Source organism: Ambystoma mexicanum, chromosome 10 (assembly GCF_040938575.1).
Source record: "Ambystoma mexicanum isolate Mex_15411 chromosome 10, UKY_AmexF1_1, whole genome shotgun sequence".
NCBI classification, from domain to species: domain Eukaryota; kingdom Metazoa; phylum Chordata; class Amphibia; order Caudata; family Ambystomatidae; genus Ambystoma; species Ambystoma mexicanum.
The window spans coordinates 1,081,664,521-1,081,736,609 of record NC_090932.1 but is presented as its reverse complement, the minus strand read 5'-3'; the positions used below and the strand labels follow the sequence as shown (position 1 = coordinate 1,081,736,609).

The 72,089-nt window shown below is 44.9% G+C and overlaps 1 protein-coding gene across 1 annotated transcript; it reads left to right on the top strand.

Moving 5' to 3' along the window:
• The first annotated feature begins 40,237 nt into the window (after window positions 1-40,237).
• On the top strand, window positions 40,238-44,840 carry LOC138492976 (uncharacterized). Its single transcript, XM_069620249.1, has 2 exons — window positions 40,238-41,483; window positions 44,513-44,840. Exons 1-2 carry the CDS (start codon window positions 40,238-40,240, stop codon window positions 44,533-44,535), a joined length of 1,269 nt encoding a protein of 422 aa, XP_069476350.1. The 3' UTR covers window positions 44,536-44,840.
• Window positions 44,841-72,089: the final 27,249 nt, after the last annotated feature.

The following is a 72,089-nucleotide window of genomic DNA, read 5'->3' as shown; positions in this document are numbered from 1 at the left end:
GTGTGGAACAAGGTTCACAGAAGCCGGTGAGTTAAACCTGGCGTTCCGATTCCTTGCGCGAGCACTGGCAGCAACAGTATCCAGTTTCCTATTCACTCGCATGCAGTCAGAAGTGAGCTGAAGTTATTTGTTGAAGCTTTAATGAGGGAACAAAAGAAATATGGCACTCGTGTACATCAGGTAATTCCCATATGTTCGCATGAAGAGCAAACGCTAAGAAATATCATTTTTAAACCCTTAAAGACTGTAAACCGTATAAAGAAGCGGTCACGTTTCGCTTATTATGAAGACGAAATATTGCAAAGGCCATTGGTAAACATTTAACTTTACTAAAGACCATTGTTAAACCATTAACCTTTAAAAACTACCCAAAGAAGTGGATGTCTGTGCCTAATTGTGCTTTGTAAAGGTAGACTGAACTCTATCCTTTATTTCACACAGGCATTCATCACTTATAAAAGAAGTCAAGCAGTTGAACACTGTATCTACATTGAAGAGAAGAGCAAGCATTGCCCAAGCTAAGGTTCTCCCCATACTAAGAGTGAAAGCAGCCTTTCTCAGAGCCAAAAAGCGATCTTAATATTACTGTAAACCCAATAACAGTTTAATGTTGCTTAAGATGCAAGTGTGCAAGCATTACCTGGCACCACGAGAGTGGCACCAAGTCTTCTGGGAAATTACTTGAGCTAACAGTTGTCAGAGAAGTGAAGGCCACGTTGGGTAAGGGAAACTTGCTGTTGATGAATACTATTTGAAGTTGTTGTTGTGGCAGACAGACAAGAGAGGCAAATAGGCTGCCCCTTTTGAAGCGAGGGTTCCAGAAGAAGAGTGCCTTGCCTATGTGAAGTTGTTGAAGTACTTTAAAGTGAAACTTGTCAAAACCTTTCTTGAATCACAAATTACTGAAGTTGTGGTAGTAGTCCAAAATACTGAAGCTGTGATGGTATATCTGGTTGTCAGTAGATGCAACATTTCAGTAGTGTAAATCAAGTGGAGAACTATGAGACTGTTCTCATGGTAACATTGAGTAGAAGTGAAGTTGTTGAAGAAGAAGCAGCAGCACTGTGAAGTCATTGTGACAAATATACCTACTGTGAATCCTAATCTTGTAACTAAAGACATACTAACTGTTAACCAAGAATTGTGTTTCAATGACAGTGGTAGAAGTTGCATTTCTTTTGTACTGAAAGGGATGACAAAGCATTGTGGCTGGGAATACAATTGGTGCTGTTCTGAGGAAGTGGAATGATTTTCTGGTGTTGGAACTTTGGTTAACAAAAACTTTAATTGACATTGAAACATCAAAAACTGATTTGAGACTATCTTACATACAAGAATGTCTTTATTTGAACATTGGAGCGGAATTCACTTTGAATCCTTGGTAAGGGAAACCCACCCAGGGTATTGAGAGGTTGTCAAGAAACTGTTAATGTTGTTTTGAATTGACATATATGTTCTTTGTGTACTTGTTGTTTAGTGTGAGGGCCAGACATCCCGTGTTAGAGTGTTTCCCTTTAGTTTTGGTTAGGCAGGGAAATCCCCAGCAGAGTAGGGACATGAGGCATTTTTCTTTATTTATTCATTCTTTAATAAAATGGCATATGTTAACCAATCATCAAACAGTTTTTCTGCCTCACATTGCTGACCCCTCACACGCCCCATCCAATATTCCGCAGTTTGCCTGTCACAAATGGCCCCTGATAATGCGTATGCCCTGGAGTATTGGATGCTTTCCTCTAGACCTCAACTCTTCAAACAGATAGAATATAACTTCTGAGAGGAGTGGTCCGATGAAAAGGTAAAGGTGTCTCAAAATCTCCCAGGCTGCAAAGAAACGGAAATAAGATTACACAGAGAAGAAAGCAACCGTGGCTCTCTTGCCACCCATCTCTCTGTTCTCCCCTCAGCTTACCTTAGAGAGGAAGTGTGATGACCAGTAATACATGTTCCAATTACTGTTGCCTGAGTCCATAGATCAGGTGGCCTGCCAGATGTTAATCCAGGCTCCCAAAGAAAAAATACTCAGGAGAGACCTAACCCGAATGGCACGATTATGGAAAGCTAAGAGACAACAAAAGCCAACACACTAATCCGGCGGTGAACTCCACTGAGTGGAAGCCAAGTAGAGTCCAGGTATGGCGCACAACCAAACAATAACAGTGAGCCAAAAGGTTATTGTGAGAAACCTGAAGGTCTGTCATCCAGGTGGCCAGGACATGACCATCACTTTTGCATCCAGTTCCTGGTGGTGGACCAGTGCGGAAGGATCACCTGGGTGAGGGGTCTTCGCGGAGTGGGCCACTGGATGGTGAGATGCCTTATCCCCTTCCCTGTAACACCTCAACCCCATCCTACCAGGTAAGATACTTAGGAACTCAACCCCACCTCTTTCCCAACACAAACACTTCCTCAAGGATAGCTCACTACGGGCCGTATAGCTGACAAGTCCCAATACAATGGTCAGTCAGGGTCAGGCAATTACTGCTGACCATTACACACAGTTTCAGGTAAAATGTCAGAATAAAAATTACCGACCCCACCAACAGACCTCAAACACACATCACGAAAAGTTCTAACTACCAAAAGTTCGAACTTTTCATGGTATGTGCTTAGGTGTTTCGGTGGGGTCGATATGGGTCTGTGGGGGTGTCCCCCACAACAGCCCACTCACTACAGTGAGCGGGGGTTGAGGGGGAGCCCCCATCCCCCTGCCCAAAAGTAGAAAAAACAGGGGCTGTGGGGGTGTCTCCCGCAACATCCTGCTCACTATACCGTACAGTATAGTGAGCGGGAGTTTCGGGGGACACCCCTGCAGCTGCCCAAAGAAAAAAGAAAGAAAAGGACCCTGCAGCGCTAGTTCCCGATCACGGATGGGAAAGGGAACCAGCGCTGCAGGGACACATCATGAAGGAAGGAAAGGTGAGTAAGGTGGTGGGGGTATGTTAGGGGTGTGTTGTGGGTGTGTTGTGGGTATGGGTGGGGGTGTATGTATGCATGGTTTTCTGTAGGATGTTCGCTTGGGAAATGTACGAACATTTGTAGTGCATACATTTGCCATGCAAACATTTTCGTCGCTGACTTTTCCGCAACAAAAAAATCACGTAGATACATTACACACACCTGACTTCCATTACACTTCCCCACACGGATAAAAGGCAGAGCACGAGAACACACTCTGAGCAAGGCAAAGCACACGAGGAAGCAGCAATTCCAAGATGGCAGTTTAATACAAGACATGTTAAACCAAAGGGGAACAAGAAGGGAAGTGCCCTTGAACTTTTCAATGAAAGACGATTACTTTCATGAACCTTCGAGAATAAGAAACGTAAGATCAGGAATCAATGCTGAAGAATCCTGCATTGTGTGTCGGAAGTATCCGGGGCTCTCTCGCGTCAATAGTTAAGGTGGGGAGAATCGTTTGCCGCCGTGGTACTGTCCTTGGCTCCTACAACAATGCAGTGCCAGTGAAGTCAGCACAGTCAGTGAGTTGGGGAGACTGAAACCAGACCGGTCTGTGTTGAAGCCAAGGTTGCAAGCGGCAACATTGTATAGTGAAAGCGGAAGAGAACAGTGTGTGAAGCGTATGTGGCAAATGATGTGAACAAAATGAAACAACAGATGAGTGAGGAAAGGGAGTCAATCAGCCTGAACATCCTGACATATCATTTTGTGAGCACTTCTTTCTTTTTTGTAACACTGTTTCCCACACTATTCCCACACTATTTGTATTTAGAGGTAAGGATTGGCAATAGGTTTATTAGGTTTATTAGTATAGGGCCTTTTATTAGGACTGCGTTACTATTATTTGATGGTCGTAGCTTTCTCCCATTTATAGATTTAGGATTAGATAGGTTTTTTTCAAACACTTTCTAAAGTTCAATAAACACTCTTGAATTGTTTCTGTCTTACTGTTGATGCCATGCCTTCCTTTCAGTATCCGTGTGCTGCAAACTCTCATCTCAGAACAGGTTATCATGTCATGTTCTTTCTGGAGAGGAGCCTGCTACCTTTTTTGAAATATTTGCAAGGAACTTGGGGTTGGTCACCCTGAGTTACCTGGGGGCAACCAGACGTGGCTCCCTGCTCACTGTGCTCAGAGAGGTGCAGCTTCACCTCACTGATGAGGCCCAACAAGGCTGAAACACGTGTAAGGAGTTGCTGTTGGTACTCTTGTTCAGAGAGGAATTGCCATAGCATTTCGGTGCTGGACTGCCCATGTGGGCGGGACAAAGACTGATATGCAAATGGGTATTTCCCATCTGTGAAAGATACAGTGAACAAAAAGCGTGTGCTGCAAACTCTCATCTCAGAACAGGTTATCATGCCATGTTCTTTCTGGAGAGGAGCACCTGCTACCTTTTTTGAAATTTCAGTATCCAAGAGCAATATCCAGGGAACAAGAGCCAAAGCAATCCAGAGAAATCCATACAAAACACCACATCCCATCAGGAAGAATCCAATATGCGTTGTCAAGAAACCAAAGCCAGATCGAGTCCAGATGGGTTATACCTAAGCGCTGTGCCAAACAAGGAAAATCCACTGCCAGACCAGAAGAAGAAAGCCATGGTATTCAGTAAGCCATGAACTGAAGAATCTAGGAAGTACTACTCTCACAGTGAAATCTGATTGAGAAGTATGGGGCAGCAGCAACAAAGGGCGTTTATTTCCATGTTGGTGGTCTGCCCATGACTCCTCACACTGGATTGGCCATGTGTAACCGAGCGTGCAACACTGTGGGCCTTTGGAATGCCGGGTCTGGTAGTTCCCAACATGTAATTGGTCCGCCGAGCACCACACCAGTCTCAAGGACTGTTGCCGCCAGCGCCGACTAAGTGGGGAGCAGCGCTAAAGTGTGACATAGACCCCCACAAAGCCCAAGGTCCCTGCAGGCACTCAGGATGTAAGTGATGAAACTCAGGCATGCACTTGGTGTGAGGATTCCCAAGACCTCTCCTCCGGGCCGTACCCCTTCCAATCCAGAAGGTAGCCGAGAACCACTTTTGATATACAGGAGTCCAGGATATCCTGTACCTCGTACTCTTCTGAGCCTTTCATCTCGATGGCAGGAGGCCAAGCAGCAAGTCGTATGGACAGTAAGCAGGATTTTAGAACCAAGACGTGCAAGACTGGATGGACCTTCAAAATACGAGGCAATTGCAATGAGACTGCAACAGGGTTCACAATATGGGTGATTATGTATGGTCCTACAAAGCAAGGAAGCAAATTCCTTACACACGGAATACAGAGATTGCCCGAGAACAGTCAGACTTGATCCCCTGGATTGTAGTCGGGAGCAGGTCTGCAGTGTGAATTGCTATAGCTCTTCATCTTCTCTTGTACTTTATGCAGGTATTTACGCACCTGGGCTTGAGTCTCATGAACATGCTGTATGCACAAGTCAGCTGTGGGAATAACTGTGGAGGGTGGCAGTGGAATTGGCAACATGCATATGATGTCCATATAGGGAATTGAACAGAGAGCTGTCATGATGCCTACCCCTGGGCATCCGGATCGAGTCCATCAGCCCCGGGAGCAGGCATCCAGATACTCATTAAAACCCCAACAGCCCCGGCTATTCAAACCACGCCCGAACAGCAGCCCATGCTTCGCGTTATTCTGCATCCAGCAGCGTGACGCTCACCGTGTCTGCAAGTCAGCATCCAGTCTTCTGCCACACCCGCCTCGAATCCGGAGCTCCTAGACAAAAGGAAAAGAAAGGAGAAGAGGTTAGATCACCGACATTATTTGTTTCCTTACCTGATTCCGGACCCAGCACATCTCCGAGCCTGGAAGGGACATTATTTCAGCACGCGTCGCTTCGCCAGCAGCAGCGCCGCATTATACTCACCAGTCCACCGCATCTTTCGACTCGGCGCTGCCTCCATCATTTTCTTCGTCGAAATCCAGCACCTGGGGGGAAAACAAAAGGAATAACAAGGTGAGCCGAGAAAACCAACAAAGACAATCTCTTTGCCACCATAGGCTTACCTGCTTTACCACCGGAGGTATTATTCTTTATTTTGCTGCATCTTCCTATGCCGCACCTATAAAGGGAGAGAAAACAGCAAGTTAAACTCGTGCAACTTTCACGGACAGTGTTATGTAATACAGACTCTTACCTGAACGCCATCAGCTGCCTCCAGGCAATATTCTTTTGGACCCAGCTGCAACCTAACGAGGGAATGGAACAAGAGTGAACATCGGACATATTGAATTCTTTGAACTTTATAGACACTGGAGTCAATATTCCTCCGGAACTCCTCCAGTACCTTCAACCCAGTGAAGTAACTGGTATCTACGCGCCCCTGCATGCCATGCAGGATGGAGAGCTCATCATTTAAAAAAAAATATAAGGTGAGGTTACCAAAAGGGGATATCGGAGGTGATTAGTGGGGAGAACGAGAACTGTTGGGGGGCCATCACTAAAGTCCACGGGTGGCTAATTCCCTTTCTCCACTTGCAGGAGAATACTTCTACGAGTCAGCAGACAGGATTAGGCGGGCCAGTCCAGACTGTCGTCTCTTCACTATGCATCACGTTGGTGGAGACCGCAGCTGTCCAGGTCCGATCGACGCCCCTGTGGGAACCAGTTGAGCGTAACAGAACGCAAAGCCTATCTACAAATCCCCACCCGGGCGTAATGGAGACCCCAGAAACCGACCAACTAGCCCAATTGTTAGGAGAAATTAGGGCAGAAGTGCACTCAGCGCACCAAGAAACTAATGCCTTCAGGAGAGAACTGATTGTGTCAAAGGAGCGCACTGATGATCTTGCCAGACAACTGCTGCAAAACCAAGCCGGCAAATACCACTACCTGGACTTGGGGGTTTCATCGAGCAGCCCTGTGCAAGTGGTTCTACCAGGGAGCATTCCTTTAGCTCCACCCGAACGCTTTGCTGGGGACCCGAAAATGTTTGCCGTGTTCATGAACCAATGCTGGTTGCACTTTTTATGCAGACCAGGAGCTTTTCCAAATGACCAAGCCAAAGTAGCCTTTGTACTGTCATACCTTAGTGGCAGCGAAGCCGATTGGTCAATTCCATTAGTCAACCAGGATGACCCACTTCTTCGGGATTTTCAGGGTTTTCAATTGAGCATGGAAAGATTATTCGCCAGACATTCACAGGGACAGGCCCTAGATAACAAACTTCTATCCCTACGACAAGGAAACCAGGACCTGCTAACTTATATCGCAACCTTCAATAGGTTGGTGGTGGAAACCGGATGGCCAGAGGTAAAGCGAATTACATTATTTCATCGTGGACTTCGGGGTGAACTCAAAGATGTTTTGGCCCAAGTTGTGAACCCACCTCAGGATTGCGCAGAATATATAGACTTAGTGGTCCAGCTAGACCACCGACTTCAGAATAGAAAAGCTGATCGAGCTAAGTTCGAGAATCGGGTATTGGTTAAACCCAATGTTACTCCACAAGGAACAGATGCATCAGAACCAATGCAGATTGGGGGGGTTAAGGGACCCTTAACTCAAAAAGAAAGAGAAAGGAGACGACATATGCAGTTGTGTCTTTACTGTGGGGCCTCAGGACATTTTCTACGGGATTGCCCTATAAAACCATCCAAGAAAGTAGTCGGAGTTGCTGACAGAAATCAAACAGAGCCTGATTCGGGAAATGACCACGCCCGACAAGCGTAGAAGTCCGCTTGCCGAGCTTAAAGAAGGACACTCAGACCTCGCACCTAATCATACCAATGGTCCTTATTTATCCAAGGCAGCCATCACATATGCACGCAGTTAAGGCATACATTGATAGCGGGGCCGTAGGAAACTATGTGGACCACGAATTGGCTTCTAGGATGAATCTACCTCTCTGCAAAAAGACCACTTCGGGTGTTATCACCACAGTCGATGGAACTGAAATTGCCTCTGGGCCTGTAACTCATTCCACCACAGAGATGACACTGTTGGGTCAAGATGGGCATCGAGAGACTATTGTGTTTGACTTAATCAAAGCCCCGCAGTTCCAAATAATCCTGGGGATACCTTGGTTGGAAACACATAATCCTTGTATTGATTGGCGAGAGAACAGAGTAACCTTCCCGGAGTGTGCACACACCTGTTACCCGGAAAAAACCTTGAACAAAAGCTTGGCCACAATCGCTAATCCAGTCATGCAGTTACCTAAGGAATATCAAGAATTCCAGGATGTTTTCCAAAAAGAACAGGCAAACACCTTACCACCTCATAGATCATACAAATGTCAAATCGACCTCATACCCCGTGCACAACCTCCATGCAGTAGAATCTACGCCCTTACGGAACCCGAAAACCGTCACCTACGACAATACTTGGACCAATACCTTGCTAATGGCTTCATTCGTCCATCTAAGTCCCCTGCATCTTCAGCTTTATTCTTCGTGCCCAAAATGGAAGGTGACCTCAGAACGTGCGTAGACTACCGCGCATTAAACCAGATCACGGTGAAGAACCGATATCCATTGCCTCTGATCCCCAAACTACTAGACCAAGTAAAGGATGCTTGCATCTACACTAAATTAGATCTCCGAGGGGCATATCATCTGGTACGTGTAAAGAAGGGCGACGAATGGAAGACCGCTTTTCGCACCAGGTACGGATTATTCGAATATCAGGTCATGCCCTTCGGGTTGTGCAATGCACCAGCAGCCTTCCAGTATTTTATGAACAATGTCCTTCGTGAACTCATTGCGTCTGTGTTGTCGTATAAATAGACGATATTCTAGTGTACTCCTCCTCAGAATCAGACCATGTTAAGCACGTTCGTGCAGACCTTGAGAAACTACGCCAGTACAAGTTATATGCAAAATTGGAAAAATGTGTTTTTCATGCTACAAAAGTTGAATTCCTTGGATTTATTTTGACTCCAAAAGGAGTCCGAATGGACCCTCGAAAGGTGGATGCAATTCTCAAGTGGCCATCACCCAGTTCAGTTAAAGGGGTGCAAAGCATGCTTGGGTTTGCTAATTTCTACTGCAGATTTATTCCTGACTTCTCATATGTTGTACACCCCATCACAGCACTTTTGCGAAAAAACAAACGCTTCTTGTGGACCGAAGAGGCTGAAAAAGCCTTCCAAGAACTGAAATTGAAATTCACGTCGGCACATGTCTTAAAGCATCCACGCCCCGAGCTCCCATACATAGTTGAAACCGATGCATCCAGTTTAGCCATGTGGGCTGTCCTGTCCCAGAAGGATACAGAAACCGGTCAACTTCATCCAGTAGCATTTTGGTCCAGAAAATTCTCGGCCCCCGAATTAAACTATGCGGTTACCGATAAAGAGTTGTTAGCCATCAAATCTGCCTTCAAGGCTTGGCGGCATTATCTTCTCCGTGCCAGGCATACCATCACTGTAATCACCGATCACAGGAACTTGCAATATTTAAAAACAGCCAAAGCCCAATCATCGCATCAACTTCAATGGGCCTTATTCCTTGCCGATTTCAATTTTGTGATCACTTATCGACCAGGTTGTAAGAATGGTAAGGCAGACGCTTTGTCCCGGATCGGGATGGGAGAAGCATATTCAGGTGCCTATAATTCCTGAACAAAGAATTCTTGGGATAACTACTCTACAGACCTTAGAAGATATTCATTTAAAGATCCAACAACTTTTCGATTCAGCAGCCCTGCAGGACTGGGCTAAAAAGGGCCAAGATTATTCAGTTGTCAATGACCTACCTTACTATCAAGGGCGTCTATTTCTACCACACAAGGAACTACAAGAACAAGTCATCTCCAATTACCATGAAGCTCTGATGGAAGGGCACCCAGGTATTGCAAAAACTGAAGCTAAAATTAAAAGACAATTCTGGTGGCCCACCTGGCGAAAAGATGTAAAGTCATTTGTACTGTCTTGTGGCACCTGCACCCAGAACAAAAGTCAAAAGAAGAAACCAGCTGGTCTTTTACAACATTTAGATATTCCACCCACACCATGGCACACTTTGTCTTTAGACTTTTTTACAGATCTACCGCCATATAATGGATTCAACACCATTCTAGTTATTGTGGATCTTTTTTCCAAGCTGGCCCACTTCATTCCTTTAAAAGGATTACCTTCTGCTTCAATCTTGGCCAAGGAATTTCTCGAAAATATTGTTCGAATACATGGATTTCCTTCCGTATTGATCTCTGACCGAGGTAGCCAGTTCATTTCGAAATTTTGGCAGAAGTGTTGTCAATTGGTACAAATCGACGTAAGGTTATCAACCAGTCACCATCCCCAAACCGATGGTCAGACAGAGAGAACCAACCAGACTCTTGAACAATACCTACGTTGTATGCTCCACCAAACCGAAAGTATTTGGAAGGACATTTTATGGATTTCTGAACACGCATACAATAACTCTGTACATTCAGGAACCGGACAAAGCCCCTTTTATACCATATATGGACATCATCCTCGAACCTCAGAACTCGATTCGCCCCAGCATTTAGAAATGCCGGCAGTAACTCATCTGCATTCTACTATTACACAAGCCTTTAAAGAGGCAACAAAACATTTGAAACAAGCAAAAGAGAAATACAAGAAAAATGCTGATCAACATAGAAGTGAGACCCCACCATATCGAATCGGAGACCAAGTTTGGCTGGCTACAAGACATATACCTCTGAAAGGAACTTGGCCTTTTAATCCTAGATATTTGGGACCTTACACCATTAAGGCCATTATGAACCCGGTGGCCGTCAAATTAGAATTACCCTCTAATATGTGGATTCATCCTGTCTTTCATGTTTCACTTCTAAAACCAGGTCAACCCGGGACAAGATTAACCAAACCACCTGCCCCCATCCTAATAGATGGTGAACCTGAATTCGAGGTAAAAAACATCCTGGACTCTAAAATGGTTAAATCAAGACTTTTTTATTTAATCGACTGGAAGGGTTATGGACCACAAGAAAGGTCATGGGAACCTAGTGACCACGTTCATGCTCCTCGATTGGTGAAAAAATTCCATCGGGACTTCCCAGACAAGCCAGGGCCAAGGGGAAGAACAACTTTAGGAGGGGCCTTGGGGGGGAGTGCTGTCATGATGCCTACCCCCGGCATCCGGATCAAGTCCATCAGCCCCGGGAGCAGGCATCCAAATACTCATTAAAACCCTAACAGCCCCGGCTGGGGGCTGTTTGGATTCAGTCCTGGTGCCTTAGGCGCCAGGCTCATCATAGAAATCAGTCCTGGCGCCATAGGTGCCAGGCTCATAGACTTTACTTACCTTATGCAGACCATGCTGCAAATGAGTCCAAGCCAACGTGAGGCCTGGATGGGACTATTTTATTACAGGAACTATTTTTCACTCGGGTGTGGTTCTGGGGAACTTCTTACCTGGGACTACTTTGCAGGCTATTTAAACCACGCCCGAACAGCAGCCCATGCTTCACGTTATTCTGCATCCAGCAGCGTGACGCTCACCGTGTCTGCAAGTCAGTATCCAGTCTTCTGCCACGCCCGCCTCGAATCCGGAGCTCCTAGACAAAAGGAAAAGAAAGGGGAAGAGGTTAGATCACTGACATTATTTGATTCCTTACCTGATTCCGGACCCAGCACATCTCCGAGCCTGGAAGGGACATTATTTCAGCACGTGTCGCTTCGCCAGCAGCAGCGCCGCGTTATACTCACCAGTCCACCGCATCTTTCGACTCGGCGCTGCCTCCATCATTTTCTTCGTCTAAATCCAGCACCTGGGGGGAAAACAAAAGGAATAACAAGGTGAGCTGAGAAAACCGACAAAGACAATCTCTTTACCACCATAGGCTTACCTGCTTTACCACCGGAGGTATTATTCTTTAATTCGCCGCATCTTCCTATACCGCACCTATAAAGGGAGAGTAAACAGCAAGTTAAACTTGTGCAACTTTCACCGGACAGTGTTTGGTAATACAGACTCTTACCTGAACGCCATCAGCTGCTTCCAGGCAATATTCTTTTGGACCCAGCTGCAACCTAACGAGGGAATGGAACAAGAGTGAACATCGGACATATTGAACTCTTTGAACTTTATAGACACTGGAGTCAATATTCTTCCGGAACTCCTCCAGTACCTTCAACCCAGTGAAGTGACTGGTATCTACGTGCCCCTGCATGCCATGCAGGATGGAGAGCTCATCATTTAAAAACATAAGGTGAGGTTACCAAAAGGGGAAATCAGAGGTGATTAGTGGGGAGAACGAGAACTGTTGGGGGGCCATCACTAAAGTCCACGGGTGGCTAAATCCCTTTCTCCGCTTGCAGGAGAATACTTCGACGAGTCCAGCAGACAAGATTAGGCGGGCCAGTCCAGACTGTCATCTCTTCACTGCGCATCACGTTGGTGGAGACCGCAGCTGTCCGGGTCCGATCGACGCCCCTGTGGGAACCAGGTGAGCATAACAGAGCTGCCTACCGAGGAGTGGGTTGCCTTGTTGTAGGCAAATTCAGCTACTGCAAGGAGAGCCGTCTAGGGGTCCTGGTGTTGCAAACAAAGGCTGGGGCGGTACTGGTCGAGGATTTGGTTGGCTCTTTCTGTTTGGTCATCCATCTGGGAATGGTAGGCCGTGGAGTACCGGGCATCGATACCCAATGAGAATACCAAGGCACGCCAAAAACATGAGGTGAACTGTGTGCTGTGATCAGACACCATGATTGTAGGAAACCAAAAAAGTAGAAGATGTGTCAAAAGAAAAGTTCAGCCTGAAGCTTGGGCTGAAGGAATCTCCTTGCAAGGGATGAATGGCCCGATCTTCGTGAATGAGTCAATTGCTACCCATCTGGTGTCATATACTTGCAGACAGTGAAGTTCCACTAAAAAATCCATAGTAACCAGGCACCAGGGCTGCTGCAGAATCAGCAGGGATTACATTACTTTTCTGTCTTACATTGTCAGCAAATAGCATACTTCTGTATGAACTGTAGGATGTCTTTTCTGAGGGAAGGCCACCAACACCACCTGTGCAGGAGATCAAATGACTTCTGATGACCAGGATGCTTTGATAGCTTACTGTAGTGACACCACTGGATTGCCTGGCGCTGCAGGTCAGGGCTAGGAAAATACAAGCGACCCTGCCGCACAGGAAGACCCTTGTTAACAGCGAGGTTCATGTCCTCGTTCTCCCCTGTGTCTGGGTTACTGTGAAATACCTGAGGGTATCTTACTTTAGCGAACCAGATCCCAACCCTAGTGGTAAAAGAGCGAGAAAGGCTCACCTGGATGGGGAAGCCTGAGGGAATAGCCTGACGGAATAACCCAAGGGAGACGTGGTATGGCACACCCCGGGGAGAAGGAGAGAAGGACAAACGCCCTAAAATCTTTATAGGCTATTATACATCTGCCCTGCTTCCTTCCATACAATCTCTCCTGCCCTGATCCAATAATCCCTCCGTATTGAACTAACACCCTGTTACGTCCAAAACGAATCTCTCCCACTATCCCTGTTTTCTTGTGTCTGCCCGAACACTACTGAACACTCTTCTGCACGTTCCTATGATCATTCTTACCCGAATACTCGCAGTCATTTTCCTTCACGACCGCCTGGTTTACTTCCCGGTCCCAGCTATTCACGTTTGCCCCACAGACCCTACCAATCCCGTCCCTCTGATTATCATCTTCCAAACACCCACTCCACTATGACAGAACACTACCGTTCCCACAATCCCCACTGTTCTGTTCACAATCCCGGTCATTCTCATCCATTTCACAAACCATACTCATCTCGTCTTTCTCAGCCTATCAACCGACCCCCTTCTTATAATACCTTTTTCCCCATCCTATTTAGTAAGACAGTCTAAGACTCCAACCTCTCCCCTTTTCTGCATGAATACTGGTTTGCAACGAACTTGTAATGCAACTGTTTACCCGACATGTCCCGACACAAGGATCAGGGAAAGTCAGGCAATTGATTTAAATCACACACACCTGACAGCCCTTCCTTTTTCCCACAGGGATAAAAAGTGGAGCAAAAGAGCACAATACGAGCAAGGAGAGTACAGCAGACAGCACAACGAGATGGCTACCATGCGGCAGTTCAAGAGAAGGATAAAGGCAGCAGGAATCGAGAGGGTGGCGAGGAGAGAAATTAACTTGCCCTTTTCATCCCAGGCCTGCAGTACCTTCATGGAAGAGAGCCTACGACCGTGAATAATAACACAAGTGTCCTGCAGCAGATGTCAACAGTACACAGTGCAAGCCTATGCCGATAAGCAGGAGCGAGGGAAGCTCCTGCGTCTGTGGTACCGCCCTTGACTCCAGAGAAGCCAAAAGCCAAATGCTTCATCACAGCTGGTGAGTCTAGGGGAGAACCGATAAGAACCGTCCTGTGTTGAGTGAGAATCGCAAAGTGGCAAGTTTGAATGAACTGTAAAAAGTGTGATGGGGAGACCAGTTGCAGAGGGAAACTGGCACCACGTGGGTGCTAACGCAGGAGACTCTGGTCGAGCCCGATATGAGAGAAACTACTGATACCAGGGGACATAGGAGGGCCAGCAAAATAGCTCAAAGTGGCCATACAGAGGGTGAAGCAAAATCCCTGTACAATGGAAAGACTTTAATCTACAAGCACTGTGAAAGAAAGGGCAGTGAATCCAACGATATTGGATAATGGTGAATGTGAAATAAAGAGGGGTCCGAGCCTGACCGAGGGAGATCCAGGGGTGAAGCCATCACCCAAAAATATAAAGAGTAGAGGGGTCCGAGTCTGACCGAGGGAGATCCAGGGGTGAAGCTATCGCCCCAAAGTAGACTGAAAAAGGAACTGTGATATATTTTGTAATACGATACGTGAAGGGTCAGCGCCCAGAAGAGGGGGACCCAGGGGTAAACCCATCACCCAGCGAAAATTGGAAATGAACTTTCATTTGTTAAAGGAACTTTTGTTTTGTTGTTTGAACACGTCAGGTCCTCGAAGCCAAGAGACTTTCAAGTGAAAGGAGACCTGGCCATCGACGGCCCTGAAAATAACAGAGACACCAGTATCACAATAAGAGGCCATACATGAACAAGTCTGAAATATTTAATCATGATATGAAGTAAGTACACAAGGCCAATTAAAATTGTAAATGCAGAGGATAACGTAGTAACACAGATCCAATGAGTTTTTCAGTTATTTATATGTTATTCTTGTTCCCACATTTTACAGATAAACAATTCTAAAGTAACAATTGCCTAAAAGGCAGGATAAAAAACCCTCCTGAAGTACCATCTGAAAGGATGGGGAAACACGTGTAGAGGGAGACAAGAGGGAGAAAAGACAGAATAAATTCAGTTTGGAAAAAAATTGAATCAAATGGTAAGCAAGGTTGGCAAAAATATAATTGAAGACATGTTTGAACTTCATGTATAATTGGAAGAACTATAAGGGATGTATGACTTTGAATACAAAACTTGAGAAAATAAATTGTATGACTTTGAATACAGAATGATTAAAGACAAATTCATTTTGTTGGAGTGCACCAAAGAGTCCTTGTGGTTACTCTTAATTCCATCAATGGCCCTGATAACTGAAAGCTTGAGGGTTAAAAGCTGAACTATCATCTTGTGCTAGAAAAGCCTGAGAGTGTGTCTTGAGAGCTGCCCTTGGAACTCTTGTCTCGTGCTGGAGAAGCCCGAGACTGTACAGTGCTTCAAGCTTCCATCATACCCTGTGTCCAAAACGTGGGGAAGGGAGACCCAGGCTACTTCATCCAGACATATTATTTGAGAACACTTCTTTCTTTTCTTGACAACTATTCCACATCCCTTTTTGTATTAGTTGTGAGGTTTGGCAATAGGTTTCTTAGTATAGGCTCTTTTATTTTGACACAACGCCACTAGGATTGCCTTATTTTCATTTGATGGTTGATGCTTGCTCCAATCTTAGATTTAGGTTTAGATTAGGTGTTTTTCCAACCTGCATACAGATTTCATCGTTCAATAAACACCCTTAAACTGTGATCACTTGTTTCTGTCTTACTTTTTGTCACCAGGAGCTCCTCACCGTTACCAACTGCCACAAATCATCCAACAAAGAGGAGGAAAACATACAGGTACAGACCAATCAGTTCACGAGAACAGGTTCCTGTTGTAGAGGTTCTGGTTCTCAGACACCAAGGCGAGACAGTGCATCAGCTTTGCCATTTTGGGCCCCAAGCGAAAAGTTATGAAATAGTCAAAAAGGGTAAAAAAGAGATGCCATCAGCCTTGATGAGCATTACAACATTTAGCAGAAGCCAATGCTGGCAGGTTAGGATGGCCTGTATATTATAAGGCATCATGAAGCAGGACACAGACAACAGATTCAAAGTTCAAAATAAAATGGTTTATTAAATCAAATGTCAGGATGGTAGAAGGCCTAACTTGCCCTATGCTAAGGTGGGATTTCCCTACCTGAACAAAACTAAGGAAAGTCTGAGTCAAAGAGTTCAACTTGAAATTCTGTCAGTGTCCAAAGCCTATCCTTGCCCTCACAACTAAAGCTAAACATAAACAAATGATAGGGATGTCAATAATAAAAGAAATAGTGATCAACATAAAGTTCCAAGCCTCTTCCAACTCTTAGCTTCCTTTTCAGCTCCCCTTCCCCAAGTTCAAGAAGGTTCCACAAAAGTCTCAAGATTACCTTTCCCAAGTTCAAGGCAATATAGTTCCACGCAATCCTTTGGGTCCCCATCCCAAGTTCAATGCAACCCAGTTCCAATGAAAAAGGAGTCTTTAGGCTCCATCCTCAAGACAATATTTGCAGGTCATCAAATCTCAGATTTCCCTTCCCCAAGATTTCAACGTAGCAATGTGTATTGGTCTCAATCTTTCAAAGTTCAACACAAATATAGGTCTACTTGACCCTCTGTCATGCTTGAGCTAAAACATGGCGGTGGTGCGCAGTGTATTCTGGGGGGCACTCAGAGCCATAATGGATATTTACTCCATGCCTCAGTGAAAGGCTGTACTTACTTTGCTGAGCGCTGAATTTACTTTGCTGAAGAAAACATGCTTTCCAAACCTGGTATGCAGTCAAGGACATTCTGCTGGGAAAGCTGGTTTTGTTATGTCTTGTTATGAGTTATGGAACTGTTTTCCGTGGTGTTTTTTTCTTAGGAGAGGAGGGAAGCACTTTGCTCCTTGCGGTTACTGTCGGTTGACCCAGCTGGCAACCAACGGTTGCCCATCAATGCGCAAGTGCATTGCCAGAAGGTTCGAGAAATTACCACCCCTTTTTGAGGAGTGCATATGTGTGGAACCCCTCAACGGTCAGACGGGACAAGTACAAAGAACTCAGTCGGAAGGGAGACACCTTTGTCCTGCATACCTGTGGGCTGTTGTGCTCTCGGCCTGGCTGTTCTCGGGGCCTTCCAGCCGCTTCTGGCGAGATGAGGGATTCAGTTACGCCCACGGTGATGTGGTGATGTATTTTCTTCTGAATTCTCTGTCTTTTCTGTGATTTATTTCTGTGTTATCACTTGTTGCTTCCAAGCATTGAATAAATAGCCGTATAAGTGCTCATTATTTTCTAAGCGTGCGTGTAGTTGTAAGTCATTGCGTCGTCTACCTGCGTTTAAAGTATTGGCTCTGCAATTGCACTGGTGATTAATGACTGTCCGTGCACTCTGGGCGAGCAATACATTTTGGCACTGTGAGCAGGGTATTTGTGATGAATTGTTCCAAATATTAAATAATCTGTTTAAACGCAGATAGGCTTTGTTTAGATTGCAAGCAAAAGTAATTTGGCAGCAAGTGTTGGACTGTGTTAATCTGTTTTTTTTGGTGTGTGCGTGCCTGCGCGAGTGACTGCAGTGTGGAAAGAAAAAAATATATATATAAAGAGGTTTTGTACATTATTGCAATGATGAATAGTTTGTTCAGGAAAAAGAGCGTTCCCGCTGGCGGTGAATGTTCTGATGTTATCATTCCAGGCTGGGCTAAGAGCCCGTATGATAAATTGGCCCAGGTGTGGGCATGCGGCGCGGGGCTAAGTGAAACATGGGATCAGGGATTGGGAGATGCTGATCTGTCTGATGTAATGTTGTGCTTACAACAAGTTTCAGTGGAAAGGGGAAGTGGGAATGCACTGCGCTGGGTAGGCGGGGTTGGGTCCTCCTGCATGCCTATAGGAAAATACATCAAAGGAATTTGGAAATGAAAAATATTTTGCGATTGGAAAGAGAGTTGGCTGCAGAAAGGCAGATTGCGTTAATGCAGCAGATTCAAATGAAACTTTTTAAAGATAAAGCCGACACATACCAGGCCGTGGCCAAGAGGGCAGCAGTCAGAGTAGCCCGGTATAAGTATAGGAAAAGACGGGGAGGGGTCAACCAAAGAAAGGTGGCAGCTGTAATCGCTACCGCCGGTGTGGACTGGGATCCGGATAATTGGGATGGTGACATTTTTAACTCAACCAGTCCAGAGAGCAGTTCGGCAAATGAGTCAGAGCCCAAAACGGAATGTAAGCAGAAGACAGTGGTGGCTAAACCAGTTAGAAGACGGCGAGCCGGGCTCCACCCGCAGAATCCTGCGGGCGGGGTTGTGCATTTAACCACACTGGAGGATTACAACCAGCAAGAGGTTGGGGAAATTATTACCCGTTTGAGGCAAAAATCAGGGGAACCTTTATTGACATGGATGGTGAGGTTGCTAGATGGGGGCGCTGCGGGGTTGTTGGTAGACTCCACGGACTCACTGCATTTTCTACCCTTGTCAACTGACACCAATGTACAGGAGGTCTTAAGGGCAGGGCCGCCCCCTGATGAGAATGGCCAAGCTTCACAGGTGTCTTTGTTGCACCTAGCATCCCAAGCATGTAACCGTAAATACCCCATTACCACAGATTGGCCTAGCGAGGAAACAAAGTGATATACTTTGGAAGAGGCAATTCAAAAGGTCAAACAGCATGCTATGAAAGAGGCAATTCACGTAGATGCTCCAGGACACATGGTGGCCGTGCCGCTCTCAGTTTCAACTAGAAATATGGTGATCAGAACTGCACCACACGCATACAAAAGTGTCATTATGACTTTGCTCGTAGGTTTGACGGGCAAACCCACTGATGAGGTAGTGGATGCCATTCGGCAACTGGCAGATTTAGGGGAGTGGGACAAGAGTGATGACAAGCCACTGGAGAGAGAGGGGCATAGTGAGAGAAGAACTGAAGGCAGGAGGCAAGATAGTAGAGACTCCCGAGTGTCCAGAAAGGACATGTTTTTGGCTTTGTTAAAAGATGGTGTGCCATGAGAAGAAATTGATGGCATTGAAACTAGGGTAATGTATGAATTATACAGAAAATGAGGGCTTGTAAGCAAAGAGCGCTATAAACAGGTTAAGAAACAGGTAGTAACCAAGCCACAGGGGGACACCTCACCTTCCGCTCCTCCTGAGGAAGAACAAGAAGAAGGGTCTATGGGGACACCTTCCCCGTACCAGCCAACATACTCTGATTTGAGGAAGGTGGTGAGTGCAATGCTAGAGGCAGAGTCAAGTCACACTCATTCAAAATTTGACTAGGGTTACGGCCAAGATCCGGCAGCGTCTGCTCGCATAAATGTTGATAGGTGGACCCATGTTAATGTTAAGATTTTTTGGGGGCCAGGAAATACGCAAGGGGTGCGAGCATTGATAGACACCGGGGCGGAGGCCTTTCCCAATGCGGGTTGGGAGGGACAAAAAGCAGAGTAGCTGCAGCAGGAAGAAGAAGCACTTTTACTGGCACCGCCTTGAGAGATCCAGAGGGGGAGAGTTCATTGCGTGAAGACCGACAGCAAAGAGGGCTGTTGAAAGAAGGTCTTGGCATGCTGAGTACCGGAGGACAGAGGAGATGGCAACTGAAGGAAAGACTGCCCCGCTGGAGAGAAGCAGAAGCACAGAGGATGCCGAAGCAGCCAAGTAATACAGGTCAGCCTAGGGAAGGAACGTGGGAATGCGGGGCACTTCGCTGGGTGTATCGCACGACAAGAGAAAACAGAGAAACTTACCATGCAAACCCGAACAGGGGAGTTGGGATGCCAGGTGCCTTTGAGATAGAGGCAAAGCAAAGGGGGTCAAGGACCCAATGTTGGACGGAACTGAATTGTTTTGTGTGGAATAGGTCCTGGCAGGGAAGAAGACTAGACAGCCCATTGCGAGTCTGGAGAAGAGCACCCAAAGAGAGAGAGAGGGCCTCATTACACGGTAGGCGGTAACCATGGCGCTATTAGCGCCATGGTTGCCGCCGGTATTTTACCGTGTCCGCCTTGGTGGATGGTGGAATTACCGCCCTACTCCAAGGTGAGCGGGGGCGGTAATTCCCCATTCACCAAGGCACTTCCCCATTCCCATTTTTGCCCCCATAGGGCATAATGGGAATGGGGAAGGAGCTAATTACGGTACCGCAAATTACGGTACCGTAATTAGCACCAAGGTCCCTTTGCGGCACCCTACTTTAACGGCTGGTAAAACCAGCCGTTAAGGTCGGGTCCCGCAAAGGGAACTCGTAGTAAGGCGGTAAGGGTTTACCGGTACCGGTGCCCTTACCGGTAAACCCTTACCGCCTACCGTGTAATGAGGCCCAGAATCTTGAGAATAAATCCTGGCACAAGAGCATACCAGGCAGCCCGCTGTGAGTTTGCAGACACGCACCTCAAAAAGAAAGAGAACATTAAAAGTAAGCCCTGGCAGGAGAGTAGACCAGTAGTCTGGAGACGCGCACCCAGAAGGAATGTTGAATGCTGTTAAGTTCTGCCAAAGAGTACACCAGGCAAGAGGAATGCAAGTCAGGGCCCTGCATAAACAAAGACTTTCAAGAAAGCCTCTTTAAAGTGTGTGAAAACCTAGGGGTAGGAAACCAGAACCCCTGGGCTGGAAAAGTGATTAAACTATGAAGAGATAAGTGTATCAAAAGATAAGGAGGAACCCTTGAGTGTGTGAGCCAAGGGGAAGGAAGCCACACCCCATTGATTGGAAAATTGTCTTTTGCCAAGGAAAAGAACTGTGGTTGAGAGCTGAGGAAAAGCTAAAAACTCAAGGAAGGGAAAACTTTCCCTCACTGTTCTGAGAGTTGTGAAACCATGTGGAACTTTAATCATTTATTAATCTGTGCACCTGTTTTTGGAACTTTACGTAGAAACATTGAAGAGCTTTACAGATGGCCAGTTGAAAAACTTTCACCCCATTGTAGTTTAGCTTGTGAGGGTCAGGATAGAATTTTGAACACAATACGGAGAACTTTTTATTTTATTTGGACATTCTGACACTGACATCTTTTAGTTTTGTTGAGGCAGGGAAACCCCTCATAGTGTTAGGGCGAGATAGGCCTTTCTCCAACCCTTCTTTTACTTTAATACAAGTCTATAGCAATCATCACAATGCCTCTGTGTCCAGGTCTAACTCCTGATTCATTACAGAGTATAATAAAGCCTGACAGGGGTTCTGGATGATTGTGGTACGATCCACGGAATGGTTGATACACCCAACAGGAAAACCAACCTGGTCTGTCACCCAATAAATGGAGCGGTTGTATTCCCAGAGCTAAGGAATACCCAAAAAATGCAGAGCAGTATAGTTAGATCAAATGAGACCTGTTCTTTATGACCTTGTCCGGTTTGTAGGAACAGATCAATGGCTTGATCAGTGACAGGACCTGGAAGAGAGTGATGTCCCGTCTACCGCTCAGACAGGTTCTGGGACACTCTTTTGTAGCTAAGGTATTACCACCTGATGGGCATAATCTATATCCATGTAATTTCCAGTAGCCCCAGAATTCAGCAGTATGTAAACTGGAAAATCCCCAGCGATTGTCAGGAAGGCTTAGAGGTACAGCAAAGAGGGAAACCAACCAAAAGCAGGGTAGGGTCTTTCCTCACAAGTACTCGCCATATAGGCCATATCTACTGGCGAGTCTTGGTGTTTTCCACTTTCTTGTGTTGCTTTATGGGGCAGGTATGGATATAGTGACTGGTCTCTCCGCAATAAGAACAAAGGCAGAATGTCTGCTACGTTCCCTCTCTTCTTTTGACAATGGGCCCCGCAAAGTTCCTATTTGCATGGGATCGGTGGTATTGGTCCTATCCAGAGGGGAAGCAGACTCCCCTTTGGTCAGTGACCAAAAGAGAGGGAGACGATGTACACACTTTGGCTCAGCCAAGCGAGCATTCAATTGCAGAACAAGATCCAATAAGTTTGGGTATTATGTGGATATAGCGGCCACAATGACCTGTGTATCTTTTAGGTCATTGGAGAGACTCTTGTAAAAACTGTAGCCTTCTTGCTTTCATGCCAAGAGGTCTCGGCAGTCAGCTGATTAAAGTGAGACATTTATACTAGCACTCCTTCCTTGCCTTGTGTTAGCTCCAAGAGGACAAGGTCCTGTGCCTGTGTCTTGAAATGGGTATTTATTTATTTGTTTATTTATTGGTCATTTATAAGGCGCTTATACATCTAAAACAGCATTTCAAAGCACCACATCTTACCCACGTCTGACACCAGGGCCTCACAGTCAAAGAACAGGGTTGTTTTTCTCCAGGAGAGGATTGGCTCAGGTAGCCACCAACCCCCCAAGATAGGACTAAACAAATGTGGCTTTGGTTGTCGAATCAAGAAAGGCCAAAGGTTTGTACAAGAAATGTTATCTACATTGGTTGACAATTGTTCAGTAGGATTCAGGGTCTCCACTGAAATGTTCTGTTGGTGCTTGGGGAAAAGGATGTGGTACAACCATGGATAGAGAAGTGGGTCCCCGATCGGCTGCTACCAGAGCAATCAGAGCCACTGCCCCCTCATCATGTGGCTCTGGAGAGCATCCATCCTTTGATTAAGGGATGTGTGTGCTGCAGAAATGTCATCCCGAAGGGCCGACATGGCTTGTACCAATGCAGCCATAGGGTAACTGGTCACTTCAGCTTCCATTGTACATTCCCAGAGGAGAGTAAAAGGATTGTCTCCTCAATCTGTCACAAATGCCCCTTGATGATGCGGATGCCCTGGAGGATTGTATACTTTCCTCTGAACCTCACGTCTATAAACAGAAATAATATCACTGCTAAGAGGAGTGGTCCAGTAAAAAGGTAAAGTTGCAGCAACATGACTCTTCCAGACTGCAAAGAAATAGAAACAGGATTACACACATAAGCAGGAAACCTTGACTCTTTCATGACCTGTCTACCCTTTCTTCCCTCACCTTACCTTGGAGAGGAAGTGAGATGACCAGTAACCTACGTGTACCACTCACTCTCCTACTGTTTCCTGAGTCCATAGATCGGGTGGCTTGCCTGATGTTAGTCCATGAACTATGAGTGGGCAATCTGCCTCCCAAAGCCCGTAGAAAAATAAGTTCAAAGGGATCTAACCTGAACGGCACGAGGATGGAAAGCTAAGGGAAAACAAAGTCAAAACACTCATCTGACAGTGCACTCCACTGAGTCGAAACCAAGTCTAGTACAGATATGTAGTCCAACAAAACAATAATGGTGAGCCAAAAGGGTTATCCAAGAGCAATATCCAGCAAAAAGGAGTCAAAGTAATCCGGAAAAATCTATACAAAACACCAGAGCCAATCAGGTACAATCCAGTATGCATTGTCAATTAAACCAGGTTGAGTCCAGAATGATAATACCAAAGCGCTGTGCCAAATAAGGAAAATCCACTCCAGACCAGAAGCACAAAGCCTGGGTATTCGGTAATGTGATGAATCTAGTGATATCATCACTGAAACCCTGGGATTGGTCTCTTCTCATGTGGCCAGGGAAAAACAGCCGCTACCTGATCCTGAACCTGGGGGAGATATTATATGGGAGGATCACATGGGAGGGGACTCATATCAAGGGGAACTCGTGACCTCTGTAACCAAAGATTCCCCTATTCTCTCAAAAGCATTGATGGTGTATTGTAAAATAGAGCAAACCTGTGTAAATTCTAAGCAAACGACTATGAACCTCAGGATTCATAATGCCCTTGGTCCTGGGACAAGGAAGAGGGGCTGAGAGTTAGTAAGCTTTAACAATGCCATTGAGCAGAATGAGCAGTCTTGTTGTTACAGACCGAACCACCTGAATGAGTTTCAGCTGGGAGAGGATGCTGAAGGAATAGCTGAGGCAGAGGCAGACCAGAGTGCTGGGTCCGCTGCAGAAGCAGAAAGGAGAATGCTAGCTGATGCCAACATGAGTCGTGGAGGCCTATGACTTTGCAAAGTAAGCGCAGCGGGAAGTGGTGTCAGGACGAGAAGCCCAGCCAAGAGGGAGACATGCTCTCTACCCAACACGTTTAGAGGTGCAGGCAAGTGCAGAGCATCAGCAGAGCTGTCAGAGCTGCGGGATGCAGCCAGGCAGACCACTTAAGACATGCGGGAGCCAGCAATGGAACAAACAGAAGACAGAAGGTCCACCGCAGCATCAGCGTGGTGATCCGAGACGCCAAGAAAGGCCAGTGAGTTTGCCTGATACTAAAGGTGACCCCGGGATGCTCCATACATTTTGAATACCGAACAAATAACACAATACAAAGGCAGCAAGGGTGCAACTCCCCTTAAAAGGACACCAACTGGCGGAGACCTGTAACCCACATTGCCAAGAGTCAAGAGACTTTGAAAAGAGACAGCCATTGTTCAATCATCCTCACATAGGATACTGATGTGGAGAATTTTGAAACAACTGTAGCCACTAAGCATAATTATAGTTGTAGGAGTTCTTACAGCCTGGTAGGAGGGTAAACCCGGAGGGGGACCAATAATAGTTAGGTCTGGCAGGCGAGTGGACCAGGAAAGAAGATTTTTGAAGCAATATGATTGTGGCAAGAAGTGTGGCCTTATTAGAAGTAGTTGCTTTGCTATCCTGACAAAAGTATTTCATTTGAAGAAGCAGTGTAATATGATGATAATTGCTTTACAGCCTATGAAAAACAATTGATTTGATTAATGAACTTGTGCTTTGTAAGAGAGACATATGCATTTACCAAGAAGAATATTGAGAGAGACGTCAATTGTTTTGATTTGTGGAACAAGTGTTTATGAACGAGACATTTGCAAAAGGTCGCATTTAAAGGAAAAGATCTTTTGTGTTGAACTAAACAGAACTTTGTTAAAACAAAACCATTTCAAGGGTATTCTTGCATTGAACCAGGGGAAGGCAATCCAAACCTGGATCAAAGGAGTACTTTCAAAAGCTTATAATTTTGAACTTTTACACTACTGTGTTGAATTGAAGACAGTCGAATATTCCTTGTGTTATTTTATTGTCTGTATTAGTGTTAGGGTCAGAGACTTTTGGAAACTAGGTCATCTTTCTTTAGTTTAGTTTGCTAGGTAGGGAAATCCACATTACGATATGGAAAGATAGGCATTTATCTCACCCTTTTTCATTTAACAAATGGCAAACATTGAGAAACCTTTACTTTTGTGTCCATATGGTGTCAGTGTGGGATCGGACTCAATTGATACAGATTGGGATCCCTTGAATTTGAGAAACTTAGTAAAAGAACCTTCAATCACACCATTGCTATTGAACAATCACTAGGATTCTATATATATAGTAGTGGGTGTGAATTGCTTCAACCATGAGACAGAGCATTGATATCCACAGAGGTGTTTTTTGTCCACTCCCCCACTCCCCTCCTGCCTCCCCGGCACTTACATCAGACTCACCTCTATGTCAGGCCTAGCCTTGTGCTATGGCTTAGACATATTGGCTGGAGTGATTGACCCTGACTATAGGGGGATATCAAAATACTGCTGCAAAATAACAGGGAAAAATATGCAAAATTAAAATAGGAGAAATAATAGCCCAAGGAATATTGAAGCAAGCTCTGTTTCCAAAACTCCAAGAAATTGAAAACAGCGATAAAACCTGATGTATAGAACCTCCTCCTGAGCAAGTAATAAAATCTATCCCTGTTGTAGAAGAAGAGAATGAGGTTATTCCAGATCTAGCTTTTGACCAAAGAAATTATTCCTTGCTAGCAGAATCATTCCTACAGGTGTTGCCAGAAGAGGAAGGAAGGGAGAAGAGTGGGCCTTTTTTTCCCAATGTCTGGACTGTTATATCAGGGAGATGTTAGACCAGAGGGCATGCCAATGTCACAGATTATGGTACCTAAAAGCCATAAGTATATTGTTCTGGAGTTTGCTATCTTTCCCAGGAGGAATGTATGCTGATATAAACAACTTTATTAGTACTTGTACTTTATACTAGAACCCCAGTAGTCAAATTCCTCCTCCAGTTCCCTTGAAGCATTTGCCAATTATAGACATACCCTTCTCCTGGATAGGGATGGAAATAGTGGGTCCTCTAGAATCCTCAAAACTAGGCAATCGATATATACTAATGATCTTAGATTATGTGACCCATTACCCTAGAGCTTTTCCCTTACAGAATAATATTTCCCAACACATCTTAAAACACCTATTTCCTTTCATCTCTAGAATTGGGTTCCCAAAAGAGATTTTGACAGATCAGGGATCCACATTTATGAGCAAACTCATGGCAGAGGTTAAGGAGATCCTCCAGATTAAAACTTTGCATAACCCCATTTACCATCCCCAAACTGATGGTTTGGTGGAAAGATTCAATCAAACTTTCAAACACATCCTAAAAAAACTAGTAGAAGCAGATGGGAAGAATTGGGAAATTATGATACCATGGGCCCTATTTGCTGTTAGCTAATAGGAAAACATCTCAACCTTCTACTGGAGTCTGCCCATTCAAACGTTTGTATGGGAGAGAACCAAGAGATGTACTGGACATGTTACGGGAAACCTGGAAAAAGAGAGAAACAGAGAGAGAGAGAGAGAGAGAGAGAGAGAGAGCGCTACCCTGCCTTTATCTTAAACTGCTCCATGATTAAAGGAACATATGGCAGTTCAAGCTATAGTACAAACTAATATGGCCAAAACACAAGAACATCAGAAAGAATACTACAAGAAAGCAGTAAGAAGATATTTTTCTGTGGGCCAAAAGGTATTAGTTTTACTTCCCTCCTTCCTCTAACTATCGAATCTCACAACCTGATAGGAAGATTAAAACTCACATCTATCCTATTGACCTTCCTAAAGAGTGAAGAGAAAATCCTATTCAAGAAACTTCAGTAATGTGAACCAGTCTATTGACTAATGAAAACAACACTACCAAACAAATCTCTCCAGATCTGGCACAAAACCAAAAACAAGGTTTTATGGACTTCCTACAACAGTTCCCTGATGTGTTTAGAGCTGAACCAGGGAGAGTTAAGGGACTGTACCATTATTTTAGCACCCCTCTGGGAAAGTTGTACATCTAAAGCCGTACCAAATTCTTGTGGGTAGGAAGAGAATTATACAAGAAGAGTGAAACGGCATGTTAAACAGTGATATTATTGAACCAACAGAAAGTCCTTGGTCCTCTCCTGTTGTATTGGTTGCTAAACCCGACCAATCGTGGAGATTTTGTATCGACTTTAGGAATGATAATGAAGTATCTGTGAGGAACCTGAGGGTATCCTCACCTCTTTGTCCTCAAACTCCTCCTTTCAGGTGGCCAGTTTGAGAAACCTGAAGGTATTCTCCCAGGTAGAGCCCAGGAATCCCTTATTCAGGTGGCCAGGACACAGCTATCGCTGTTGGATCCAGTTCCTGGGGGTGGACCAGTGGGGGAGGATCACCTGGGTGAGGGAGACCGGGGTTGTGCTTGGGAGGATATCCAAGGTGAGGCGCGGTACCGAGGAGGGAAAAGAGGACAAGATCCCTGAGGCCTTTGTAGGTTACAATACATCTCCCTCCCGCTCCCATTAAATCCCTCCTACGCAGATCCAATAAACCCACTGTACAAAATCCATCCTCTAAGATCTACAACCCACTTGTATCTTATCCAAACAACCCCAGACATTCCTTTCCATATTCCTCTATTTATTTCATCCCGAACACTCAATCTACTGGGACAGAACACTACTATTCACACAATCCCCTATGTTCTGTTCTCCATCCCGGTCATTTTCATCCATTTCACAAACCTTACCTTTCCTGTCCTGTAGGATACTCTGACATTCCAACCCCCCTTTCCAATACGAAGCCTATAATTCCTGATAACACCTTATCCCCATCCTACCACACAGAACATGTAGAAATTCTACCATTCACCTTTTCCAACACCAACACTTTTCCCTGATGTCGAAAACAATAGACTTGTAAAAAGACTGTTTACGTGAAAAGTCCCGACACGAGGGACGGGCAAAGTCAGGCAATTAACCGGAATCACACACACCTGATGGCCCTTCCTTTTCAACACAGGGATAAAAGGTGGAGCAAGAGTGCGCAGTACAGGCAAGGGGAGCATAGCAGACAGCACGACGAGACAGCCAATCAGGTGCGGCAGTTCAAGAGAAGGAGAAAGGCGTCAGTAATCAAGAGAGTGGTGAGGAGAGAAGTAACCTTGCCCATTTCGTCCCAGGCCCACTGAACCTTCTTGGAAGAGAGCCTAAGATCGCAACAATAGCATAAGTGTCTTCCAGCAGATGTCAACGGTACACAGGGCAAACCTCTGCCGATAAGCAGGAGCAAGAGAAGCTACTGCGACCGTGGTACCAGCCTTGACTCCAGCGAAGAGAAAAGTCAAGTGAGCCGAGAGGAGAACCGATAAGAACTGGGCTGTGTTGAGTGAGAATCGCAAAGTGCCAAGTTTGAACCAAGTTTAATGTACTATGAAAGAACATAAAATTGTAAAAAGTAGAAACAAGCTGCTGAGGGAAATGAGCACCACGTGGGTGCGAACCCAAGACACTCTGGTCGATCCCCATCTGAGAAAAACTACAGATACCAGAAGGTGCTCGAAGGCAAGAGACTTTCAAGTGAAACGAAACTTAGCCATCGACGGGCCTGATAGCTGAAAGCTGAACTGTCATCTCATGCTGGTAAAGTTTGAGAGTGTGCTGTGCTCCACGATCCCACCTTACCCCGTGCTCAAAACGTGGGGAAGGGAGACCCAGGCTACCGAATCCTAACGTATTATTTGACAATACTTCTTTCTTTTCTTGAGATCTATCCCAGACCCCTTTTTGTATTTGTTGTAAGGTTGGGCAATAGGTTTCTTAGTATAGGCCCTTTTATTTGACACATCGCCACTAGGACTACCTTAATTTTCATTTGATGGTTGACACTTACTCCCATCTTAGATTTAGGTTTAGATTAGGCGTTTTTCCAACCTTTGATCACTTGTGTCTGTCTTACTTGTTGCCACCATCAGTTTCTTACACCATGGGAAGGCCATAGCTTTTGGATCCCAACCCGGGCGGTGGATATTCGAGGGAGGATCACCTGGGTGGAGGGAACGTGGGGAATGGGGAGAGGACGTCCTTAGGTGGGACACAGTATCCCGCCTTTCCCTTTGATAATGAGCACTCTATCCATAAAGCCTTTGTGGGATATTGTCAACCCCTTTCCTTTTCCTCCTTTCAATTTGTCCCCCAAAAACAACATCTTAGTACTGGGATGAGGAAGATGCCAACTAGGAGACATATCCTCATTTCCTCATTTCATGGGCACACACATATATTAGAGACCAAACAGAGGTGAAAAGGCTTCCTTTATTAAATTTGACAGTTCCAAACACCACTCTGTTACTGAGACAAGGAAAAGGGCTATGGAGGCATAGCAAAGGAACAACCAGGCATATCTGCCTAATGGAGGGTCAGGCAAGAGAACTCAACAACCCACCCCTGGGGTCGCTTAACGAACCTGATTGATATAAAAATGATGGCCGTTCTGAGGGACAACGAACGGGCTGCAGGAAAGGAAGCTGGAGACCCAAGTGGCTGGAGCAGTGCTGCGCAGGAAAACGACATGCCGTAGCCGTGGTCAGCTGTGCGTGGGTCCGGAGGTCCTGTTATCTGCCGAAGCGGTTCTGGTGGGGAGAAGCCATGGAGCTCCCTGTGACCGCAGCCACCACCAAAGGGACCAGGAGAGTGGGCGGTAAACACGATGCAGACCGCAAGAGGAAGGCAGGGTCTAGAGAAGCTGGGAAGCTGCAGGAGTCTGGAGAAGCCTGTTGGGAAGGATGCCAGGAGGAAGAACACTGCCGTGTGCGACCAGTGAGTGTAAAGTCTGAGAAAACTGAGGGCGTCCTCACATCTACTTCCCAGGGAAAGGCCATCGCTATTGGATCCCGATATTGGGGGTGGAGAAGCGGAGCAGGATCGCGTGGGTTCTTGGGCAAAGGGAATAACATATCATCAGGTGAGACAGTATTTCCCTTTTCCAGACCATGATAAACCCCTAGTCCCAGAAGCTTTTGTGGAATATTGTTACCCCACTTCCTTCAGTCAGAATAACATCAGGAGAAAAGACAAGCCTTGAAGATCCAGAAGATGAAAGAGTGGGGTATCCTTGAGCAAGACATGGTATTCTCCTTTTCCTCGTGACAACCAACCCAAACCTGCCCCGACCCTTATTGGCTATTATAGGTCAGCTCCACTTATTTCTCCACCATTGACACTTGACAGTACCGGGTCGAAGAAGAGGCAACTAAGAGCAGTGAAGACTAGGCTCTTTTACCACTCTAGTACTGGGATGAGGTGTCCAAACATTGAACTAGTTAGTTAAAGTGAAATGAACAATTATTGAATCGCAACATGAAGGGAAAAAGAACCCTAAGCTAAAGACTTCATTATTGAATACCAAATTTAACTTTACTACTAACCAGATGAAAGCCAATAAGAGGAGAGGAAGTTTAAATCCATACAAACCATCATAGATTGATGTGCTAAAATGAACATAATTCTAAACCAACCACAGTATGCTGAAATAGAATGTGATTTGAAAAGAACAGCCAACCAAAAGATATTGGGGGGAGAGAAACCTGAAGGTGTCTCCCTGGCTGGTCCCCGGGGATCTATCATCCAGTTGGCCAAGAAACGGCCATCGATATTGGATCCAGTTTCTGGTGGTGGAACAGTGAGGGAGGATCACCTGGATGAGGGGTCCCCAGGGAGTGGGACACCGACCGTTGAGCCACGTATCCCCCTTCTTTCAACACCTTTTCCCCAACCTACCATGTAGGGCTTTCAAAACCACTGCCCACCCCCTTTTCCAACACGAACACCAACACTCTGGCAATTGAACAAAATGACACACACCTGATGACCCTTTCCCTCCATCAGAGGGATAAAAGGTGGAGCAAGAGAGCACAGTACAAGCAAGGCAGACCGCACAATGAGACAGTTATCGAGACCAGGAAGTTCAATATCGAGAAGCTGACAAGGATGGATACGACCTTGCCCCCTTCGACAAAGAGCTGCGAAACCTCCGCGGAGGGAATCATAAGACCGAGGACAATAGCACAAGTGTGATGCATTAAATGTCAACGGTACACAGAGCGTGTCAACGCTGATAAGCGGGAGCAAGGGAAACGCCTGCTACCTTGGTACCGACCTTGAATCCAGAGGAAAGCCAAGCGGTTCATCACAGCTGGTGACTCGAGGGGAGAACTGATAAGAGCCGGTCTGTGGTGAATGAATGTTGTAAAGTGGCAACTTGAACCAAGTTCAAAGAACTGTAAAAGTGTTGAAGGGGAGACCAGCTGCAGAGTGAACCGGCACCACGTGGGTGTTAACTCAAGAGACTCTGGTCGATCCCCGTCTGAGTGAAACTACAGATACCAGAAGGCCATAAGAAAGCTGTCAAGTTAGGTCAAAGTGGTCATACAGGAGGTCCAGCAAAATCCCTGTGCAGTCGAAAGCCTTTGACCTAAGGACTGTAAAGAAAGCAAGGGAAGTGAATCACACAAACATTGAAAGTAAAAATGCAAATGTGAATGTTAGCAAGAGTGAACCTAGACGACGGATGCTAACACGAAGCGGGCAAGTCTGATGTCCCAAGAAACAGTGTTTGACAAGCGTGAACTCGGCCAAGGGATGTCCACGATGAACTGTTTATGAAGACATTGTACAAAAACGATAGAAAAGATTGTTGAACGCCATAGTGAACCCGATGGAGGCTAGCAGTCGAGAAGGATCTAAGCCCAAACGAGGGAGATCTAGGTGTGAAGCCGTCACCCAAACAGCCATAGTAAACCCGGTGTAGGGAGGCTGAAGATTTGAGAAGGGACTGCACCCAGAAGAGGGGGACCCAAGGGTGGAAACTTATTAAAGCCGAATCTAGGGAAGAAACCCTTGAGAAATAACTTTTTGTTTAGATACTTTGGAAGTTATCAGGCGCTCAGCACCAGGAGGCAAAACCACCAAAGTTCTTGATACTGATAGGAACTATTTTTGAAGAGGGTCAGCGCCCAGAAGAGGAGGACCCAGGGGTGAAGCCATCATCCAATGTGAACTGTTGAAACAAACTTTCATTTTGTTAAAGGACCTTTTGTTTTGTTATTTAACTATGGCAGGCCCTCGAAGGCAAGAGACTTTCAGGAGAAACAAGGCTTGGCAATTGATGGTCCTGATAGCTGCAAGTGGAACTGTTGTCTCGTGCTGGGGAAGCTTGAGACTGTGCTGTGCTCCAAGATCACACCTTGCCCCATGCGCATACAGTTTAATAAACACCCTTAACTGTGATCACTTGTTCCTGTCTTTACTGTTGCTACCATGAGTTCCTTACAGGGGTCCTCACGAGTTGGGCGGAGTGGAAAAATGGGGCAGTAACGCTATTACTGCTCAATTTACCACTCCACCCAATCGCGAGTTGGGCGGAAAGTGGGAGTTTTACCTCCAGCTTTTTGCTGGTGGTAATAATCTCCCCTTTCTGCCTGTATTCAGCACTATTAGTGTGGCACTAATAGCACCAAGAATGGGATTGGGGATTTACCTCACCACCTCAACTTGGGATCTGGCGCAAATTGCAAAGGACTGAGTTGCAGTAACGCTAATAGCTTTGAAAAACCTGAAGGTGTTTCACAACTCAGTTCCCAGGGATACCTTATTCAGGTGGCTGTGGGATGTCTTAACCCACTGGTCCAAGCCCTGCAACATCACTGTGCATTGCTGGCAGCAGAAACCTCAGAAATGGCCACTGGAAAGCATGCTGCTCGCTAGAAATCACCAGAAAGTGCGCAGTGAAAATCTGAAAAATAGGCCCCGATCTACTTTTGCCTATGTCAGTGGTAACACAGGAGACCACTGCCAAAACCCATCATTTGGCTGCCCAGAGAGCAAAATAATTGCAAAAGAAACAGGGCTGTTTGAAAAATCTGTTTTTATTTGTTGTCAAATTTGCAAAAATCATGGCTCACAAACCACCCAAAAGATCCAACCTCCCTGTTGGGTGGTCAACATCATTCTCCTTCAAGAATCAGCATAAATATAAGGTCCACAGAAGTATGTGTTATCTGAACAAAGTCCACTTTTGAGGATTGCTTGCTGGAAGAAATCTGTCAAAAATGGGTGTAATACCGTTACTCACCTCTATCAGAAGCCGGTGATTTAAAACCATTTTGTGTAAAGTTGTACATTTAACCCAAACTATGCCAAAGAAAGACTTGCTATCAGAAGCCTAAGAGGTGGAGACAATTCAAAACTATATTCTGAGAAGGCTTGAAGTAAGAATTTGGTTAATATATGTGTTAAAAATGGGAGTTATATGATAAGGCAAGACAATTTTTAGACATTGGGTTTAGGAGTTAGAGTTTCCCACACTGTGCTTCAAACAAATTCCACACCTCTCCCTGAACAAAGGAAACTTCCCCCTGCCCTTGGCTAAGAGATTGACAGGCTGGTGTCAAAAGGAACTGGGAGTGGCACCTTGGCCTGTTGTTCTGAGTGAAAACAATGGAGCCCTTGAGCTGAATAGAAATGCTAATTCGGGTGTGATTGACAACAAACTGCTGGCAGGAAGAAGGACATGTGACCTCTGAGTCAGCCCAGCTCTGGAGGCGGACCAGACTGAAATGTGGATTTAACATTGGTTTAAATATATGTTTTAGAAAAATGCTTATAACAAATTGCACTGAACTGACAAAAATGTGAAACTTTGAGATTGTTAAAAGGAAAAATTCGCTCACAGTTTAAGATGGAATCCGTGCGATGTTCTGAGACTAAACCCCGGAATTCATTCATATTGTAGCCACTGTGTTTATTCTAGGAACATGATAAATTACAGAAATGTGCCCAGATGGGGTGTGCATGCATGTCTAAAAATTGGTGCAGAGCTAATATTGAGAAACCCACCAAAAGTGTAAAAATGTTGTCATTTCTGAACCAAAGCTCTTAGGAAGATGAGAGTTGAACAGAAATGTGCCTTAGGCAATCTGTCATGTAATTTATGTAGTATTAACAAGTTGTGTATATTATAAATATGTGTTTTATGAAAAATAAGATATACTGTACAGGGACAAAGGGGAGGGTTTTCCCCTAAGTCATAAACATGACACAGGATGACACACTGCTCCTTTCTCCAAACAGGGGACAGGGAATCCTACGACCTATCAGATCTTTAGAGGGTTGGGCATAGAGAATCAGCCTCCCCACCCACTTTGGAAATACATAAATAGGGACTGCTGAGGACAGAAAGGACACACACTTTCCACTTCTCAACTGATTTCTTGGCGAAGCACCCTGCAGGAAGATCTAGACATAGATCCAGAAAACAGACTCCAGAACCAAGCTCTAGAACCAAACTCTAGAACCTTGAAGCAGAGAGGCCTAACTCACAAGCTGAACCTTTTTCAGAGGCCTTCAGAACCTTTTGCAACCTGATCCTAACCCCTAAACTTCCAAGGGGCATCTCAAAATCCAACAGCCTGGCTGAGCTGTCTTGCTGTTCTAGCTAAGAACCCTGTGCTAGAACCCAGATCCAGACCCAGAGAGCAGAGCTGTATCCAGAACCCGTCACATCCAGTCCAAGAGGCCGCGCAGACCGCAGTGTCTTGCTGAGAGCAGAACCCAGTGCTGAGACCTGTCCGGGGGCGAGAGAACCCTAGACCAGATCTTTGACGGGGCCCACTCCATTCCAAAGCCATAGGAGTGAGTATCTAGTCTGGAACTGTCCATAGTCATCTCTTAATTTAAAGTAACCTAATCCAACCACTCTAACCTATCCATAACTGCATTATTGGATCTCTTTTGTCTATCCTAAGTTCTTCTCTCCTCCACATAATCCTTGATAATTGTAGCATCAATCATTTATGCGCTGATATTTTCTGAAGAGGGACAAGTGTTTTGATGGACAGAAGTCAGAGCGGAGGCGCCGCTGTTCTGGTGGCTGCCCGTTGAGTGTCTTGCTTCTTCATAGCCCCTTAGTATAAGTCCATATTGATTCCGAATCTTTAAAGCACAATCTGTCATTTTGAAATCTTGATTCTGTTTCTGAAAAATCTACCTTCACAAGAACCTCTGTAACTTTAGAACCGAAATTTAATTGTCATTTTGAAGCTAAGATCTTAAGCTTTCCAATGAACCCAAAACGACATTCCAATTCCTTATAGTTTTGCTGTGATCGCGTTTCCCCGCACGCGGAAAATTTGCTGCAAATTGCAATTTGACTCAATTTCACCACATGTCAAAATAGCTGTTTCTTGTTTTCAACTGCTTAAATTCATTTTCACTCTGATCATCATTCATGAATCATTGCTAGTGTTGACCTGAACCAATCCAAAGTAACTCTCACTTATCCTGAATCTCCTTTAGCGAATTAAAGTCATTTTAACATATTTTCACATTCATTGCAATCACATTCATAAGCAATTGACCTGTTTTAAAATCATCCCTCTTCTCTCTAAACTTGCTGGGGGAACTGGGATTGAACTGCATTGTTGATTAATATTCCTGAAACCTGTGTGCCCTCATTTCCACCTCTTCATATTGCATAATAGTGGGGGGAGTGAGTAGTCACAGGGGAAAGAGTGATCATATTGCCTTTTGATTGAAATCATACCAAGTTTTATTTCTGTGCTGCATTCTTTCCTATTATTGCATTTCCTTGAATCCATATAAAGTATTCTCTGCTACAGTATCCTTCCTATTCCTGCTCCTAACTGATTAAAGAGATTGTTGATATTGTAATATTACCCATTGCTGATCATTGTTCGTATTCATAAGTGTGCTATTCAAATATTATTCATATTCATAAAAGTGTAATCTATATCTTGTTCAATTCTTCAAATAAATCTTTTAATGTGCAAAACAAACCGACTTCTTGGCTCAGCGAGGTCGGGGAGGTCCAAAAAGAGGGGCGTTACATAAGGATTCATCATCCAGATTTAAAGAACTTTGACATAAAAATATATAAATAAGGGCTTCCATTGGGTATCCCATACTAGGCATTGACTTAGTTGGAATGCTGGATTGAAGTCACTTACATGGCGAGGGAAGGGCCATCGCTATTGGACCCCGACCCTGGGGGTAGACAAGCGAGGGAAGATCACCTGGCTAGAGGGTTCTTGGGGAGTGGAGAGGAGACACCGGAAGGTGAGACATGGTATCCCCCATTTTTCGGATAGTTATTTAGCCCATATTCCCTCTACCTTTATGAGAGACTGCAACTCCCATAACTCCTCTCCTTTCCTTATCAGCCCAACTACTGAGACAAGGAAGAGGAAGGCTGAGACTAGGAAGATTACCACTAGTAACATCTACTGGCCTTTTCCCACCAATAAGATCAGGCAGGGTCAGGCACTCAATCATAATCACACACACTTAAAACTCATGGACCGTTTTCCAAACTATAAAATGCGGGGCACTGAAAGACCCGGGGAGCGAGACAGGGTCCAAGAAGGAAGGCAAGCTGGATGGTGAGAAAGTGGAGCAGCTGAGAGAGAGCTGCCAAGAACCAGGCCAGGACGAACGGGACACCGAGACACTGACATGCTGCGAGTTGAGGCAGGAGAAAGTGTGGCGAGGAAGCAATGTCTCCAAAAAGCCAGGAGAGTTCAGAGAAGGGAGCCGAAGGGCTGGCTCATCCCTTTCCTCCATGCTTGTCTCCTCCCCTGGGCCGGGAGGCTGCCCGGGGCAGGTGCTCCAGACCCTGAACTCGGCAAGCTGAAAGCAGAACGATGCACAAAAGCAATCACAGCCGGTGAATTCAAAGAAAGGGAGAACCTGGTTTGTGATATGCGTGATTGTGGAAGGCTACAGTGTTACACGCAAAGCTACACATTGAAGGATAAAGGCATTGAACTCAAAGCTTGAATGTATTTGGCCAGAGAGGGAGCCAGTGAGAAACAAAGTAACAGGGTGGTGCTATGTGAGGAGGCAGTTTATTAAACGCTTCTTGAAAGATATCAGAACAGTAAATAATGAAAGCAAAATGTGTTGAAAGTCATTGAAGGGAAGGGCATGAGGGAAAGAAAGTGTGCAGAGATCCCGAAAGGCTAATATGAAAGTGAATGGATATTTTTGTAAACGAGAACAGAGTCACTGTGGGCCTGTACCAATGAATTATATGCTGTTGTGAAATAAGGAACAGAGTGGTCGAGGGCCCGTTCTACAAAAGCAAGTGCAAGAGGCACGGATATTAAGAAACCAACCTATTGTCAGAGTAGTCCCACATAGGGGTGAGAATACTGTGCGGTTGCAATGGTCTCTAACAGGTGAACATTGTGAAAGAGAAGTACAAAGATTGGGGAAGGGAGTTCTCCCCGAGCTCTATGAATGGGAGCTGTTAGCTGGAAAGGGTTTCAGCAATGTTTAAATGTTTAAGTGCTTGAAGACAGACAAGGGCCGCTTGTGATAATAAATGAGAAGGAACTTTGTGAATGTCTATTTGTTTGACAAGTGTGAAACCGGGTGAGGTGAGCCTGAAAGAAACAATTGAAGAGAACTGTGATGCATATTGAACTGACATTGAAATTGGCGAGGGAAGCAATACAGATTTCTGGGAAATCTTTGAACTGTGCATACTACCCACCTTGCAGGAACCCCATTAAACTGAACTAGGGGAAGGGAGTGGTGAGCCACTTTCATTGCCATTCCAACATTCTTTTGATACACTGTTCTATTTTCATACATTTTCCCACACTTAGTTATTGTGAACCATGAGGGCAAGTATAGGTTTCTGACACAGACTTTTCCTTTGTTTGACTCACTGACTTGGACCATTTTATATACTTTGATGGTCGAGACTACTCCCAATATAGAATTAGGGCCAGCTATGAAGTCTCCAACCCAGTGAAATGTAATAAAGATGTTGAAACTTGTATCCTTGTGTCTGTGTCCTTACTTGTGATACCATGCCTGCCTCGAATAACGTTGAGTGGCATCCAGGCAGAATTACCGCCAGGATACCGCCCAACTTGTGATAGAACCCATTGGAGCCTACTATACAGTGGCATTTTTTCAACATGTGTGAAAGCTGCAAAATCATCCAAACTCTGTATTTGATAACAAAATGTTACTAAACTGTGGAATACAATAACATTTATTGTTTCTTTTTGAAGTGTGGCACTTGGAGCTTGGGCAAGGGAACCCTGAGTTCTGACGAACATTTCACTTCAACGCTGTTTGAATTATATGACTTCGAACTTGGGGAAGGGCACCCTGAGTCCTAACTTGGGGGAGGAGACCCAGAGATCTGAAAAGACTAATTGCTTTCTAACTCTAAGGAAGGGAACTTTGAGACTACTTAGTTGAACTGTTTTATTCTTTGGGAAGGGACCTGAAGAATGCTGCAAGCTGGAAGGTGGTCAGAGGTTTGTCTTCAACACTGGTTTTCTTTTTGGTTGCTGACATCTCTACACATTGTATGGTTATAGTTGTGAGGGCAAGCATAGGTTTTGGACACCGACAGATTTCTAAGTTCAACTCTCCTTAGTTTTATTTAGGTAGGGAAATCCCACCTTAGCATAGGGCAAGATAGTGTCAGTACTCACTCAGTGTTCCAGATGACGAAGCAGCTTTATCCCTGCAGGCCAGGTAGACGTGGAACCTGTGCTAGCAGCACTAGGTCCAATAAAGCCAGTAGGGACAACAGGAACTGTTGCCAAGGTGTCTTTCAGGTCATCAGAAAGGCCTTTATAGAACACGGCTGCCTTTTTGTCCTCAGGCCATCCTGTCTCTGCTGCCAACTGATTAAATCTGGCGAGATAGGACAACAGTGGAGAGTTCCCTTGGCGGAGATTAAGAAACTACAGGTCTGTGGCCTCTGTCTTGTACCCAGTGTCGAAAAGACGATTCATAGCAGTGATTCTATGACAAGACTGGAGGCGAGCATTATGCTTCATCTTCTTTTATTTCTACCCTTCAGCAGTTCAACCAACATATATAACAAATCATGAAAAAATGTCTTAAAGTAGCAACTTTTCTTTTTTCCAAAAACTACACAATCCATGAACCTCTGTAGTCCATGCTCCCTCCACCAGTCACAATCCACTTCCTGTGCCTGGGCTCCTCCTCTTCTTTTACTGCTCTTCAAGCAGATAAGTACTATTTCTTTCCTCTCCCAATGCCTGTAGTAGAAATTGGCTGACTGAAGAGGGGAAATGTGGATTAATGATAGAACATATGTTTAAAGAGTGTGTCTGGCAAGGGGAACGTGAGAGAATTGGTTTGGCGGAAGTCTTTACCGAAAAAAAAAAAAAAAAAAATAATAATAATGAGTGATATGTCATGCTACGCGCGCGCGCGCTAAGCGTAGTAATTTTCCCCTACCACAGGAACACTCGCACGGGGGCCTCGGCGGAGCCCCAGGGAAATTCCCTTGACCGATAGGGACGGCCGTGAGGCTGACGGCCCCGTGCCGTATACCCGGCACTCCAGGGGTTCAGTCAGCCTCACGAGCGACCGGAGACAGGTCGCGCATAGCCTCCCACTGGAGGCCGGAGCTTGCGCTCGAAGCGCGGGGCGGATCGCCTCTTCGACATAGCCCCCACCCGCGGGTGGGCGGAGCTAGCGCGCGAAGCGCGGAGCGTCTCGCTCCAACAACATAGCCCCCACCCGCGGGTGGGCGGAGCCTACACGCGCGAAGTCGCGTAGCGTCACAGCGAAGCGGCGAACGCAAAATTATCTTTCGCCAGCGTTCGTAGACGCAGAGTTTCTCGACCCCAACTAGTTGGGAGCGAATTTAGCGATCGTTCGATCACGCACAGCACGATCAGCTGAGACACTAACCTCAGCACTGCTCCTAGTCCTCTAGCCACAGGAGCTGGGCGATTCGAGGCCAGGAGCCCTACACTGCCGTGAAGCAGTAGACGATTGATTGGAGGCCGGAAGGCTAAAAAAGGACAAAGGTGCAGCCACATACACAAAAAAAAAAAAAAAAAAAAAAAAAAAAAAAACAGAAAACATCATAAGAGAGTGGTGGGCGTGCTAAGACACCTGTTCCAGGTATTTTAGGCACACAGCACAGAGGAATATGTCAGACTTTGAGTGGAGTGAGGAGGAGCAATCCCTGGACCTCGCTGCCAGCTTCAAGCAAGTGCTGGGTAGCTCTCTCATGGATGCAGTGGCAGAAGGGGTGAGACCCCTACAAGAAAGGCTGGAGACCTTAGAGACTATACTCTCGCAGCCAAAGTCCAGCACCAAAGGGGATAAGCGCACGCCCACAGAACCCTTGAATGAGGGGCATAAGGGGAGAAAACTAGCCCTAAAGAGGAAATCCTCTGACGACCCCCGGGGCTCATATGAGGAGGCGATAGAAAAGGCCTCGGAGGTGCCTGACGCTTTTGCTAAGCTCAAAGAAGCGTACCTACTAAAGCAGGCAGTGCCGAACCTCACGACCCCCACTCCAGGGGAGGATAATATTGGAGAAGACCTCGGCTCTGAGGAAGAGCTAATAGATGAGCAAGGCTCTTTAGGAGATGAAGAAGTCGAGGAAGAGGACTGGACTAGACCCAGTGGTGGCAAGAAAGCGAGGAAGGAGAAACACCTCGTAGAGAACGAGGAGGATATGTTCGACCCAGACAGCATACGTAATCCAAGGTCCACCGAGTGGCAACCATCCCCCCGAGTGACTCAGTATATGGCAGCAAGATTACGCAAGCCACTAGACAAGGAGGTTAGACAGCGCCTGCGGGCAGAGTGCCCGCGCCCAGATTTGCCAGGAAAGGTAGCGGAAGCACCGGAGCTTGACCCAAAAATGCTGACCTTCGTAGCCAAGACGAGCAAGGACCCCCGTAAGGGGATTGACAGATCCTGGAAATCCTGCCAGGAGAAGCTATTAGACTTAGCAGGTCCGCTCGCAAAAATTATGGACCTCGCAGAGAGGGCGAAGGACACGGGTGAAGAAGTGGATCCGGAAGCCCTCGCAGGGTGGGCTCAGAGAGCCGTCTGCCTGCTTGGAAACGCGAATTGTGCCATCGCGTCAGAGAGGAGAAAGGGCCTATTGCTCAAGATAGACTCGAAATTGAGTGATCTGTCATCATATGAAGCAGGGGAAGGTGCACAAGGCCTCCTGTTCGGAGAGACCTTTGGGAAGGAGATGGGCCGGTTCGTAGGAACATTCGCGTCGCTAGAGAAGGCCCAAGCATCTATTCGCAAGATATTCCCCAGCAGAGTTTTTGGAGGGACCGGCCGCTACAGAGGTCGCGCTGCCGGTCGCTACCAAGGAGGGAGAAGACCTCAGAACACCAGGGCACAATACTGGGAAAACAAGAGCCAAGACACCTTTTTCCCGTCCAGGGGGAGATTCCCAAGAGGCCGAAGGCCCAGAGGATCGGGAAGAGGCCAAGGATTTACACCAGGTGAGAGCGATTATGTATCCCCCAGTAGGGGGGAGGACGCGCAGATATTTAGAGAATTGGCGCAAGCTTTCAAGCGATTCCTGGATACTGCAGACCGTCAGCGGTCTACATCTAGATTTCATAGAAACCCCAGTGCAGCGATACGAGCCGCGGGGTCAGAGATTAGCGCAAGCAGAACTAGCATGGCTAGACAGCGAGATAGAGCAGCTAGTCACCAAGCAGGCGATAGAGAAATGCGAGACAGCCCCGAAATTTGTGAGCAATATGTTCCTAGTACACAGGAAGGAGAAGGTACGCCCGGTGATAAATCTCAAAGAGCTGAATGGCTGGATCATATATCGGCACTTCAAGATGGAGGGCGTCCATCAGCTCAGAGACTCCCTAAGAGAAGGAGATTGGTTGACGCGTCTAGACCTAAAAGACGCTTACCTCACAGTACCTGTTCTCGAGGAGTACAGACCATTTCTAGCTTTTCGCTGGCGAAGTCGATTCTGGCAATTCAGATCGATGCCATTCGGCCTTGCTTCGGCACCATGGGCTTTCACAAAGCTAATGAAGCCGGTAGCAGCAGCAATCAGGGAGAAAGGAGTGAGGCTCATTATCTACCTGGACGATCTCCTGCTTCTTGCAGAAGATCGGGAGGTATTAGTGTACCAAACGAGATGGGTACAGGACCTTCTGGCCTCGCTAGGGTTCCTAGTGAACACAGAGAAATCAGATACCATACCAGCGCAGAGGTTAGATTTCCTGGGATTCATTCTAGACACCAAGAAAGCGACCTTAGAACTTCCAGCTCGGAAGATGAGAGACATCAAGAGAGAGATCAGAGTATGCTTAGAGAAGCAACAAGTATCTCTCAGGACATTAGCGAGAATAGTTGGGCTGCTAGCAGCATCTATCCAGGCCATTTTTCCGGGGCCACTGCACTACCGTGCACTGCAGAGATTGAAGATAAAGCATCTGCAGCTAGGTCTGAAGTACCATCAACAAGTGCCGCTGGATCAGGACTCGATTACAGAGCTAGAATGGTGGTTAAAGAATATGGACGCCTGGAATGGGCGAGCCATATTCGGAGACAAACCGGACTTGATAATAGAGTCGGATGCCAGTCGGAAAGGCTGGGGAGCCAGATGTGGGTCTTTACAGACCGGAGGCAAGTGGAGCGAAGAAGAGCTTCGTCTACACATAAACTGCCTAGAGCTCCTAGCAGGATCATTCGCGATCAAGGCCTTTACGAAAGAGAGAGTGAAATCTTGTGTTCTGCTGAAGATGGACAACATATCAGCAGTGCGCTACATCAACCATTTGGGTGGTACGAGATCCAAGATGCTCGCAGAGTTAGCGAAGGATCTGTGGCATTTCTGCCTTCGATCAGGGACGTCGGTGACAGCAGAGTACCTGCCAGGGACACTGAACGTAGTAGCAGATTGGAACTCGCGGTACCTGACGGATTCCAGCGATTGGAGGCTGGATCCAGCAGTGTTTCAGAGACTAGACACGAGATGGGGACCATTGCAAGTAGACCTGTTTGCCTCCCGGCTCAATACGCAGAAGACCAGCTATTTCAGCCGGAGGCTGGATCCGGGAGCGCTAGGAACAGACGCGTTTCTGCAAGAGTGGATAGGAGGTCCACATTACGCCTTCCCTCCCTTTGTGATGTTGAGCAGAGTATTGGCGAAATGCCGGAGGGAGAAAGCAGAACTAGTTCTAGTAGCACCATTATGGAAGTCTCAAGTGTGGTTCCCCACCCTAATGGAACTAGTATCAGACATTCCCAGAGTCCTCCCCGACGAGGAGCGACTACTCACGGACCCAGCTGGGTCGTGTCATCCTCTGAGAGTGAGAGGGACACTCCCGCTAGTCGCGTGCAGGATATCCGGAAACGTTGGGCCTTGCCAGGAATTTTGGCGCAAGCTGCTCAGCTTATCGCTGAATCCTGGGCTCCATCCACTAGGAGGAGCTATGACTCAGCTTGGGCAAAATGGACAAGCTGGTGCAAGGACAGAGGTGTTCATCCCGTTTCGGCACCTGTAGTGGAGATTCTGAACTTTCTAGCGAACTTATTACAGAGCGGTAGAGCTTTCCGTACTATAGGAGTGTACAGATCGGCGATTTCTGCGGGTCACACGCCATTAGAAGGCGTCCCGGCAGGAGAACATCCGGCGGTGGTTAGGCTCATCAGAGGAGCTAGATTTAAAGCGCCGCCGGATCCCAAGTATACCACGACATGGGAAGTGACGACAGTGCTGCGCCTACTAGCGAGTTGGCCGACTAATGAATATCTCTCGCTTAAGCAATTATCGGGAAAGTTAGCGATGTTGCTATGCTTGATCTCCTGCAAGAGAGTATCGGACGTAAGAGCACTAGATGTTAACAGACGATCCTTCGGGCCGGAGGGAGTTACATTCTCCATAGTCAGAAGGACCAAGACAGGGACGTCTACGGTACATTATCCGTATTTCCCGAGTAATTCGAAATGGTGCGTAGCACGATGCATCAAGGAGTACGAGAGTAGAACGGCAGAGTATAGAGCAGCAAGTACTACTCAGTTATTAATTGCGCGCAGGAAGCCCTATCACGCAGTGGCATCAGCTACCATCGCAAGATGGGTCAAGGAAGTTATGCAGGCAGCAGGTCTGAATGTGAGCACGTATGGAGCTCATTCGGTGAGGGGGGCAATGGCCTCGGCAGCCGTGAGAGCAGGTGTGCCTTTGAATGAGATAATGCTGGCGGCAGACTGGTCAAGCGATAGGACTTTCAAAGAATTTTACTTTAAGCCAGCGGAGAGTTTAGCAAGTACGGTGTTGGGTAAGCTTTGAACAAGCATAATGCTCGCCTCCAGTCTTGTCATAGAATGTAGATTACCCCTGCTATCTGCGCAGGGAGTATTAATTCTATTAAAGACTAGGAGGCGAGCATTAAATTCCCACCCGAGTCTGGTACTGTGTATACGATGGCAATGCTTTATTATGTATCAGTACGAGACGTTGGCACCACCCTAACATAATCTTGTGTTGATCTTTTCATAGGAGAGGATCAGAAGAATAACTGATGGTGAAGACGGAGCAGAGAGGGTCAGGAGCACAGAGCCCTCGCAGCAATTAAGTTAAAGTCCGGAGAGTCTTCGCACAGTTGTCGAGGATCAGTTAGAGACTTTCAGAGCGAGTAAAAGCAGAGGAGGAGCCCAGGCACAGGAAGTGGATTGTGACTGGTGGAGGGAGCATGGACTACAGAGGTTCATGGATTGTGTAGTTTTTGGAAAAAAGAAAAGTTGCTACTTTAAGACATTTTTTCATGATTTGTTATATATGTTGGTTGAACTGCTGAAGGGTAGAAATAAAAGAAGATGAAGCATAATGCTCGCCTCCTAGTCTTTAATAGAATTAATACTCCCTGCGCAGATAGCAGGGGTAATCTACATTAATGCGTCTGAGTTGTATAACATGTGACTGCCGGATTCCAAGAGAAGATTGGCCCATGTGGCAGCAGTACCCCCAAGATATGACAGCACAAAAACTGCCTTAATAGTTGAATTGGGGAACGATGCTGTGCGACACAGGAAGTACAACTTACACTGATTTATGAAAGTGCAATAAGCTCTCGGACCACCTGTGAATCTCTCTGGAGGTGCTAAAGGAAATTGGGCTGACATAAGAAAAGGCATAAGCTCTTGTCTGGGTAGCGGGTAAGAGGACCCTGAAGCACTGGCTCCCAAGAAATCCTCAGCAGTCCAGGATGGGGTGCGTGAGAGATCTTGTAACAAATCAATTTGATGGCGCAAGGCATTGTAGGCGGACACCATATCACTCTGGAGATCAGACACCATCTGCATAAGGGTGGAGAAAGCGTCAGATGCTTCCACGGCTTCTGATTTTGTCAGTACTCACTCAGTGTTCCAGATGACGAAGCAGCTGGATCGCTGCAGGCCAGGTAGATGTAGAACCTGGGCTAGCCTTAGCCCAGGTCTCCTCTCATGAGGGAGTTCTTCCTTTGGATACGCCCCTCTGCTGATTTCAAAATCACCAGACAGAAGGGAAAATCGAATGAAAGAGCGGGAGCAAACACTGCTGTAACCCAGGCTGCAAAGGAAAGAACAAGATTAGATCGAATTCTTATTTCAAGTATATACAACAGATATAATATCAAAAGACCAGCCTACGTTATATTGTACGATCTTGGGCCAACCCGTGGGCAAGAGATGCTGTCTCTTCATCCTGATCCACCCTCTAAGACAGAAGGCAGAGGTCTTTTAGTACCGTGGTTAACTATACTAAAACATGCAGAGGAACTAAGATGTATCTTACCAGTGTGGGGCTGTATATGGATCAGCGTGGGAAGTAGTATGGCTATAGAGTGTAATCCTGGAAGAGCAAACGGGTAAGGGAAGGAAGGTTAGTATAGGAACTTAACCCGAGCGGCATGAGGGAGGCTCTAGGAACGGGTTTTGGGCACTCTATAAGTGTCTGCAAGTTGTCCATATAGTGCACAATGCTGTTCTGTAGAGGTACAGGCTGGATGCTCAAAAGGAATGTCCCAAGTCCTAGGGTAGTCACATATGTCCAGGTGGTGAAAACAGACGTGAGATACAGGCAACAGAGGAGTAGTTCAGGAGAGTATGCACAGTCTTGGATTCTCTTAAGGTGACCGTGATGAATAAGCGCAACAATGGGATTGATTATTTTATCAGCAGAGAAGGATTGTGCTGAAAAGAAGGTAGGAATTGCTCTTGAACATTTGTTATCTCAGCGGAGTGGGATCACGCTGAAATACATGCAACAGAGGTATGAGGATGATTGTTTTTGTCAGCGGTGCCGGATCGCGCTGAAATGCATGGAACAGAGGTATACGGTCTTGGCGCCGTAGCGTAACCCAGGGACTATGACAATGGAACAAAGAAAGGTAACAACAATGATATCGTTATGCAGCAGTCGTCGCGAGGCAAACGGGAAGTCCGTTGAAGAAGAAAAAAGGATGTTACTGTGCGGTCGTCAAAGAACAGAATCAGCAGTCAAGGAAAGTGGTAAAGAAAAGCAGGAATCAAAGCTCTGATGTGTCTGAAAGCAGTGGAACGCTGAACTACACGTTAATCAGAAGCATTGTTGGTAGTAACCAGAAGCTTTTATCAATGGCCTAGTACGCCGCAAGAAAAGGAAACTTGTGGAGCCACGTGACAGTTGAAACGCACCATAACCCAATACGATTATGCTGTGCATGTTGTTTATGCTGATGTGGGAGTCTCCATGGCAACCTCCATTGTTGGAGAAACTGAGCCACACCGTACCGGGATGGACAGGATTCCTTCTGTGTTTTCCTTCTTGAAGGCAGTGCTTTCCTGGAGGATTTGTGACCTACTGGAACTGTGACAGTTAGGCCTTTCTCCATCCTGACATTTGAGTTAATAGAGTTGGTTATTATTAATCTAGAATCTGTTATCTGTATCCTTCTTCATGATTCCTTCACAAAAGCCAATATACACTCTGACTGGGGCGCTCCGGTAACGTATAGCAAAGTCCTTTGCAGCTGCCGAGTGAAAGGTAGAGATTAAAAGTACTGTTGAATGCCGGAACAAGTACTATGAAGATATTGAATGAAATGCAACCGATTGAAGGCACTTGTGAATGCTGCACAAAGTCAGTTGAATGCTCATGAGCAGAGTGAAAAACAAAGTAGTGCATGAAACCAGAGTCGAAGAGTACAGTGAGTAGTAAGGAGGTATAAAAATGGAAAACTAAATAATGACCCAAAGTCCAGAGGAGCAAGGTATGGCAAGCTGAGAGAGATATGTATTGGCAAGAGCCAGAGAAATACAAGCAAGAATAAGAAAGTGCATGGTGGCTAAAGCAGCCACGGGACAGTGCTGGAGAATGGGACACTGAGGAATCAACTAAGCATCACTGCATAATGAAACCAGTGGCTAGGTGTTGATGAAAGCAGTGAGAAGGGGTATCGATTGCGTGATCTGTAATGGGTGGACCGTGTTGTCCGACAACTGCACCTAGACCGAGTGCCCTATTTGGAAAAAAGGCAATGAAAACATATTTGAAGTCAAGTTTATGTGTTGCTACATCTTTGTCTGAGAAACTGAAGTTAGGAAACATAACTGGATTGATTTTGAAAGCTGGAAGTTTGAATTCTGGGGGAAGGAACCCCTGACTTGGGGGTGTCCCAAGGAACTGTGCTATTTTGGAGGCAAGAACGTTTGAACTCTTGGGGAAGGGAATACCAATATTTGGGGAATAGGAAGCTGATCATAAGCCAAGAGCTGGTAGAAGCTCTGAACTTTCTTTTGAACACTATTCTTTTGAGACCGACATCCCTACACATTGTATACAGTTAGTTGTGAGGGCAAGTATAGGTTTTAGACACAGACAGAGACTTAAGTTGCATATCCTGACACAGACTATCCTTAGTTTCTATTAGGTAGGGAAATCCCACCTTAGCATAGGGCAAGCTAGGCCTTACTCCATCCTTCCTTTTATGTTAAATACATTTACTTTGAGTATACATTTGAATCTGTTTTCTTTGTCTTGCTTCATGATGCTGTCACAAATGGTGTCAGGAGCAGGATGCGGCTGAACCGATACAAGCTGGGCGACCCTCAAATTTGAAAAGCTAGGTCTCAGAGCATTAGGCCCCTCAGTAGCAACTAAGGGCTTTAGTGGGTCTGATCTATGTAGCAGTAGGGAAAAGATCATTCCCCAAGGTGAAAGAAGACTAATACCCACTTACTTGATTCTAATTCTACCCCCTCATACCTACATTAGATTGGCTCACAAATCAGGCCTTGCTTGGAGGTTTGAAATTGATGTGCTATCTGGAGTCATACATCTAGACTTCAGAGGGGACATCAAAGTGTTATTACACAACCATGGAAAGGATCCCTCGGTCCACCACGGGGACAATATTGTACAAGGGGTGGTCGAGAGAGCAGTGTTCTGTAAGATAAAGAAAGAGGTCAGGAAGGAGATAACAGATCAAGGTACTCGAGGCTTTGGGGAGCCTGACAATCCACTTGACGTTCCTCAAGATCCAGAGCCCAGAAAAGCCCCACAAGAAGAAGCAGACACTATTCCCGATCAAGCATTTGCCCAAAGGAACGGCCCATTGTTGACTGAAGCCATTTTGCAAATTAGACCTGAGCAAGAGGACCATAAGAGAGGAGGGCCTTTTTTTCTTTTTGAAACATGGATTAATGTACTTGGGAGACACAACTCCAGAGGACCTAATAAAAACACAGCCAGTTGTCCCTAAAAGTCATGAACAAGTAGTACTGGAAATAGCTCATTTCCATCTAATAGGAGGTCATCTAGGACAGAAGAAAACACAAGCCTAAATCTTCAATAAGTTTTACGGGCCTGGAATTCACGTGGATATTAAAAACTTTGCCCAGACTTGTGCACTTTGTCAAAAGACTAGCACAGATACCACCACCAGTTCCCTTACAGCCATTGCCAATCATTGAGATTCCCTGTTCAAGAATTGGTATGGACATCTTGGCCCCTTGGAAACATCAGAGTTATGGAACAAGTATATTTTTGTAATAGTGGACTATGCCACTTGCTATCCAGAAGCCTTTCTCCTTAGCGCCAATACAACTCAACAGATCTTAAAACACCTATTTCCTTTCATTTCACGGTGTAAGGAAGGCATGGTATCAATAGTAGACATAGACACAATGGATATAGGTTTCAAAAACCTATATTTAGTAATTTTGTTGGGTTGGTAGAATTCCTAACTGGCCCTAACTCTAGAATGGGAGTAATCTTGACCATTAAATAAATAACAAAACAGTCCTAGTCAGTCTAGTCACCATAAAAGGCCTATACTAAGAAAACCTCACCTTGCCCTCCTTCTCAAAATGACAAACGTGTTAAGGGAATTCAAAAGGAAAATAGTGTCTCAAAAGAAATGTCAGAATGGCTTTAAATGACAACTTCCTTTCCCAAGTTCAGCACCACAGGTAGAGGTGGATGGCACAGTTATTTCAGTCTTCCACACTTTGGCTTACTGGTACAATTTAACAGTTCAGGATTGGACTTCAAGCTTCTGGTAGTTCAATCACTTCCTCAGGCTTCGTCCACCTTGTCATAAATATACAGTACCACTTTTGACCTTCATTGTACAGGCTTCCCTCTGTCGGGCTCGAGCCCATCTTTCACCTTTCACTTTATCACACAGTTCTGCACAGGCTTCCCTCTGCTGGGCTCGGGCCTGTGTGTCAGCTTTACCTTTATCAAATGTGTGAGCCGGTCTTTCTCTCCGTGGGGCGCAGGGTTCCCATTCCCCACGCTTTGTCTCAGGTGTCTTTTAACTGTCGAAGACTTTCCAAACTGCAAGGATTTTACATAGACCTCTGCATGACTACTTCGACCTCTCTTTCAATAATTCTACAATCCAGAATCTTCCTCCTCGTACACCAATGCCTCTTGGTACTTCTAGTTTCCTATTCTCTTTGGTTTGTCTTCTTGGCCTTTTCCAAAATTCATAATTAACACCAATACTTCTTGGTATTTGTAGTTTCTTATTTCCTTTAGTTTGTCTTCTTAGCCTCTTTCATAAATAATATAGTTTGCCCACTTGGTATATTCAGAGTTCACATACTTTGCCTATCATTTATTCCACTTTCTTTCGGGCTTGCAATAGCTTTCTTGTCTTTGATCCCCAATCAACTCAGTACAATTCACAGAGACCTTCGAATGTGCAATTTCACCTCGCATGACTGCTCTTTTACATTGTATACATTTCTCTTACGATTCAACAATTGTCCTTTCTATTACACGTTTTATCGGCATACGTGCAACCTTCAACTTTGAAATTACAGTTACTTTTGCTTTCAACACAAACCAGACTTTTGTTGCCTTCGATGTCTCATTATTTGTGTTAATCAGCCTTCTTTCATCAATGCTGTTTATGCCGCAGTCAAGGCCGTGGGAGATTCTCGCTGTTTCTCTCTCGATCTCCGTAACTGCAGATCAGCCCCTGGGCCTTTCGACTTCCATGACTTGGTTCGCATCAGCCCTGAAAGAGCTATTCCTTCTCATACCCAGACTCGCTCAGATTGTGCCTGTGCGCACCACCTTTTATTCATCTGAACGGGCGGGTTAACAAGTGACAGGTGTATATAGTTAGGATTACATGCCTGTCTCTGCCTGGCCTCATTATAGGGACAGAGCCAGTGCAAGCCAGGGGAGGTAATCTGCCAGACCTTATGCCTCCTCTTCCTCAGCTCAGTAGTGTTGCCAATGTAACGTGGGGAGGAATCATGGGAGTTGTAGTTTCCCATAACCTAAGCAGGGATAGGGGTTAGATGGGTTGTGGAAATAGGGGGATACAACTCACCATCAGGTGTTTCTCCCCCAAGTCCCTGAGGATCCCCTACCCAGGTGATCCTCACTCGCATGACCACCCCCACGGTCAGGATCCCTGGTCCTAACTCTAAAATGGGAGTAATCTCGTCCATAAAATAAACAACAAACGAGTATGAGTCACTGTATTAAAAAAAAGGCCTATACTAAGAAAACCTAACCTTGCCCTCCTTCTGAAATGACAAATGTGTAAAGGAAATACATAAAGTAAAAATAGTGTTTTAAAAGAAATTTCAGAATGGCTTAAGTAACAACTCCCTTCCCCACATTCAAAAGCACTGGGTCTCGAGAGCTTCTTAAAAAGGATAGGTGGATGGCACAGTTCTATCAGTCTTGCACACTCTGGCTTGCTGATACGATTCAATAGTTCAGGCTTGTGGTGTCAAGTTTTTGATAGTCTAATCAATTCTTTAGGCACCATCCACCTTACCACAAATACACAGTTCTTCTCTTGGCTTTCACTTTGCCACTATTCAACACAGGCTTCCCTCTGCTCGGCTCGTGGCCTGCCTCTCTTTTCACATTCAACTCTTCACTTCACCACAGTTCAGCACATGCTTCCCTCTGCCGGGCTTGAGTCTGTCTTTCTCTTTTACTGTTGAAGACTTTCGAAACTGCAAGGATTACGTAGACCTCTGCATAACCACTTCAACCTTCTTTTAAATAATTTGACTATCAACAATCTTCACAACACCAATACTTCTTGGCACTTGTAGTTTGCTTATTCTCTTTCCTGGTGCCCTCTTGGCATCTTTCAATGTCCACATGTAACACCAATATTTCTTGGTACTTGTAGTTTTACTTTTGTCTCCATTAGCATTTTCAAAATTCACACGCAACACCAATGCCTCTTGGTACATGTAGTTTTACTTTTGCCCTCTTGGCATCTTTCAAAATTCATGTCCTCTTTACTTTTGCCCTCTTGGCGGTTTTCAAAGTTACAGAGATTGCTTTTCACTCAATCAACTCTCGTTCGGGATTGCGGTTACTTTCTTGCCCTCATGACCCGCAGAGACATTCGAATGTGTGATTCTGCTTCACAGGACCACTCTGTTACTTTGTATACTTTTCTCAGCATTCAATCAATGCTCTCTTAATTACGCATTTTATCGGCACACGGGCAACCTTCAACTCTTGTTACATGCCTCTTTTCTCTTAACACAAACCAGGCTTTTGTTTGCCTTCGATAGCTCACTGGCCGTGTTAATTGGGTTCCTATCTTCAATGCTTTTCCCGTAGCAGTCAATGCTGGTAACAATGCCTCCTCTGCTCCTCCCCAACTTCGTCGTTCACCCGGGAGGGTAGCAGGCCGCCTGGAGCACTTTGAAGGTTTCTCTTTTCCATTCACTCGTTTTCGGTCGTGGAACACTTACGGCTTCCTGAAAGGATGGAATTTGCACCTGACTCGCTCTTGTTCTTTGCAGCAGCCGATCAGCCCCTTGGCCTTCCAACTTCCATAGCCTAGTTTGCATCAGCCCCGAAAGAGCTATTCCTTCTCACAACCAGCCTTGCTCAGAGTGTACCTTTTATCCTGACAGGGAGTGTTAACAAGTGGCAGGTGTATGTAATTCGTATTACGTGCATGACTCTGCCGGATCTCATTAGAGGGACAGAGCAATTGCAAGTCAGCAGAGGTAATCCTCCTGGCCTAATTCCTCATCTTCCTCAGCTCAGTAGTGTTGTCACTGTGAAGTGGGGAGGAATTATGGGGGTTGTATTTTCCCATAAAACAAGCAGGGATAGGGGTCAGATGGATTCATGAAAAAGGGGGATACCATGTCTCACCATCAGATGCTTCACCCCCCCAATCCCGGAGGACCCCCTTACCCAGGTGATCCTCCCTTGCATATCCACCCCCAGGGTCAGGATACCAGGCCACCTGAGTACGGGATCCCCGGGGAATAGGCTATGAAAAAAACCCTCTGGTTTTTCACACCACCCATAGACAGGCAGCTTTGTAGAAAGATTCAATAAGACCCTGAAAACTATATTGAGTAAGTTGGTGGAGCAGGATGGTCAAATGTGGAATCCAATGAACCCATGGGCTTTATTTCTGGTTAGGAAAAAAAACCAGGCTTCTCCCCATTCAAACTACTCTATGGATGGGAGCCTTGAGATATCCTGGATATGCTGCGAGAAACCTGGGACAAACGTGAGAAAGCCCCAATCCCACCTTTCCAAACTGCCAACCGACTAGAAGAACACATGACAGTAGTTAGGTGTTTGGTACAAACCCATATGACCAAAGCCCAGAAACAACAAACAGCCTCCTATGATAAAAACAAGCTTTAAGGTCTTTTTCAGTTGGTCAAAGGATGTTGGTACTGTTGAGTTAATATCCAAATTGCATGGACAACATGGGGTGTTAGAAAAGAGGGGAGCCTATAACTACCATATTTCCCAGCCTAACCGCTGGTTATAAACTCAGGTATATCACGTCAATCTCTTAAAGGAGGGGAGGGAAAATTCTTCAGTGTCTAATGCCACTGTCTTGTCTTGTCTTCTACCTGAGGATTATGATAACAAAGTTCTGATTCCACTCAAACTCAGTGACAACCAAAAGCAAGATCTACATGACCTCGTGATGCAATTTACTGATGTATTCAGAGAGGAATCACAGAGAGTAAAAGGTATCTACCATCACATCTGCACTACAGAAGGCAAAGTGGTATACTTAAAGCCATCTAGATTCCCAGAGTCCAGAAAAGAAGCTATCATTCAGGAAGTCAAGCAAAGGCTTGAGACTAATATTATTGAACCATCTACCAGCCCTGGTCTTCCCCCATCGTCTTGGTGGCAAAACTTGATGGAGGTTGGCGATTTTGTATTGATTTTAAGAAGGTCAATGCCATCTCTGCCTTTGATGCTTACCCAATGCCTGGTATTGATGACCTCATTGACCGGCTGAGTAATGTGGTTTACTATACCTCACGAAAGGCTATTAGCAGGTCTAGTTTTGCAGTCCTGACAAAGAGAAAACTGCCTTTGCCACCCCCATTGGTCTGATCCACTTTAAAGTACTTGAACCTAATGTCTATATGCGCACACCTGTAGGTAAACCACATTAACTAATAACTTAAATCAACTAAGTTAAGAGACAACTTTGGGTGCAGGGGAGGAACACAGACCCTGACACGAGGTCTGAACAATACAATGAACAAAGATAGTGTCTAACACTTAAGACACTCCCGTCCTCTGCACACCGTACAAACTGTAAAGACAGTCAATCAATTTTAACAAATGATAAGATTTTACTTACATCTTCTTATTCTTCATAAACAAAATAGTTGTGTTCACATAAATAAATTCAAATATAATAAAAATTAGCAGTTTCACAAAAGCATTTATCTCCTTTAACAAATGGGGGAGATCTTGATTGAATTCTGAAGCTCAACGTGTTTTGGGGTTAAACCCCTTCTTCAGGAGAAAATAATTCTAGAAAAATGCATATAAAGAAACCATTCAGGGCCCTCATTACAAGTTAGCTGGTCCGGATACAACGGTGCCGGTAAAACCGTACCGGCACCGTTTTCCGGACCGGCTAACTACAAGTTCTGTGGCTGTGTGGTGTTACACCCATCAGGTCTGACCTGACGGGCGTAACGCCAGTGACCACAGATGGAGGAGGAAACACAGGCACCATTACCACATGGTGCCAGTGTTTCCACTTCCCCATTCCCGTGGAGTCCTATGGGACTCCACGGGAATGGGGATTTACAGAATGCTGGCTCCAGAATTACTGAATCACTGGGGCTGTAATGCCTCAGTAATTCCGGCAAGTCCAGAGCCGGTAAATCCCTACGGGTCCGGCTGCAGCCTACCGGTTTTACCGGCACGGCTATCGCCGGACTCGTAATGAGGGCCATTGCCTTACTAATTATCACATGAACATCAGTCAGTATCAGAAGTATATTCGCCTCATTCATTTCATGATTATCCTTCCCTCCTAGTATATACAAAAGATTAACTGAATTCTTACGTTCATAAGTAGAAGAAAACCGATACATATTTGGTTGTTGACTATTGTGGATACCAATGTACCTCAATGTTGATCTCAATGTTAACTCTATATTAGTGAACCAAATCACGCTTATTCTTATGGCCACTATAGTGCCCCCAGTGGTCTTGACTAATTGCGTACTGTATAGTCATTAGTGCCCACAAACCACCTCACCAGCGATTCCTTCACCATGACATGTATCATACCTGTATCCTAGTCCAGCAGACGCGAGATTTGCATCTATTTTTAATATGCTGATAGTGTGCCAATGCTGTAAATTAACAAGGATATGAAATACTCATCCAGAGAAACTTCCAAAGATGTCTTTCCTCAAATAATATTCCCAGTGCCAGTCGTTAATTCCACCGATTTAGGAACTCCTACATATAGAAAATGTCTCCTTAGAGTGAAATATTTAACAAAGGATACATTTTGTTATAGAACATCAAACTCACTCACCTATTCATCAGAGTAGGTAGTCAAAATTGATGTTGAGGTATCCAGAGAAAGTACAATAAGTGTCCAAGTTAAGGTAAGTAATCACCCCCACAGGGCGTCACATTCAGGGACCAATTCTCAGTGTCTTGGATAATCCCCCCACAGGGCGTTGCATTCAAGGGCCAATTTTCACTATCTTGCGTCTGAAAAACAGTAGCATAATATATTCAGTGAATCTATTTGTCTATGTTCCTGAATTATTCAATTTGTCACTCAACAGAACATTAGTGACCAAACTTTATTATAAGTAGATCCGTATGACGCTTCTACTATGAGTAGTGTATTTCTTACCACATACTGTAAAATAGTCAATGGAAACCGCTTCTCACTGCCTTCTTACTGCAAACGCTTGGTGCGAAGTCACATGTCACGTGGATCATCACGTGAACCTCTAAATATAGAACGCTACGTTCTCACGCACCGTTGGACACTAGTGTGTTACAACTCACTCATGGGGGCCAATATGCTAGTGCCGTGTTGCCATGGATACAATCCAATGTTACTCTCACGACTCAGTTAGACACGAATCACGTGTCCAGTCGCCTGAGTCTTTTATACCCAGAGTATTTACAGTCTATATGAGTATGTATTAGCATTCATATAAATGTGAATACGATTCTGTAACCGCTGCCTTACATAGCTCACGCCTCAATTGTATTACCATCAAAGAGAAGAGATTCAGCGAATGATAGAGCTAAAACCTCGAATAATGTAGAACCATAGAATCTCGTTGGTTATATGGATGTCCTCAAAGAATATATTTACCTATGTGCTAGACTCTTAATTTGCAATGAATCATCAGATTTTTTAACCGCACATAATAACTCTGTAAATACACAGAGATACTTTACATTTGGCAATATCAGGCAATATCTTTACCACAGACTTACGAGATTCCCTTAAACATAGTCCTTGTAAAAAAGAATCAGAAGTTGCATATATTTATAGCGTATTACACATTCTCAAGAAATCTGTGTACTTCTATAACCTGCAGTCATCCAGGGGCTATATGTCTAAAATCAGCCTTTAACTGTTATTCCATGTCAAATTAAGCAGTTTAGGGGAAAGTCCTCATTCATCCCTTTTGGATGTACTGTGTCCAGTAGGTCAATCCAGTACATCTCCCTCTGAATGAGCCATATGTTGTAATCCCCACCTTTAGGTGGCCGTCTCACTGGGCAATAGAATGTTTTAATGCTCCAAAATGCCTAGCAACTGGTGATTTGACATTCTTACAACGAATATTAGATTTAGGCTCAGTCCACCGTTCCCGGGCAGACCGTGATGTTTGTCCTACGTATAAAAGCCTGCACACACATTTTATACTGTTTATCACTTCTGTCAATCTACACATGGCAAAGTCTTTAAGATGTTACCTGTTTGGGATGCATAATGTAGGCCCCTTTCACCACAATATTGCAGTGGCTGCATGATAAACAGGGAAATGTACCTTTTTTTTAAGATATCAGAGATGGTTGATTTTGCCTCTGTGCCCTTTCGGCTTTCACCAATCTATCTCATTTGTACACCATCATAGGTGGTTTAGGAAATAGCTTCAAAAGAATGTGATTGTGATGAAGAATTGTCCAATTCTTGTGGATGATTTTCTTAATATGATAACTCTGTCTAGAGTACTTAGAAAGATAAAGTACTACAATTTGGTCTACATGGGGCCCCTGCAACCTTTCAGAAATTAATGGATAAGCTCGTACAGTCCTACTCTGACTTCTGTGTCCCCTATACAGTGGCGTAACACAACATTTAGGGGCCCCCTACAAGCCGTGCTGAGGGCCCCCCCGATTCGTCAACAAATCACGGGTCGTGCCACAATTGGGCCGGCCTAGATTACCACGCTTTCGCAATACGCATGAACGTGCTGTTGCAGGGGTACGATGCACACTGTACTAGGAGAAAGATATAAATATGTGTTTTACTGCATTATGCAGCACACTGAGAAAAATGGTATCACTACATATTATCCCCATCAAAAATATCGCAGTATATATGGTCATCTGGAATGGCCATAGGCGATATTTTTGGGGGGGGGATAATTTTTGGGGTTTTTGGGAGCGGGGGTTGCAGGGGTATCCCCTGCTCCTTTAAAAATAATGCGGGCGTTGCGGGGGTGTCCCCCGCAGGTTCCATGCCTTAATATTGCCGCAAAAATACAGCAATATTTTTGTATGGCGATATTTTTCCAGGGATATTAACACATGGAAACAGAAAAATTGGCTAAAAGACCAGAGCGTTTGCAATTGTTTTGACGGGTAACACCAATCCAAAAATCCATGCAAGTTACCAACAGTGCACAGGAACATTAACGCGTTAATTAATATAATGCTTTGCTATTAAAATTGCCATGCCACAATGAAAATATGTCCAACTGACTGAACAATGTAGACCAGTCTAGACACGCAATAACATGTTACAGTAAAGCATGCCAGGCAACATTTAGACAAACCTAGACTGGTTGCACCAAAATGGCAGTCGAAGCAATAACACGTATCATGGTTATTTTATAACAGATGCCCAGAAAAATATACAATGCTGCAGTAAGAAATGGCAGCACCCAAATGCCAGTCTAGCCAGGTAATTACATCAGAGATGCCCAGTTAAAAGAAAAAGTCAAGCCAAACTAAGAAATGACTAGACTGGCTGCACCAAAATGCCTCTCTAGCCACTAATACCACCTATCATGCCTGTTTAGCCTGGACATAGATGACCATTGCGATTTATCGCACAATCCCCATCCCACACCACCAGGCCTTCCCAGAGTGTGGCGCTACCAGTGATTTGTTGCTGAGTTTGAGGGTGGGGGGGCCCTCAGCATGGCTCGCAGGGGGCCCCCAAATTTTGCGTTACACCACTTTAGGCACACCCAGTCAGTCACCCCTACATTTAAGTGTGCACCCTTTCACCATACACTCACACACGCCATGGTGTTGAGCAGAGCCCTAGTTCTTCAAAAAGAAATGGTTTCTTTTTTTAAGTCACTCCGACTACATGAAGAAATTATTTCTATTAAGGACCGAACCATAATGGAAATAATTTATTTTTGAAGTCAGAGATACCCACACCCCATGACATGGAGGCCTCCAGCATAGAGGCTTCCATGTCATGGGTTTGGGGTAGTTCTCGGACTTCAAAAAGAAATAGTTTCATTTTGTAGTCACTCTGCCTTCATAAAGAAATTATTTCTGTTATGTTGTAACAGAAATAATTTCTTTATGAAGGCAGAGTGACTTTAGTCCAAAGGTGCCCCCATCCCAGGACATGTGGTGGCGGGGCCCCCGGCACCAAGGGGGTTGCAGGGGACCCCATTATGCCAGTGAGGGGAGGGAGCCCGGTAGGGCAAGTGTAGATGTGTGGACGGAGGGGGCTTAGGGGAGACTGAGGTGCTGGGGTACACTGGGTGAGGAGGGCCTGGTGCCCTGTATGAATCAGAAGGAAACAGGCAGCAAGTCAAAATGCAGCAGAGGTGGACATTAGCAGGGGAGGGTGAGAGGGATGGAAAAAGAGAAAAGGAGGGTCTTGAGAAGCTTCTGTAAGTTAAGGAGATCTGGCTCCAGCCCCTGAGAGGGGTAAGGAGGCCATTCCAGAGGGATGCTCCTGCAGAGGAGAGAGATCTATCCCCCACTCTCTGCTTGGAAAAAAGTCTTATCTGCAGAGAGTTGGAGCTAGAAGACCAAAGGGCTCTAGCATGGAGGTATTTAGGGAGATGGAGTTGGATGTCACAGGGTCCGAGGCCCCAGAAAGCATTGTGGATGATGCAGAGGGTCTTGAACATGATCCTGGCAAGAACCGGGAGCCAGTGGAGAGATTTTAGGGCTCGAGAGATGTGGTCCCTGAGCTTGAGGCCCAGGATAAGTCCTGCAGTCCTATTCTGGATTAGTTGAAGGGGTGAAGGGAGGAATTAGGCAGATTGAGGAAGAGCCTGTTGCAGTAGTCCAGCCTAGAGAGGACCAGAGTTTCTGGGGGAAGGTGTGGAAAGGGAGAATGCCTCTGAGCACGTGCATCTGAAAAGCTCAAAGTGGGCCTTCTTGAATAGCAGTCAGACAGTTAGAAATGAGAGAGGAAGAAAAGGGGGCACTGGAGGGAAGCTTGAAGGAGAGCTGGGTGTCATCCGCTTAACACTGGAAGTGAGGAGCGAGGGCAGAGATCAAATGGGCAAGAGGGGCAAGGTAGATGTTGAAGAGCCACAACAAGAGGATAGAGCCCTGAGGGACGCCACAGGTGGAAAGTGTGATGGAGGAGAAAAAGGGCCTTGTTAAACTGGGAATGGGGGGTCAGAGAGGAAATGAGGTCGACCAGTCAAGTGTCAGGTCCATGATTCCAAGGGTATCACAGAACCGATTTATAAGGGTGGCATGATTAACCGTATCAAAGTCAGAGGAAATGAGAACAGAAGGAGAGTTGGAATCGAAGTTTGAGAGCAAGTCTTCACAGGTGTTCAGGAGTGCCGTTCCATGCCTCTGGCTGCTCTGAAGCCAGACTGGGGGTTGTGGAGACAACCAACAGATTCAGTGTGGTGGATCATCTGGGAGATGACCAGCTTCTCCAATAGTTTGCCCAGGAAGGAGGTAATGGAGATAGGGTGGTAGTTAGTCAGGCAGGAGGGGTCAGCAAAAGGCTTTTTGAGGAGGAGACGGTGCACAAGGGAGTGCTTGAGCAGTAGCGGGTGGCAAAGGAGTGATTACAGAAACCAGCCAAGACTGGAGCATGGGAGGCAATGTTGTCCTGGATAGTTCTGGAGGAGCAGCCAAGCACCTGTTTGGATGAAACTTTCATAAAGAGGACTTGTCTAGAGACCTCATCCAGTGATAGGGGCGAGAAAGAGGAGAGTATGAGGGAATGGGAGAGGGGGGCCAAGGGAGGACTGAGGGATGTATACGAATTGACCTTTTCACAATTGATTGCGGGAGAATTTACCTTTTCACAATGGATCGTTAAATGAAGGTCAATTTGGACATATATGCGGGGGGAACCCCCACCCAACCCCCCACTCAATCCAAAAAAAAACCAGCAACCACCTACCCAATCCCATTATATTATTTATTACCACAAACCCACCCCACACATATTTATAAAAATAAAATAAAGGTAAAAGTCAATTGTGCAGAAAGTCAATTAGGGCCACTATTATTTGGTCGATTAGGACAAAAGATCAATTGTAAAAGGTCAATTTGGGGAATACCAAGACTGACAGTGGGAGAAGGGAGGGGTGTAGAGGAGTGTGAGGACAGGATGTCCTGAATTTTGGTTATGAAGTGAGAGGCCAGTGCAGAGGGTCGTGAATGGCAGTGGAGAAATGGAGACTGCATTAGGATTGGCGAGTTCCTTGCAGATTTGGAACAGTTCAACCGTGTTGCTACTGGCCCCAGAGATGCAGGCTTGGCTATAGGCGTTGTTCTTCAAGTGGATGGAGAGTCTGTATTGCCTTTGGAGCAGGCGGCAGGCCAGTCTGCAGTGGGTGTGCTTGAAGCCAGCCATTTCCGCTCAGCAACTCTGAACTTGAGTTTAAGAGAGGCTAGGTCGGAATCACACCAGGTGTTGCGCTTGGAGGCAGGCTTCATGTGGATCCTCATGACAGGGGCAAGGATGTCCAGATTGTTGGAGATGCAGAGGTAAAGGTTAGCAAGGGCTGTGTCAGTGTGGGAGTCAGTCGTCGGATTGGGAGGGGGGAATGTAAGTGGCGGAAAAAACAGCAACTCACACTTGCTTACTCGGTCGAATGATGGAGAAGGAGACTGGCAGTGCGGGAAGAGGCTTAGCCGGGGCATCCAAGAGATCCAGGTGAGAGGACAGGAGAGCATGATCAGACTAGGAGAGACGTGTGGTAAGAGGGTTCTAGAGGGGGATGTCTGCTGCGATGAGAGCATCCAAGGTGTGTCCAGCTGAGTGTGTCGGACCAGAGATAAGAATGGTGAGGAAAAGAGTCACAGAGGCTGTGGAAGAGTCCAGAGGACGCATCAGGGGAGTATTTCTCGAACTTTGTGGTGAGGCTTGTTCCAAACTTTCCACACTTAAATCCTCAATGGGGAAAAACCAACAATGACTTCTTGGGTAAGGCTTTTGATTTGCAAAACACAATTGGCTTATAACTTCTTCCACAAGTATACTGTACAAAAGGACAATGCTTCTCACATCGATCTGTTTTCCATAGGCAATGCAGGTTACACTTCTCTTGCCCTTGACCTTTTCTACAAGGATGGCCTTTCTCCTGCAGTCTCAGATTTATTTTTACACAACCTATTGGCTGCTGGCAATGTAGTTTACAACTTTCCCCCACAGGGTATCATGTTCTGGGATTGCTACATTCAAATTGCCTTGATGTCACCCTCAGCTTTCTTTGGCAATACAGGGTATAATGTCACCATGTTAGGTATCCCACTTTAGTCAAGTTGTATCCCCTTTGCTTTATTATTGCCTTCTTTTGGCTTTGGCAATGCGGGTTACAATTTTTCTATTCAACATCTCCCTTTTGGGAGGTTGAATTCACTTTGCTGGATTATTGCCCCCTTTTGGCATTTGCAATGCTGGTTACTATATTCTCCTATTCTACCTCTCTTAATAGGAGAGTTGCACTCAGTTTGCTTAAATTTAAAAGTTTGGTATACAAAAGATACATTCTTACACATCAGTCTACTTCGGAGAGCCCGGGGGTTCCCTCCATCAGGCCAACTCACCTGTCTTTCCTGGTGTCTCCTGACTCGCAGTTTCTGCTGATTCATTCATCTGGCCTTCCCTGGCGTTTGACAGCTCGGGTCAGCCTTCCACTACTCGCACGGCCTGACAATGAAAACCTCACACTGGGGTGAGATGCAGGACACAGAGAGCTTCTCTCTACTTTGGGACAGCTGGCCTCAATACAACTTCCAGCTGCACATCATCTGCAGCGCCCGGAAACCTCGATCTCCGCCACATTCACTGCACGGCATCCTGCTCTCATTACAGTGGCGGCTCCCACTTCTGCTTCCACTACTCCCACTACTTCTCTCTGGCCCGCACCTGAAAGGTCCTTAAATGTTTGAAGGTCCTGCTCAAGTGTCGGTCATTGTAACAACTAGACCTCTCACCACGGTTTAGCAGCTTTGAATTCCTCTCCCAAATCCATAATGTTCTAATATGTTTTTACATTACTTAAACCACTCTGTTTTTAGAACAGATGAGGAGAGACGTGTGGTGAGAGGGTTGGAGAGGGTGGATGTCTGTATCGATGAAAGCATTACATTATTTAACCGGCTCTGTTTTTAGAATGTATTTTTATGGGAAGATTTCAAAGGAATTAAAGATTTTCCCTTGGGTCTATAATCTAAGCACAAGATAGGATCATGACCAATAAAAGTAGTAGTATTAATTTGTTGCCCCTTATATACATAATGTCCATGTTTACAAAAAGGGTTCTCATGCTTTACACACTGGGTAAGTTTGGGAGAGGAAGCTGTACTGTGAAAACCTGCCATTAAGTATTCAGGCACTAAGGAAACATCATCAAAAGAGGATAAACACTGTGTCTCCTCTGACTGTGTCACCATATACCCTTGATAGCCTTTCCTCCCATGCGATCCACCCATCTAATACCACCCCAGGATTAGGATCAGGTAGCGGCTGCCTTCCCCTGGCCACTTGGGAGGAGACTTTAGGCTGGGATTTTGTGATGGCTCCACCGGATTTATCACAATAAGCAGTGATCATAGTGGATTTATGGCCTTCAGAAACATCTCCATAGAAGAGACTACAAGTATAATGCTGTGCCTGAACTCCACCAATTGTATAGCTGATCTGTGTAACTCCCAGATAGTTAGATCTTGCAGGCTCCCATGATCATGAAGATTGTGTACAACTCTTTCATATTTTCTCTATTCCTGAGGTTCTGAAACAGGTCTGGGCAACAGCACACTTAATAAAGCCAACACTAGATCCTGAAATTTTGGGGAATTACGTACGAATTCCAAAGGTAACTTTCCTATTGAAAATCTTGGAAACGGCAGCAAAAATACAACTACAAGATCATCTTGAAGACAGCGAGATATTAGGTGACATGCAATCTGGTTTCAGGCCCCACCGTGGTACTGAAATAGTGCTACTGGATGTTAAAGACTGCTTCATCCAGCTAAATGGAGGCAATACAGGTAGTTTGATGCTGCTGTATTTATAAGCAGTGTTTGATACTCTAGACCACGAGATCCTATTAAACAGGCTAAAGGAGGTCAGTGCTGTGAGTTAAGCTGCAGTAGAGTGGTTTAGATCTTTTCCTATTAATAGAAAATCTAAAGTGAAAGTGGGAGATAGTCTCTTGGTTCCAGAGATCATAGACTGTGGAGTGCCACAGAGCTCTTGCATATCACCCCTGCTCCTTAACATATACATCAAACCATTATATGGCCTACCTAGTGAAAAGAGTGTCATATTCGTAAACTGTGCAGATGGCACACAACTGTTTCTTAGGTTAGCAGGTCCATATGAAGATAGCATGTGCTTTATCTGGGAAACATGTATTATAAAGATGGTTGCGCTTTAATCAATCTAAAGCAGAATTACTCCTCATTCCATCATCAAAAATCATCTATAAGGAGCTTCTAAAATGTCTGGTCCAAGATGACAATGGCTGTTCACTGCAAGTGGTTGAACATGTAACGTCTCTTGGGATTATTTTTGATTCTTGTCTCTTGTTTGCGCCACATTTTACTCATCCAATGAGCAGGACACACTATTATTGGATGATCATAAGATAGATAAGACCACTGATATCAGAGGATAATTGTGCCACAATAGCCAGGGCTATTATAGGAGCAGAACTGTACTATGGCAATTGTCTTTTTGTAGGATTAACAAAACAGGCCATCAGGAGATTGTAATATTTACAAAATGCTGCAGCCAGAATTATGACAAGTGTGAATGTTTGAACACATATGTCTCCAGTTCTGAGAAGACGGCATTGGCTCTCTGCAGCATCTTGTATCAATTTTAAACTCATGACGATTATCCAGGAGACTATGGTAAACCTCTGGTTTATTTCAAAAAAGAGATTTTTCTGGCATGACACTTCTAGACCACTGTAATTAATCCAATGGATCCCTCACTAAACACCTGCCTAAAATCCTCCCAGTTGGTTAGGGAAAGGCAGACGCTTCCTGGTCCTGGTGGATTTCTGCTGGAGGATCACCTGGGAGGAAATAAGGGTTGGGAAGGAGAGAGGATTTCATGGGAAGAGGCGCAGTATTTGTCTTCCTCTAGAGAGGATGACGATGTAATGCTAAAGTATTTATTGGCTTGTTGTAAAAAACGTCTTGCGGTATCACAAAATCCACATATAAATGGGGTAAAAACATTTACAAAACTCTAGACCATAAAGGAAATAAAAGCCCCTTTAACACCCCAGAGACTTGTAAAACTCAAGACCTCTGTTACATCCAAAGGTACAGTGAAAGGGAATTCATAGAGAACAACAACATAAAAGTATTGCCTTTTCCTTTTCCATCAGGTTTAGCAAACAAGCTTCATGCTATTCATTTAAAAAATATTATAAAGAACAAATTGAGGTGTGGAAGTGAAAGCCAAATAAGAAACCCTAGCTTTGTCATTTGTGACTTCAAGTCCCATAATCCTCCAAGTACTGGGACGAGGAAGATGACTGAAGAGGTGTAGTACTATAGGAGTGGTCAGTTCATTAATGTAAATGACCCACACCTGAGGGAGACTGAGAGGCTTAAAAGGGCCCCTCAGGTACAGCCCATGAGTAGCAGGGGAGAAGGTGAAAGCAGCAGCAGGAAGCAGAATCAGCGTGGTGCATGCAGACAGTGCAAACTGCTGGATGAGAGAGAAGACGCGGGGACCATTGCGTGGCAGAAAGCAACTGTCTGTCCTGAGAGGGTCTGTGCCTCTCAAATCCTGAATTGCAGAGGCCGTGCAGAAGGAAGTGAAGAAAAGGGAAGTTTTCCCTTCCCGGAGGCCATCTCAGGTGGCTGGCATGCACCCAAGGGCCTCAAGGTCACTGGTGGTTGGCGTGCACCAGAGAATCTCAGGAGCAACAAGAGCTCCATTACCCACTGGTGTCCAGTGGCGGCAAACTAGAAGAAGAGGACTGCCGCATTGGAGGAAGCTAAAAGAAGAATCATCCTGGAATCAGTGAGGATAGGAGAGGCAAGCCCATCTCACCCAGTGAGTTCACAGCTTGTGTGTGACCCCGGAGTGCTCCTTCCCCGCTCGCGTATGCAAGGAAAGTGTTCAGCGAGTGTGAGACACTTGATTGTGACTGAAAGCGATTGGAAAAGCACATTTGAAACTCTTGCTACCAAAACAAGGCAAAAGCAGTATTCACGAGCGAGGGAGCTTTACAAGGTGCTTTTGTTTGTTTGTTTGTTTGTTTATTTATTTATTTATAGGGCACCCTAAAACCCTTAGGTAGCTGGGCGCACAACATATCAAGATTACTTATGACTTAGTTGCAAGGAATAGATAAGTATATCCAGGTGCATGTGAAGTTACAATTAACATAGTTACAGAATATATATATATTTTTTTTTATTTTTTTTATTTGTTTTGGCTTAAGCCTTTACAAAAAGAAAAACATTACAAAACAATTTGCATTAAGTATAAAAAGGACCAAACTTGTGTTGAACTTTCTTATAGTCCACCAACCCTGCCAAATTTTCTAGTCCTATGAATACCATGTTTAGGTACATTTATCCTTTTGGATCGTTGTGTTAGATTGTCACACCACTTTCTATTAGCACCTGGATTGCTGCAAACGTAAGTGCAGCATTCTTTCCTGAGATAATTCTGTCCCAGAGGAAGTCTGTTACTATGTCTTCTTCCCTCCGTACCAGATCTCTAAAGAATCTTAATCGCTGTGGCCAGGTGCCTTCGCAATCCATTAGAATATGCTTTAACGTTTGTTTGGCAGGGTTTGAGCAGATTGAGCATAATTTTATTGCCATGTGACCTTGATTACGTTTTACCAGAACAGCCCCACAGTGGACGAGATTCAGTCTCATTCTGAGGAAGACTGAACGCAACTTTCTATTTGGAGATTTCAGTAGATAGCATGAGAGAGATCCTAGTTTCTTATCTACCCTCAAAAATGTGTTTTGATTTGGGTCCTCTCTTACTTTCTCCACTGTTTCAATCCAGTCCCATTCTTCTAGTCTGCATTTTACTTTAAGTGGATTTAGAGCCAGAGTCTCTTCATTTAAATCCAGTTTCTTTAGCATTTCCAACGTTTTCCTTTCCAGTGAAATGAGAATAGCAGATTTTTTCAATAATGCTTCGTGTTTAAGGTCTCCATACAACGTCGAGTCCTTGCTTAATGTTATTTCCCTGAACAGTGAAATGAGCTTCCAGTCGGCCATACAATTTAGAGATTTTAGGCCTAGTTCGAATCTTAGGCTTTTTAAGGTTGCACAATTTGGGAGACCCAGAACTCTTTTCCAGAGGCGACCCTCATAGTTGTCCCAGTTTATGAACCAAAGATCCGGTTTTGCTTCAAGTCCGTATAGAACAACTGGAACCACTTTGGCGAGATAGAACTTTACCAAGGGCAAAATGGAGAACTTACAAAATTTATAATTTAACTTAATCATCTGTGATGTAAATTGTGTTATTTTAGCTGACACTTCATTTTCTACTTTGTATGTTGCTGGATGGGCATAGATGTTATATCCCAGATATTTTATGGTTTCTACTGTTTTAATCCGTTCTCCTCCCATATTCCAGTTTATATATTTTGCTTTTGACAATGGGTGTTTGAAAATCAAAATGTTCGATTTAGATGGATTAACTGTCAATTTATTTAATCCTACGTATTCATCCAGTTTGTCAAGTAGGTGTTGTAGCCCAATTGGTGTTCTGTCGAGGAGAACTATGTCATCTGCATACGCCAACCAGCAGATTTCCTCCCATTTAGTATTGGGCTTATCAAAGCAGACGTTTCTAAAAAATGGCCCATATCCGCCAGGAACAAGTTGAAGAACAGAGGCGCCCCCAAACACCCTTGTCTTACACCTCTATTAACTTCAACTAGTCTGGACAGATGACCCATCGCGTCGAGCCGTATTCTTAGATTGGTGTTTTTATGAAGTTCCACTAAAATTGATAGAAGAGATTCTGGCATTCCCCAGTTCCGGAGTTTGTCCCACAGTAGGACTCGTTCAACCTGATCGAAAGCTTTAGATAGATCTATCCAGGCTCCGTACAGCATTTGTTTTTTCCCCCCTCTTTTTTGCTCATTCAAGATGTTTAAAATCAGGCCATTAATAGATGTTGAGTGGCCTTTTCGGAATCCTGTTTCAAAGCGTGATAGAATGTTACAGTCTTCGACCCATTTCGAGACATGAGTTAGTAATAGTCTCATGAAGACTTTGCTTTCAATGTCCAGCAATGCTATCGGTCTGTAGTTCATTGGAATACGACGATCCCCAGATTTAAAGAAGGGTATTATAAGGGCCGTTTTCCAGGAAGCTGGAAAGGTTCGTTGCTTTAGTATTTCTTTAAAGAGAGCGGATAGTAATTTTGACCACAATGTTGGTTCACTTTTCAGTGCCTGATAGGTCAAGCCGTTTAGACCCGAGGCTTTTGATGTTGAGGAGTTGGCTATAATTTCCCGTATGTCTTCTTCACAGAAATTGAGTTGCCAATGGGTATCTGGTTTGGGTATAAATTCCCGGGTCTCGTCGCTCTTAAATGTCTCTGTCAGGTAGCTCACCCAGCCATCTTCTGAAACTAAGTTACATAATGATTGTGCATGATCCCCTTCAAACTGGTTCATTACTTCCCAGAAGTTCTTGCTATTTTTTTCTCTGAGTGTTTTAAGTATGTGCTCGCCATCTGTTTGCATCCGAAGAGCATTATGAGAGATTGACCATGATTTGTAGTTGGCTTTTTGGGTTCTTATTTCAGTTTTCATACCCTCCGCTGAAAGTCCTGCCTTTTTGATGACTCTTAACGTTTTCCTGTGCTCTCTTTTTCTTCTTTGTATGGATTCGTCAAAGGCATGCAGATGTTTCTGTTTGGCTTCTCCCGCTAAATATTTGGGTGCTAGGGTTGCCCATAGGAAGTTGGTAAATCGGTGTGGATCACAATGTGATTTCCATATGTGATCAGGGATCGTTTTGAGTTTTCCATTTAGATTGGTTCCCCCATCTTTATATTTTACGACTCTAAGTTTTCCTTTCTTCCCCTCAAGCAACTGTAGTTCTCGTTCAGCTTCTGTCATTAAAATATTTTCGAGTGACAACTCCAATCTACTGTGGTCACTGCCAGGCTCCTGTTTTATTTTTAATGTGTATGGCAAGGCATGCAGAGTTTTTGAAACAAGGATATAGTCTAAAGCTGAAGATGAGTTCCCTCTTCTCCAGGTTATGTATGGTTCTTTTACACCCTCCTGTGAGCCCACTACCATGTGGAGGTCCCATTGTTCCATAAAATCCTGCCATTGTTTTCCCAGAGTAGTTTTCCTATGGGTTCCTCGATCTCGGTCTCCTTTTAGGGGATATAGGCAATTCGTATTGAAGTCTCCAGCTACCACGATCTTACTAGAAACTAGGGTTGTTTTTAATAGTTCGAATAGAGATGCTAAGTTCTCTAGAAAACAGTCTAGTTTCGATGTTGCAGGGTTCCAGTAAATGTTTACAAAGACCCAAGTTGTCGTAGTTTCTTGTGTAGATACTTCGGCTGTGCATGCCTGAATGCCCTGTGGATTTTTCCATAATTCCTTTACATTTTTAAAGACTTGGTTTTTTAGTGCTATTAGTAAGCCTCCTGAGGGCCGGCCCAACGGTTTTTGTACGGCTGACAGACAGTGAACTATATACCCTTCGATGTTTAGCGGATTGACCAAAAAGGTTTCTTGTAAAAGAATCGCATCCCCCTGATTGAATAAGTGTGACCTTGTTTCTTTATCTCTGATGACACTAGAGCCTCTTGTGTTCCAACTAAAGACGTTGACATGGTTCTTTCTAAAGTCGTTGTGTGCCCAGGCCCGACTTCTTCAGAACTTCTGAAAATATGTCTGATAGGAACATGAGGGTGTTTTCTTTTGTTTTGAGGTCTTTTTCTAAATTTCCTTGCTTTGTAAGGATTGCATCATTTTGATATATTGTTTCTTTGTTTGGGCGTGGGAGAAAGCAGTGTTTGGCCATAGTGTTGTTTTTCTTATCATTGCATGAAACTTCCAGTCCATAGGATTCCAACTCAATTGAGTTTCGCAAGACATCCTTCTTTGCGTTTGCTGAGGTCATAATGAGTTCAACCAGGAATGGATCACTTGATAGCGGGAATTTCACGCTTTCGATGTCATTGGATTTAAAAGAGTGGAGGTCTCCTATTTTTTGTATTATCTTCAGAATCACTCCCCGATTTAAGGATTTATAGTGGCCGTGGTTTGAGCGCAGTCTCAACCAAATCCTTTCATTGGCATTGGCATTTCCCACTGATGTATTTTCTGTTGGTTTGTCGCATATTTCGGAGAGTAAATGGATACCTGCAGCATTCTCCTCACAATGCATCTGGGTATCAAGTTTGACGAATTTCCCTTCTCCGTTTTTGGTTTGGTTGTCATTTATTTCAGGTGTGTTTTTTCCCAGCATGTTTGCTGGAACAGTTACACCTGGAAGGGTTGTGCTTGGGTCCTTGAAAGCCAACGGCTTCTTTGTTAGAAAAATGGGGGCAATTTTCCAATTTTCCTGTTGGTTTATGGCAGTGACATTCCCATAAGGTCTTTTTGCTGCTGACTGCCTTCTTTTCTGTGTAAAAATTGGGGCCCATTTGACTACTTTGGCTATATTCTCTTTTTGAGGTTGAGCGACTAGTTTTTTTATTCTTGGTGTTTCCTCTAGATTTATCTGTTTTTTCAGATCCTTTCCGATCTCTATGCTTTTCTTTTTTAGATTGTTCTTTTGTCCTATCAACTCCTCTGTTTGTAAGCCAATGCTTGCTTTTGTTATTGGAACTATATCGTCCAATTGTTTGTCTTTAGTAAAATTGGCCTTTGTCGGGATGTCAATTTTGACCTTCTGGATTCCTTTTCCTATTTTGGATTTATTTTCTTTTATGCCAATACGAGGGTTTTTAGAGTCGCCCACAATAGTGTCCTGCTCCTCACTAATCCCAACGGATTGTTTTTTTTTTTCTTGGATCTTACCTTTTTCTTTTTCAATTTTGTTTTGCTTCAACCCTTTGTTATGTTTACTTTTGTTTTTAGACTGTAAAGATTTAGAACTCTTTCTCTTTGCCAAACGATTTCTCCTTTTTCTTCTGCCTCTTGATGTTTGTTCCCCTTGTTCTTGCCATTCCTGAGGTTTTTCCGCCTGACTGGCTTTTGGGTTATCAGATTTAGTATCTTTTATATTTTTTCCGGTATCTGCCTCTTCCTCTAGTACTGTAGCTAGTCTTAAGAATTCTTCCATTATTGAATCTGAAAGTGGGGTGTCCTCCAGTGAGTATTCCTGAATTTTTTCTGGGGTTTCTTCTGTTTGAGCTGGGGGCAGTTGTCCCTTTAAGGCTGAAAAAATCTCTTTCAAAAGTGTGTTGTTTTGGTTTTCAATTTGATTTTTTTCTTTCAGTGATTGCTGAATCGAGGAGATGTCGAGTCCTTGTTTTACAATCTCAATATTCAGTGCCTGAATTGGGGTGCTCAGTTTTGTATTCATGGCATTTGCCAGGCCCACTAGAGTAGAGTCACAAAGAGAAATGTCTTTAGTCATTTCTAGCAATGTCCCGTTTTGCGATTGGACCTCTCCTTTTAGCATCTCAAAAACTGAAACCAATGAATTAAGAACAAAGTTCAGTGCTTTCAATGTGTCTGTATTTGGATTCGTTGTTTTTTCTTCGTCATCTTTTCTTTCTAAGTCCCTTTGTTCCAGCATTAGCTGTGCAACAGTTGATGAGGATTGTAGATTTTGTGGGGTTCGGATGAAAACATTATCTTCCTCAGGTGAGGTACATATTTCTTTTTCCAGATGTGCTGCAACAATATGTATTTCTGTACTAGAAGTCGGGGATTGGGAGTGTCTTGGATCTTCCCAGAGAATAAAAGATTCGCCTTCGATGTCACTGTGGCTTTTATGTCGTTTATTCCCGAAGTGGTTTTCTATTTTACTTTGTATTTTTCTTGTTGAGATAGTGTATTCTAACCCTTTTTTCCAGTTATTTATTATAGCGATATTTGGATTTTTCTTTGTCTGACTTTTTGTTGGAGTACTATGTTTTTCACCAGCATGTACCAGAGCTTGAGTTTTTTGTCCATTCATCAGATTAGCATTCTCCTGAGCGAGTTGAGCAGTTGGTATGATCATTTCACTGCTTTGGTTTAAATACGATCCATTCCCTGCCCCTTCCATGTCTTTAGTGCTACGAAGTTTCATCAAGTTTGGTTTAATCAACAATCTGTGATGTCTACACCGTTTGTTGGTAGAAAGTTGGTAGAAAGTGATAAGCGATGTGTCTACAACTTAAAATAAGTCTGGGGGTAGTTAGTCACTTTGCCTCAGAAGTGCTTACTACCGAGGATGAAGATGTGGTGCTAGGTAGTCGCTTTAGATATTTCAGGTCTGAGGGAAAAAGGCTTTTATCAAGTCGTACTTAGAGAAAACAGCGTGATCAAAGGATATAATTTCCCGCAGTCTCACGTTGCGTGAACAAGTATTGTAACAATGTAGACCTTACCTCAGGTTCACCTCGGCTATTAATGGCTGCTGTTGATTCTCATGCAGGTCACATGTAGTTTTTTGCGCCAACCAGCCGCAC

Excerpts from the sequence above, each read along its gene's own strand:
- LOC138492976 (XM_069620249.1), top strand. The coding sequence starts at position 40,238 with ATGGATGCAGTGGCAGAAGGGGTGAGACCCCTACAAGAAAGGCTGGAG. Across the intron at positions 41,484-44,512 it reads AGGCCAAGGATTTACACCAG|GAGAGGATCAGAAGAATAAC; the intron begins GTGAGAGCGATT and ends ATCTTTTCATAG.